This window comes from Peromyscus maniculatus, chromosome 1 (genome assembly GCF_049852395.1).
Source record: "Peromyscus maniculatus bairdii isolate BWxNUB_F1_BW_parent chromosome 1, HU_Pman_BW_mat_3.1, whole genome shotgun sequence".
In the NCBI taxonomy this organism is placed as follows: domain Eukaryota; kingdom Metazoa; phylum Chordata; class Mammalia; order Rodentia; family Cricetidae; genus Peromyscus; species Peromyscus maniculatus.
In genome coordinates, this window is record NC_134852.1 from 38,624,094 (window position 1) to 38,695,766 (window position 71,673).

Genomic DNA, 71,673 nt, shown 5'->3' on the forward strand with positions numbered 1-71,673 from the left:
GCTGTATTTGTTTAATTATATAAAGATATGTTGCATTTGTTTTACCTTGCCTGCCTAAGGCACTTGATTGGTCTAATAAAAAACTGAGCAGCCAATAGCCAGGCAGAAAAAGGATAAGTGGGGCTGGAGGGCAGAGAAAATAAGTAGGGGGAGAAAACTAGGAAGAGAGAAGAATAAGAGGAGAGAAAGAGGGAGCCAGCTAGATGGAGTAGGACATACAGAAAGAAACAAAGGTAAAAAGCCCTGGGGTAAAACATAAATGAAGAGAAACAGGTTAAGTTATAAGAGCTAGCAAGAAACAAGCATAAGATAAGGCTAAGTATTTGTAACTAATATTAAGTCTGTGTCATGATTTCAGAGCTGGTTGGTGATCCAAATGAAAAAGCCTAGTACAAACACCCCTTCATGATAAAGGTCCTAGAGAGATTAGAGAATCTGTAGATTGCTTTTTCACATGTGACTATGTTAATCCTACCAATCCACAGCATGGGAAATCTTTCTATGTTCTGATATCTTCTTCAATTTCTTTCTTCAAACACTTGAAGGTTTGTCATACAAGTCTTTCACTTTCTTGGTCAGAGTTACCCCAAGATATTTTATATTATTTGAGGCTATCGTGAAGGGTGTTGTTTCCCTGATTTCTTTCTCAGTCCGTTTGTCATTTGTATATAGGAAAGCTACTGCTTTTTCTGAGTTATCTTGTAAAATCCAACTACTTCACTGAAAGTGTTTATTACCTGTAGGAGTTCTCTGGTGGAATTTTTGAGTCACTTATGTATACTATTATATCATCTGCAAATGAAAATACTTGTACTCCTTCCTTTCCAATTTGTATCCCCTTGATCTTCAGTTGTCTGATTGCTCTAGCTAAAACTTCAAGTACTACATTGAATAGATATGGAGAGAGCAGACAGCTTTGTCTTGTTCCTGATTTTAGTGGAATTGCTTTGAATTTCTCTGCATTTATGACTTAGTTGTTAAGAGGACTTGTTATTGCAGAGGACCTAGGTTCCATTTCCAGTATCTACATCATAGATTCTCAACCATCTGTATGTAACTGCAGTTGCAGGGAATCCAAACCTTTTTTTCTGATCTCCAGGGGCACCAGGCACAATTGTGGTGCACATACATATGTTCAGGCAAACATACACATAAATAAATATTGAAATACATCTTTAATAAAATTTTGAGTTCTACTGTTAGTCCTGGAATTCTGTTCAGTGCAGAAGCCATAAACCTTGGTTTGGATTGAATATATATTCCTAAAAGTTTCTAGGGAAATTCAGTAGTATCCTGGGGGTCCCAGAAGGAAGTGTGCTTCTTGTGCCTGCACCTCCAAATGCTGACAGTATATTGCCAATATTCTTCAGTCTGTATTGTACTGTGAAATGGCTTGCCAAAGAATTCTACAGAGCTTCCTGCTGTTCCTCTTTGACCTGGCTCTCCCCATTCGCTTCCTTGCTCCACCTCTGTCTCACACTGTTGTGTTCCGTTCCACATAAACCAACAATAACCAATACCCATTCCCCCCAAACTTTATGCATATGAGAATAGACTTCCATTCAATGGTGACCATGCAATGATTGCAAGCTGTCATATACAAGAAATTTCATTTCAGTCAGACGTGGTGACACAGGACTGTAATTGAAACACTTGTGATGCAGAAGGATGGAGAATTTAAGTTCAGCCTGGAATACAGAGAAGCCCTATCCAAAAATAATAAATAAATAATAAAAAAAAAGAAAGAAAGAAAAGGAAAACAGAGATAACAAAGAAAAGAGGGCTGGTGAAATGGCCTAGAGGGTGAAGGTGCTTGCTGACAAGCCTGAAGACTTGAGTTGCAAAGATGTGCCACTGAGATTTTTAGTGTTACAACCTGGGTCCTGAAAGGCCTAACAAGCTGGGCTCTGGCTATCATCATCTGTAACCAATTAAAGCGACGAGTAATAGAAAAAAACAGAGAAAGGAGATGAATTCAGTTTGTCCACCCTGAGACTAGGAACAAGAGATCCAGTGATACAGACACCCCTGCCTCTGCTGTGCAGATGACTATAGCAAGACTAAGAGATTAAAAAGGAAGTCCTTAGATGTTTCCACATGCACCCTATCTTGGAAAAACATGAATGTACACTCCATTAGTTTTTCTTTTTATTTCTTTTATTCCGTTGTCTTTTGAGACAGAATCTCACCATGTAACTCTGGCCAGCCTGGAATTCACTGTATTGGCTTCAAACTCATAGAGATGTGCTGGCCTCTGCCTCCTACGTGCTGGGATTAAAGATGAGCACCACCCTGCTCAGACCATTCCACTAGTTTGAAAGTTTCTGTTAATACATTAAAGATTTCTTTCCCCCCAAAGCTTACATAACTTGGGAAAATACAATTTTAAAGCAATGGAGATCTACCATGCATAGTTCACCTTTCCACAATAGCAAAACGGAAGTCATGGGATTATTTTGCTATGTAGCCCAGGCTAGCTCAGAATCAGAGAGGTGCCTTCTGCCTCTATATTGCTGGGATTGGAGGTGTTTACCACCTCACCTGGCCAATATTTATTTATTTATTTATTTATTTATTTATTTATTTATTTATTTATTTATTTATTTATCTGTTTATATTTTGATTTTTTGAGAAAGAGTTTCTCTGGCTGTCCTGGAACTTGCTCTGTAGACCAGGCTGGCCTAGAACTCAAGAGATCCACCTGCCTCTGCCTCCCGAGTTCTGGATTAAAAGCTTGTGCCACCACTGCCCAAAAGATTTTTATTTTTATTTTATGTGTATGGGTGCCTTATTGGCATGCATGTCTGTCTGTGCACTGTTTGTGTGCCTGGTGCCTTTGGAGGTCAGAAGAGAGCATCAGATTCTCCTGGAACTGGAGTTACAGATGGTTGTGAGCTGACATGTGGGTGCTGGAATTGAACTTGGTTCCTCTGCACTAGCAGTTTGTGTTCTTTGAGCTACCTCTCCACCCCCAGCCCTGCAGAATTAGGTTTAAACGGAAAGCAAGAAGTATGTAACTAAGCAATCTTAGTGTGTGGTTCCCCTCACTGTCATTGTCTCTGGCTCCAGTCTGTCCTGCAAAGTGGTCTAAGAACTGTGTGAAATCTGTTAAGTTCCAGCTCTGATTGCCTCCTGGCTTCAGACATATCCCTTCCCCCATCATGGGGTTTATATTTCTGGGGTCCATTGTCTTAATAGTCTGCAAAGGAAGGGACATGAATGTCTCTTTAGAAGATCATAATTCCTGCCAGGCCTGTCACACCATATGCGACAGCGTCCAACTTCTACTCTATGGCATTATATTCAGCTTTCCCGCCGCTAAGGAACCGAAGTCCCTGGATGGTGGCCTCTAACATCCTGAGCATATGAATACCGCCACGGAGGTTTCCAAAGAAACTGGAATCACCTGGTCCGCCATGATGACTGTTGGCAGGCATTCAGTTTCAAAAGTGTTAGCGAGCATGCGCATCATCCTACGGGGCGTGGACAAATCCTGCCGGAAATCTAAAAGACACCGGAAATAAAGTGGCCATGAAAGGTTAAATGTTCTAGTCATTCTAGTGTTACTTCGCTGGCGGTTCCGCGAGGTGGTTTGGAACTTTTCCATCCGGGACTCTTTGGCGTTCGTGGGCGGAAGTCGCGGCCCTGGAGTGCCGTGTGCAGAGCTCTCGGAGGTGCAGCCTGAGGTGAGTGGCTGCGGGGCAGGGCGGACGCTGTGCTGCTGCGCGCTGGTTTGTGCAGACTGACCGCTGAGGCGGCTGCAGGGGGATGCCGTGGATAAATAAGGTGCGGGTCGTTCGGTTCGTTTTCATTCCGTTCTCGCGGGTCTTCCGCGCCCTGTGTGTTTTGTCACTTCCCAGGGTGCTCTCCTTTGGGATTTCACTCCGTCGTCCGGGCAAGTTGTCCTGTGAGGACGATCGGGGCAGGACTCGGGGAGTGGGCGCTGCAGCAGCCCGTCCTGGGTGGGAGCCTGGAGCTTCAGACGAGGACCTTGAGGTGGCTTGTGACCCACTCAGGCCATGATTGGCGTAGAAGTCATCTCGGGCAACGATGTAGCCCGGGGCGGCTGTAGGGTGCTTGTGAGGGCCACTCTGGTTGGGTAGTGTTTGCGTAGTCAGTGACTGTACGGCTTGACTGTGTTGTACTGCATGAAGAGAAACAAACGCGTCAGGTGTACCAAAATAGAAAGTGTCAGACCACAGATGTCTCTCTGTTCGCCTCTCCCCGCTCCGTCCCGTCTTCCTCCCTCTTCCTTTCTCTTGTGTCTGCCTGTCTGTCTTGGGCGGGGGGCACGCTTTGCATCCTGCCTGGTATTTAAGCTGCTGAGCTCAGAGACTTCTCTGTCTCTAAGGTCTGTAAAAGTAAGGAATTTCCTTTGTTTTGTGTGCTGTTGTTGGATCTCCTTTACCAGTTCCTCCCGCTGTGGGTGGCTAGCATTATTGAAGGAAATGGCCATGAATATTAAAAACAAATTCTCGTCCTCCGCCGGTGGTGGCACACGCCTTTAATCCCCGCACTCGAGGTAAAGGCAGGCGCATCTCTGTGAGTTCGAGGCCAGCTAGGTCTACAGAGTGAATTCCAGGACAGCCAGAGCTACGAGCTACATAATAGACCCCATCTTAAAAACAAACAAACCCCATCTTAAACACACACACACACACACACACACACACACACACACACACACACACACACACATATTATTCCTTCCTGGAAGCATTTTTTGGGGGGCGGGAGTACTAGGGCAGTAATGAATTAAGGTGCCTGGAGCATGTCAGTGACTAGGAGGCAGTTTGTAACCTGGCAGTCCATGCCCCACTGGTTGGAGGTTACTGGAACTTATCTGTGTCAGTGGCTGTATTCTGGTGGAGATGGGACATCTCATGAACAGGCTAGAAGTGTTCAGTGAGGAAAGGTCCTGGTGCATTTTCCTAGGTTTTTTTTTTTTTTTTTTTTGTGTGTGTGTGTGTGTGTGTGTGTGTGTGTGTGTGTGTGTGTTGGGGGGGTGAGGGTTGGGTGAGTGAATTTTTCATGATGTGCCTGTGTGTAGAGAAAGAAATGTCTAGAAACTCAGACTAGAATCAGAATTGGCTCTCATCCTGAGCTCTCTGGGCAACAGGAAGAAGAAATGCTGTTTTTAGATGCTGACTACAGAAGAGACTACATAGAATATGGTAGCCAGTGCGTTCCTTAGAATCAAAACAGCGTGAATCTGTGCCACTGTTCTTCTATTTAGTGACCTGTGAGCAAATTAAATAGAATACTGGTGCTTACTGTGTGTAGCTGAAAGGGTCATTTGAAATGAAATCAAAAAAGTCGGCAGCTTACTTAGTTTTTGTTGGTATTTACTGCCTTCCAGGCAGGTGCTGAGGCCCAGTGGGCCCTCTCTGGTATGGCATTCTGGATCCCTATAATAAGTCCTCATTTTGTAAACAACTAGGTTAGCATATTATTTTTCTCCTAGTTAAAATGTGAGGGCTGAAAGTGTGTCCTTCCTTCCAAACTGATGGTTTTTAAGTTTTGTTTTATTGTTTGGGTTATAACCCTGAATAATAACGAGCAGGGCTTTTATGTATCCTCTTCAGTGCCTTCATGTGATCTTCCTCATGGGTCCTCACCACTTCATGGTCTGATATTGGGTCATTGTCTTGTAGGAATTTTCAGTGTCTTAGAGCTCCCGGGAACCCTGAAATCATTCAGGCCTCAGGATTTCCTGCTGTGCCACGGCTAGCCTTGCTTCAGCATCTGTGACTCTTGAGGAATTTGTATTTGCTACCAAGAAACATCAAGACTAGAAGATCAGAGGAGACATGGCTGCTGATACGAATTTCCGACAGAAGATCCAACCATTGGATGCAGAGGTGCAGTATGGGTCATGTGAGGTAAGCAGGAGTGACTTCATACTTGGTTCTTCTGGACTTGAGGGCAGACGCAAGAAGCTGCAGACCTGTGTCACCTATGTCTGAGACGATCTTTCATCTAGTTAAGAGTGGACTATGTGTATCCCACATCAACTTAGTACCCCTCACCCCCCTTGCCCTCCCTTTCGTTGGATATAGAGTCTTACTGTGTATGTGGGACTGGCCTGGAACTTTCTGTATAGTCCAGGCTGGCATCACACTCAACACCTTTTTTGCCTCAGCCTCTCCAATGCTGGGATTATAGGCCTACATCACTATAGACATGTTTCCTCTATTTTTTTTTTTTTTTTTTTTAGTGACAAGCTCTTCTTCCCTCTTGAGCTCTCTTTTTTATATCTGTTTATTCCTCTTTCACATCTTGCTATCCTCAGTTCTTAAAGGTTGCTTGCTATGCCCATCCCTGTAAGAATTGGTGCATCTGGAAGGAAGGTACCATTTTGTCAGTTGTTCGTCTCATGGGTAAAAGAATTTTAAAATGGACTCAGAAGGAAGCCCCAAGACGACTTATATTAGAGTTTTAGGGAAAACAGAACAAGCTAACAAGGCAGGTATCCTGAAAGTCCTGTAGTTGCAGGGAGGAGAGAGATGGAGGAGAGGAGAGACAAACAAGCCATCTATTTTGGCAATGAGGCCAGCAGTGGCAGTAGGAAGAGGAAGCTGTGGGTGATTGGCATTTTCAGAGACACTCAGGAAGCCTAGTATACCAGGGAAAGCATGCTTAGTAGGCTTTGGGCCAGGATCTGAAAAAGAGAAGGAAAAGTTAGTTTCTTGTGTGAGAGCTCAGAAAAGCCTGCAAGCCTAACAGTAAAGATCTGTTAGCACTTTTCTGAGGGAGGAGACTGATTAGGGTCATAATTATTCCTCCCAGTCTTGAGCATTTCTTCAGGTGAATCTGCTTTCCTGGTGGACATCTGCCCAAATGATGGTCACCAGGAGTTGGATTAGTTCTTCCAGGAGGGGACATTAGTTTGTAAAGTTCCAATCTTTGGAGCTGATCATAATGTCCTGTTTCTACCTTGGCCTGGGGGTAAAGCTGAGATTTCATTCTTTTGACCAGGAGGAAGTAGCTTTCCCTTAACAGGCCTTAGCAAAGCCCTGCCACCTTTTTGTGTGGTGTTTTAAATCCTAAGGAGGGGCAGTTGTGTTGGTCTGCCTTCTAGTGTTACCAGGAAGGTAGGGTTTTAAATTGACCTTGAAGGAAAGGGTCAGTCTCCAGCCTCCTGGACTGTTAATCTCAATACCCAACTGCATGCGATTCTTTTTTTTTTTTTTTTTTTTTTTTTGGTTTTTCAAGACAGGGTTTCTCTGTGTAGCTTTGCGCCTTTCCCGGAACTCACTTGGTAGCCCAGGCTGGCCTAGAACTCACAGAAATCTGCCTGGCTCTGCCTCCCGAGTGCTGGGATTAAAGGCATGTGCCACGACCGCCCGGCCTGCATGCGATTCTTAGCAGATTCATCTTCCTTGCTACTTGAACAGCTGTGTATGGTGCAGCTCCAGCTGCCTGTTTGTACATACAGTTTTGTCTGTGCACAACTGTTTGTTTTTCTTTCTGATGAGTAACATTATAGGTTAGAGATTCATTGTGCTAATATTTTCTCCAAGTGTTTAAATGTCCTGTACATGAAATTACCGGTAGCAGACAGACAGCAGCAGGAGCAGCAGTTACTCACTTCCTTAGGCACAGTGCTAATCCTCACAGGAGGCTCATGAGCTGATGCTGTTGTCTCATTTTAAAGAAGAGAAACTGAGGCACAGATGACACAGCCAGCTGAACTCATATGTTGAAGCAGCTGCCAGCCTGGGATTCAAGCTTGCAGTGTGCTCCAGGGTCTGGCTGCCAGTTCCATTCCCTGCTTCCTGTGAGGAAACTTTTGGTGATTTTTTTGACTTTATGGCCAGGCTGCTGTCTTACTTCATACTCTGCATTGTCCTGTTAGCTCCCTACACTGTCATCTGAGAATTCTTTTCCTCTCATGTGTCCAGGTCCCTCCATCCCCAAAGTCCTGTGGTTTCTCTTCCAGTTCATAGCTTCCCTGATTTTTTTTTGTGGTGTACCTTGCAGGAGTTCCTGGGATGGGTGTGTAAGTAAGCGTACAGTGAAACTACCAAACTAGACTCCTCCATGGGTAGAAAGGTTTATAAGGGAGCAAAATGAAGGAGGGGGAGAGGTATGGAAAAAAAGCAAACAGATTTTATGTCAGCAGGGTTGATACAAGGAATTGACCAGGACCTTAGTTGACCTTTGAGGGAAGATTAAGGATGGTTCCAGTAAAAAGAGACCCACCTTTAGGCTTCTGTTAACCCAGACAAATTCCTTCTGTTTAGGACATTGTCCCTGGGACTGCCACTTGAGGGATGCAGGGTGTCACTGCTTTGGATAATGATGGATAAATTCTTGAGCTCTGCGTGTGTGAGAAACAAAGTCAACACCATAGATTGCGGGTGTTCAGATGAGGAATCTGTAAGAGTTTGTGTGCATTTATTTGAACATGTCATGGAAATGCTGTTTCGCTTTTCATTGCATTTATCTATGGCTAAGTTTACCTGTAGCTGGAAATCTCTTTGCTCTTGCTAAAACCTTCTGTTGCTTATTCCTATTCCAAATACGTTTTCCTCACTATCCACATGTTATATATTTGAGACAAGGTCTCACTGTATATCTCTGGCTGGGCTGGAACTCACTATGTAGTCCAGCTTACCCATGAATTCATAGAGGTTTACCTGCCTCTACCTGCCAAGTGCTGGCATTAAGGTGTGTGCCACCATGTCCAACTAGTTTTCCATTTTAAAACATTTTATTTAGTTTTTATTATTTGTGTGTGTGGTGTCTGTATGTGTTAATGATTATGTGATTGCCTTTGTGTGGGCATGGAGGTCAGAAGACACTTTGTGTTCTCTCTTTCTACCTGTATGTAGGGTCCAGTGATGAAATTCAGGTGGTCAGGCTTGATAGGCAAGCACCTTTACCCACTGAGCCAGCTCTCCAGGCCCAGTTACTGTTATTTATTGATGAAAAATAAAATAAAAGGAGGGAGACATGACTACTCCTAAAGTATGGAGAAGATTTTTATTGTAGAGATAAAAGAGAAAGCAGGCAGAGGGGAGAGTCCAGGCTGAACTTGGCAGGCTGACTAGAGCAGACCATGAGAAGAGCAAGAGAGGCACCGACGGCCAGGGCAAAGAGGCCAAGAGAGCAGCAGAGCCAAAATGGTTGGGTTATGTAGGGCTCTGGCTGTGGGGAGGGAAGCGGAAGCCCAGCCCCTGGGAGGGAGAGGTTTGGAGTAGGGGGCAGAATGAGAAGTGCTTCTGGAGCCACAGGTACTGAGGAATGCTGGGAGAACTAGCCAGTGTCTGCTTTGATAGGTTAAGTAGACACCTCTCTTAGCCTTCTGTCCCAGGTTTCTTTGAGACCTAACGTTTATTTATTTAGTTTTGAGACAAAGTTCTAACTATGTAGCCCTGGCTGCCCTGGATTTGCTATTTAGATCAGGCTGGCCTCAGACTGGCAGTAATTTGCCTACTTCTCCCTTCCACATGCTGACATTAAGGGTGTGTTCTACCGTACTTGGCTATTTAAAGCTTTTTAAAAAATATTTATTTATGTGTTTGTGCCTGCCTGAGTTTGCACATGTACACTGTGCAAGCAGGTGCCTGAGATGGCCAGAGAGGATGTAGAATCCACTGGAACTGGAGTTACAGGCAGTTGTGAACCACCATTGGGATGCTGGGAACTGACCCTGGGTCTTTGCAAGACAGCTGCCTCTTTCATTCTTTTTATTAATTTTTAATTACATGATTTCTTTGTATGTGCATGTGTCATAAAATGTGGATGTCAGAGGACAACTTGTGGGAATCAGTTCTCAATACGCTGTGGGTCCTGGGGATCAATTTTCCATTGTCAGACTTGATGGAGATGCCTTTATCTGCTGAGCCATCTTTCAGCTCGGTTTCTGTTCTTTTGTAAAGGAATTTTAGGTTGCTAGAGAAATGACTCAGCAGCTAAGAACGTTGACTGCTCTAGCAGAGGAACCAGGTTCGGTTCCTAGATAGCTCACAACTGTCTGTAACTCTGCTTCCGGGGCATCCAATGGCCTTTTCTGGCCTCTGTGCATAGTGCACACACAGGTACATAAGCCTGCATACACAAAATTAAAAAAAAAAGAAATCCTCTTTTAAAAAAATGAAATTTTAAGAACCTTTTATTGTTTAATGTCATATAGTCCTGTTCTTGCAATTGGTGATATTTTGAAATGTGGCTTTTCCAGATGGATTGATGAGTTTGAAAAATGAAGCTTTCTGTGTTGTTTTACTTTATCCTGTGCAGTGTTTGCCATTCCTCTATTGTCTGGGTCTCATCAGCGTGATCCTTAGCCACTTTGTGTCCCTTCCCCAGTCACTCACTGTCCAGTCTCGAAGCCCTGCCCTCTCAGTGTACGTTCCCTCCTCATGGGAGAGACAAGGCACAGATCGACCTAAGTTTCTCCTTTTGAGACAAGGTCTCAGTAGCCCTTGGTGGGCTGGGACTTGCTCTGTAGCCCAGTCTGGCCTTGAATTTATAGAAATCCAACTACTTCTATCTCCCAAGTGCCTGGACTAACTTCTTTTAAAAGCTTTTTCCACATAAAATTGAATGAGCAAGAGACTTGCTTATGTAGTAAAGGAAACCGGAAAAGCTAAGCTTCCTCAGTTGAGTGGGAAATGCATGTGTAATTGCCATGGCTCCCTCCACTGGAATGTCTAAAATTAGCCACACCAAAAATACAAAGTGTAGATGTGTTTGTGTCCCAAGGAAGCTGAGGGAACACTGTTGGTGCCACTGCTGAGAGTATCAACAAGTCCAGCCAGTTTGGAAAACTGCAGACTTGTGTGAACTGTGCATTATCTGACACGCAGCATTTCTACTGTTTGGGGTAAATGCAGCAAGGTAGAGCTGTGCAGGTCCAGTAATTGTATTGATCATTGCCAAGCAGCTCACTGGAAGCAGGGCATTGGTTTGTGGATAATTTAATTTATATGTCTATAAGAGATTGCGTAGTGGTGTCCATTGACTTATTTGGTCATTGTTCTTTCTCTTCCTTACTCCCAGTCGTCTGTGTTTCTTGATAGGGTCTTACATAACCAGACTAACCTCAAACTCCCTGGGTAGTCAACACTTGTCTTGAACTCCTAATCCTCCTGCCTCCACCTTCTAAGTTCTGGAATTGCAAGCATATACCATCACACCTGGCTTTTCTTTCTTTGTTTTTTGTTGCTGTTTGCTTATGTTTTAGTGTTTTTAAGGAACTTTGCTTCTGATTTTCCTTTATGTTTTAGGTATCTTTTTTCACTTATATTGTTTACATTATTTTGCTGTTTATTTTTGTTCTTGTAGTTATGTTTTAGTTCCTTCTGAGTTTTTTATACTGTTAAATATTTTTTTCTTTTTTGTTAAACTTTTTTTTTTTTTTTTTTAAGGAAGGGTCCTAGTTGTCTAAGGTGGTCTCGAACTAGCTATGTAACTGAGGCCTGCCCCGAACTCTGTCTTGTTTTGTTTGAGTCAAGGTCTCCTCATGTTTTTCCCAATTATTAAGACTTCAAAGTCCTAGCACATTGGTTATCTAGTGCGGCTCTGCTGCCTAGTTGCTCATGTTCATTGTCTTAGTATGTTGTCATATATTCTTATAGTCCCATTTACGAAGGCTCCAGTCTCATGAATTGATTATCTATCCAAGGTAGATGTGAATTTTGGGGATGCATACATTCTGGGAGGCTTGTTTTGGTTTTGAGGCAGGGTTTCTCTATGTTGCCCTGGCTGTCCTGAAACTTATTATGTAGACAAACTCTCAGAGATCCACCTGCCAACTACCTTAGCAGTGCTGAAATTAAAAATGTCTGTCACTAAGCCTGGCTGTGCAGGCATTCTCTCCACAGGAGGCAACAGTTTATTGTTGAATGCTCCAAGGGAAAGTTCTCAAAGTAATATAATCAATTGACATTTTCTCTATTAGACATTTCAGTAGACTATTTCTGGAATTCTCCATTATAGTTACATTTATATGTCTGACATGTCAATGTAAAGAATTTTAATACAAAATACTTCCATATGTAGAGTCTTCTTCTTACGGTCCAGCCAGTGTCCACATATCCAGCCTAACTAAAAAGTGTTTTAGTCTCTTTTAATCCTTTAATTTCTCTCCCCCATGTTAATCATTTCTTGAAGAACTTTGGGTTATCCTTTAGATTGTGACAAATTCTAGATTTGGCTAAGTTGCGTTTTGATGCTGTCATTTAACATGAACTCTCCTATCCTTATATTTCTGGTAAGCTGGTATTTAAATATGAACGTGTGAAGTCTAGTATGATGGTGACACATGGCATGTAGCTGTCATTGGCCAAAGGAGACTCAGAGCAACACTGTGGGTTGTGTAATTTGAAGAGTGTATCATGGGATTATTAAATTTTATATGTATGATGAATGTTTTGCTTGCGTGTATGTGTACAGTGTGTGTGCCTGGTGCTTTGGAGACTAGAAAAGAGCATCAGGTCCTCTGGCACTGGAGTTACAGATGGTTGTGAGCCACCATGTGGGTGCTGGGAATTGAACCTAGGTCCTCTGCAAGAGCAGCAAGTGTTCTAAACTGCTAAGTCACATCTCTAATTCCATTTACCCCCATCTTATATAGTCCAATATCTCATGCCCAGAGAATGTTCTTGTCTATTATTAAGACAGGTTTTCTCACATTAATTAAGTTAACAATTAACAGTGACCATCACAAGCTCTACTCAGGTGGACCAAGGATCCTGAGTTGACTTGTAAAACTGGTTTCAAGAGGTATTCATATAAACTGAAGTTGGAGTTTGAAGCCAAGGGCCATAGAGACACCTAAAACTTGTGGGAGCTTCGGAAGAGGAGTCAAGTTTACATTTATTAGCAGTAGCTATATGTAAGAGTTGGTGTTTTTTTTTTTAAATTACCTGTTCAAATGATGTAATCTGTGTCTATGGTTGGTGTATTAAAACATTTTTGTGTGTGGATTCTGTGGTATTAAGAGTTTTAGGAAGTGCATTGTATAGGTGTACACAGAGAAAGAAGTGCCAATAAGATAAAATGCAGGTGTATTCCTTACTTTTCTCCTCACCTGGACAAAATACTTAATAGAAACACCTTGAGAAAATCTTACACAGAGGCAGGAGGATAACTGCAGTGTTCGGCCATCCTGATTTACATAGCAAGTTCAGGGCCAGTGAGTTCAAGGCCAGTCAGGCTGCAGAATGAGGCTGTTTGAAGAGAGGAAGAGGAAGAAAGAGAATATGTTGATTTTTGTGTTAGGGACCAAGTGCTGGGGGGCTTTGTTTTCATAGCTAATTAGTAAGCAGCCACAAGTATAACTAAGAAGTCCCTATTGCAAAAAGGAAGTTCTTGTGGGGTGATTACTTCTGCTTCAGGGTACAGCTTCAAGAGGAAAAATTAAGGATAAGGACAATGACCAATCTTTGTACTTTCATCTTTGAAGGGAGTTGGGATAGTTTAGACGGGTACTCCTTGAGTAATACGTGCTAATATGCAGAGGTAAGTAGGTGACCTAAAGTCAAGGAGATAGACACAGAATGAAGTCAGAGATGGCAGGCTTTTATCTGGGATTAGTTCCCAAGCAAGGACCTAATACTTTTAGCAAAGTAGCTTTTAAATGCCTGCTTCATAATGTTGAATCCAGTGTATCCAGCATAACTGTAAGCTGGAATATTGTTGCTTAATCAATGTTGTGCTGTGTACTCTTTCTTAGAGTATTAAAAAGAATTCTTTTCTAACATACTTAAAAAATGTGATTGTGTATGATGGATGACAGGGTTGATTGCTTTATAAGTGTTCTCTATTCCCCCCAAATTAATAGAAAGATATTTTGTGGGAAATGCAGTGAAACGTCATTAAGAACCTAACCTTATCATTTTCGAGTGATGAGTCATTCACAGTGAACTGTGGTTCATTATTACAGAGGTGGATGTCCTTTGAGGATGTGACCGTAAACTTCAGCCAGGAGGAGTGGCAGCAGTTGAACTCTGCCCAGAGACGCCTGTACCAGGACGTGATGCTCGAGATCTACAGCCACCTCTTGGCAGTGGGTGAGCACAGCTGGCCTGGGGGTCCAGGATGGGCTCCATTGAGGATTTCCTTCCTTCCCTTTACAAAGCATGCTGGTGTATCAGAAGTCTCTCTCTGTATATGTATGTGTGCTTGCTTCATTTCTTTTGTGTACCTACAAGTATTAATTATACAAAATAGAAAATGTTGACTTGGTTTTACTAATGAGGCAGTGCAAAGCTTCACTGGATCATCTCTGAGACAACTACCCCAAATCCAATATCTTTCTGATTAACAGGGTATCCCATTCCCAGCCCTGGAGTCATCTTTAGGATGGAAAAAGGAAAGGAGGCACAGGCAGGACAGGCTGAATTTCCAGGCCAGCACTGTCAAGGTGAGCCACTGCTTCCCAGGTCGGGGTAGATTTCATGAGGCCATTGTCAGTTTGTCTCACCAAGTCCCCAGTGGTGGTCACCTTTAGCTTGTTTTCTCCTTGGAGTTTTATGGTTAATTCTGCAATCCATTTATTGATGTGAGGCAATGTGGGGCTTTCTAAAAGGTGAGTCTGTGGGACAAGCTTGTCTGACCATGGATATGAATGAACCTAAGTGGGCTAACTCAGCTATTTCTAATAATGGTGACCAGTTACACTCCGATGTGTAAATGCACAGAATTTTTATTTGCACATCTTGTTTATAAACATCTGACATTGGCCAAGTTGGTTAATATATTGCCCAAGTAATAGAGAATTGGTTGTAATTTATATGTTCTAACAACTGACTTCTAAATTAGTATATTGTCTTTTGGGTTCTTATTATTGTTTACATTGTGTCTGTTTTTGCTTTTCCTGTTGATCTCTGAATTAACTGATTTTTCTTTCCTTTGCTGGTTCATCTTTTTCCCTTAGTTGTGGCACCTTACGCTTAGTGTTTTGTATGTTCCTCTTCTCATTCTGTGATAGGTTTGCCTGAAAGGCTCTGTTCATTCTGAATATGCATTTCTCATTGTTGTATTATGATGAATTTCTTAGTCCCTGACCTTATAGTCTCTCTTGCCTTGTTTAGATATATGAGAACATTCCTGTAAGATGGTTCCCTTCCTTCATTTGGGAGATCAGAAATCGGGATCTACTTCCAGCCCTGGCTGTCCTGGATCTTGCTTTGTAGATCAGGCTGTCTTGTACTCACAGAGATCCACCTGCCTCTGCCACCATGTCTATGTCTTTCTTAACTTAACTTAGGTTAAGTTTTCCTTGTGTGAATTATGGATTCCACTTAAGACACGTGATCAATCAATGCTACGCAAAAAATGTTGCTATTTTGCTTTTTGATACATTTTGATGCAAACGTTCAGTTTATTTCTATTATATAGGATTCAGAAACTTTCTGATGTTCTTATTATGTTTATATATTTCCATCTTTAAAATATAGCTGACTAGTTTATATGCCTCATTATCTGATCCATTGTTGTCACAATTATATTATTGTCTGCTATGTAGGTGACCCCCATTGTATACAGTTATTGATTAACTTGTTTCTACTAATTGTTATCATCATCAGCATCATTCGTACCTGATTTAGGCATTTATGTTCAGTCTCAGTCCCTCTGTATTCATTTTTCATCTTAGTCACTGTTTATTCTTTCATCTGTTTCTGTTTTTAGAAAAATCAGGAATTGACACCTCACCACAGACAGGATCTGAGAAAGCTTCAGTTCATAGTGATGTGGCAAGTGAAGTCACAAGAGATGGTTCATGGTGTTCCCCTTTACAAGAACTACAGCAGGATGCTGATATTTCTAAGAGAGAAAAACAAAACCAGTTTCTACCCTTGCCTCCTGGTACTCTCCTCAAGAAAACTCTGAGTACAAGTAGTGGTCATAAATATCAAAATCCTGGGGAAATTATTCCTTTGGGATCCTACCTCATTTCTACACAAGAGAATCTCCCACGATATTGCTTACTTCCAAAATGTTTGGAGCTAAACCTAGGAGCAAATGGCCGGAATGAAAGCAGTGTTACAGAACAGCTTATTAACATTGTTGCATCCAGTCAGCTCCTGATACAAGGCTCTTGTAATGCTAACTGTGTGGTTACTCGTGGAGGAGAAGAATCATGCAGAAGTCCTGAGAATGGAGATGTTCTCAGCCATAAACAACCAGCGATACATGAAAACCATTCTCAGGAGAAAGCAGATCCAGGTTCTCAGTGTGGGGAGGTATTTTATGCCATATCTGTGCATAAACCTGAGATTACTGTTACTCTGGACAGACCTATTGTTTCTTACAATGGTGGGAAGGCCTTCCTTTATGTGTCAGATTCATCAAATTATCCATTTCAGCTGAAGGTGGATCATCTAGGTCACACTGGAGGGGAGCTTTACAAATGCAGCAGTTGTGAGAAATCCTTTTGTACTGAGGCTGCACTCCAAGAGCATGAGCAAATTCACACAGAAGAGAAACCGTATGTGTGTACACTGTGTGGAAAAGCCTTCAGAGATAGGTCAGCTTTCTATGAACATGAATTGATTCACAAGAATCACACGCCTTTTATCTGTGACAAATGTGGGAAGGCCTTCTTACGTAAGTCAGAGTTGACATCCCATAAACAAAGTCACAATGGAGAGAAGCCTTACAAATGCAATGACTGTGGAAAATCCTTTAAGTTTCCATCTCAACTGAAGGTGCATCATCAAAGTCACACAGGTGAGAAGCCTTATGAATGCCGTGAGTGTGGAAAGTCATTCAGTAAAACAGCCAAACTCAAAGTGCATCAACGGATTCACACAGGGGAGAAACCTTATGTGTGTTCTCAGTGTGGAAAGGCCTTTAATCAGAAATCAATACTAGACAGGCATGAAAAACTTCACCCTGGGGAGAAACCTTATAAATGCAGTGACTGTGGGAAGTCATTTAATTATCCATCCCAACTGAAGGTCCATTGCCATAGTCACACAGGGGAGAAGCCTTATAAATGCCATGAGTGTGGGAAATCGTTTAATTTTCCATGTGAACTGAAGGTGCATTATCAGAATCACACGGGAGAGAAGCCTTACAAATGCCATGAATGTTGGAAACTGTTCAGTAAAATGTCCCAACTGAAGGCACACTATCGAGTTCACACCGGAGAGAGACCTTATAAATGCAGCCATTGTGGAAAAGCCTTCTCTACTAAGGAACAAGTCCAAGAGCATGAGCGAATCCACACAGGAGAGAAACCCTTTGTGTGCACTGAATGTGGAAAAGCCTTCAGTAGCCGGTCATCTTTTCGTAAACATCAGTTAATTCACACTAAAGAGAAGCCTTTTGTCTCTCAGAAATGTGAGACAGGCCTCCAGGAGTCTGCTTTGATACCCCATCAGCAACTTCATATTGGTGAGAAGCCTTACAAATGCCCTGACTGTGGGAAGTTGTTTAATTATCCATCCCAACTGAAATCCCATTATCAAATCCACACAGGAGAGAAGCCTTGTAAATGTCTTGATTGTGGGAAATCATTTAGTAAAACATCTCAGCTGAAGGCACATTCTCGAATTCACACAGGAGAGAGGCCTTATGTGTGTTCTGTGTGTGGAAAGGCCTTCAAACAATTGTCAACATTGAGCAGACATGAAAAAATTCACCTGGTTGAGAAGCCTTACAAATGCAATTTCTGTGGGAAATCATTTTGTTCTCCATCTGAACTGAAGGTGCATCTTCTCATTCATACAGGAGAGAGACCTTACAAATGTAGCAACTGTTGGAAAGCCTTTTGTACTAAGGTCCAACTGCAAGAGCATGAGCGAATTCACACAGGAGAGAGACCTTATGTGTGCACTCACTGTGGGAAAACCTTTAGAAGCAGATCAGTTTTTTCTAAACATAAGTTGATTCACAGGAAGGAAACACCTTTTGTCTGTGAGAGATGTGGGAAAGTGTTCTTACAGAAGTCAGAGTTGACATCTCATCTACAAACTCACATTGAGGACAAGCCTTAGGAATGTCAAGGCTGGAACATGGTTTACTCAGATACACCAACTGAGGGTATACTGTTGAATTCACATGGTGAAGAAGCCTTCCAAATGTAGTATCTGTGGGAAAGTCTTGGCTTCTAATGCCCAACTCCGACAGCATGAACAAATGAATTCACCCAGGAGAGAGACCCTGTTTGTGCTCTGAATGTGAAAAAATCTTCAGTAGCAGGTTAACTATATAGACATCACATATCTCATACTAGAGTGAGATCATTGTTTCTCACAATGTGGGTCAGATTTTGCATCTCATGGAGGAACTCACATTGAAGAGAAGTTTTTGAAATGTCATAATTGGGAAATCATTTATTACTACATCACAGATCAGTCCCATCATTAGTTCATAGGTGGGGAAGACCTATGTGTTTCTAACAGAATTCAACATATATACTACATGACTCATACCAGTCAGTTTTTACAGGTGCAGTTTTACATAACAGGGTTTACTGAGAAATAAGTTCCTAGCTTATTAGTGTATTCCAAAATGAAATTTATTTCTTTATCTAATTAAAGTTCATTTTATGTGTGATCTAATTGCACATCACCTGATTAATATTACAGAAAACAAATCTAGTTACTCATTGAGTGTTTAGACATAACAAACATTATGCATGAGGAAAGTTTGTCAGAAATTAACTAATAATGATAAGCACACATATTTATATTTGTCCTGTTAAAGATGAATTTCATTTCAGGTTGACATTGATTAATTTCAGAAATGTTTTTGTAGAATGTGATATAAGATACATTTTACCAAACTTAGAAAGTTTATGGGAAATTAAGTCAGTGATATTCCCACTTGTGGGAGTCTAGTAAAACCCTTAAGTACCAGCCATGAGAATAGTAGGGTAATTTTATAAGTGGGCATGTGTATGGAATACACGCCCCCCACACATACATATATGTGTATGTATGCATATGTACACATGTGCCTGTATTTGGTCAGTGCCTGTATGGACTTGTATGTATTCCCACAATTTTGTGAGGTTTTATAGAATTAACTGCATACTAGAAGAGGGTAGTTTATTATAAAAAAAAGTGCATTCATTTATTTTGTATATATTTATTTACATGTGCTGCTGTGTATATATTTATGTGGCTGTCAGGAGATCAGTGAATTGGTGAGAATCAGTAATCTCACACCATGTGTATCCTGGGGATTGAACTTGGATTGCCAGGCTTGGTGACCATTGCTGTTACCCATTGAGCCATCTTGCTTGCCCTGTAGCTATTTTTATTTTTATTTTTATTAACAGTCTCTATCTTGAGCTTACACCATCAATAATTAATACTTTTATTATATGGATGTACTTTGAATAAATGAGTTCTAGGGCATTCACTGTTGATGTTGCTTTTCTCTTGTGGTTGGCTCTGGTCTGTTCAGCTTTTTCTTTCTATGTGTAGCATGTGTGGTGATATTGGAACCAACCAATCAGTCTATACTTCATATTTTTAAGAGTTGTTTAAGTGTGAGTGCTGGTATTTGTGAGCCGTTTGCACACATGTAGAGGTCAGAGGACAACTTCCGTGAGTCCGTTTTCTCCTACTTCTGGGTACAGAATCTGGTTTCTACCACTGCATTACATTGGTCCAGGCTAGCTGTACACATGAGCTTCCAGGAGATGGTCCCCTTTCCCACCATCTATCCATCTTGTCAGAGAAGTGCTTTAAATACAGATGTGCACCACTGTATCTGGCTTTTTGAGGTGGAGTTTGGGGATTAAATTTAGATTTTGGTTTTGTTTTTTGAGACAGGGTTTCTCTGTGTAGCCTTGGCTGTCCCTTAACTCACTCTAGACCAGGATGGCCTCAAACTCACAGAGATCCGCCTGCCTCTGTCTTCCAAGTGCTGGGATTAAAGTTGTGAGCTACCCTGCCCCACTTGAATTTAGGTTTTAAGGCTTGTATTTCAAATTGCTTTCCTCCCTCACCTAGTCGGTGGTGGCGCACGCCTTTAATCCCAGCACTTGGGTGGCAGAGGCAGAGGATCTCTGAGTTCTAGGCCAGCCTGGTCTATGAAGCAAATTCCAGGACAGCCAGAAGTGTTACACATAGAAACCCTGTCTCAGCGGTTGGGGGGTGGGGAGGAATGCTTTCCTCCACTGAGCTATCTTCCCTTCATTTATGTTCATACAGGATATATACCAGGAGTCAACAGATCATGCCTACTGAACTCATATGGTGTATGAACTTTTTTTTTTTTTTTTAAATCTAAGTGACTTTTCCTTTATTGTAGCATATTTCCTTCTTTTATCATTACTAAGAAAATTTCTATTTATTTTATATACCAACCACAGATCCTCCTCTCTTCCATCCTCCTGCTTCCCAGCCTTCCCCTCTAACCAACCCCCCCATTCCCACCCGCTCCAAGGCAAGGTCTCCCATGAGGAGTCAGCAGAGCCTGTTACATTCAGTTGAGGTAGGTCCAAGCCCCTCCTCCCTGCACCAAGACTGTGCAAGGTGTCCCACCATGAGCCCTGGGCTCCAAAAAGCCCAAGGGACCTAGTCCAGTCCCATGGGGGTTCCACAGTTCATGTGTTTCCACTAGTTTGGCCATCTCTGTACATTTTCCCACCATGATCTCGATTTCCCTTGCTCATAGAATCCCTCCTCTCATTGATTGGACTCCTGGAGCTTGGTCTGGCACCCGGCCATGGATCTCTGCATCTGCTTCCATCAGTTACTGGATGAAGGCTCTATGATGACAGGGTATTCACTAAAGATTACCAGAGTAGGCCAGTTCAGGCAGCCTCTCAACTATTGCTAGTAGTCTAAAGTGGGGTTATCCTTATATATTTGTGGAAACTTCCCTAGCACCCTGTTTTCCCCTATTTCCATGATGTCTTCATTTATCATGGTATCTCTTCCTTTGCTCTCCAACTCTGTCCCTGTTCCAGCTCGAACCTCCTATTCCCTTATGTTCTCATCCCCCATCCATTACCCCTCCTCACCCCCAGTTTGCTCATGTAGATCTCATCTATTTCTCCTTTACTGGGTGATCTATGCATCCTTCTTAGGGTTCTCCTTTTTTGCCAGCTTCTCTGGAGCTGTGGGTTGTAGTCTGGTTATCCTTTGCTTTACATCTAGTATTCAACTAAGAGTGAGTACATACAATGTTGTCCTTCTGAGTCTGGGTTACCTCACTCAGGATATTTTCTAGTTCCATCCATTTGCTTGCAAATTTCATGATACTGTTTTTTACTGCTGAGTGGTACTCCATTGTATATATGTGCCACATTTTCTTTATCCATTGAGGGGCGTCTAGGTTGTTTCTAGGTTCTAGCTATTATGAATAATGCTGCTATGAATGTAGTTGAGAATATGTCCTTGTGGTATGATTGAGCATTCCTTGGGTGTATGCCCAAGAGGGTCTTGAGGTAGATTGATTCCCAATTTTCTGAGAAATCGCCATACTGATTTCCAAAGTGGCTGTACAAGTTTGCACTCCCACCAACAGTGGAGGTGTGTTTCCCTTGTTCTGCATCGTCTCCAACATAAGCTGTTCTCAGTGTTTCTGATCTTAGCCATTCTGACAGGTGTAAGATGGTATCTCAGGGTCATTTTTATTTGCATTTCCCTGATGACTAAGGATGTTGAGCACTTCCTTAAATGTCTTTCAGCTATTTGAGATTCTTCTATTGAGAATTTTCTGTTTAGCTCTGTAGCCTATTTTTTAATTGGTTTGTTTGTTATTTTGATGTCTAGTTTCTTGAGTTCTTTATATATTTTGGAGATCAGCCCTCTGTCAGATATGGGGTTGGTCAAGATTATTTCCTATTCTATGGGCTGTCCTTTGGTGGTGTTTGCACTACAAAAGCTTGTCAGTTTTAAGAGGTCCCATTTATTAATTGTTGCTCTTAGTGTCTATGCTACTGGTGTTATATATAGGAAGTAGTCTCCTGTGCCAGTGCATTCAAGACCACTCCCTACTTTCTCTTCTATCAAGTTCAGTATAACTGGATTTATGTTGAGGTCTTTGATCCACTTAGACTTGAGATTTGTGAATGGCGACAGATATGGATCTATTTGCAGCCTTCTACATGTTGACATCCAGTTATGCCAGCACCATTTGTTGAAGATGCTTTCTTTTTTCCATTGTACAGTTTTGGCTTCTTTGTCAAAAATCATGTGTTCATAGGTGTGTAGATTAATGTCAGGGTCTTCAATTCAATTCCATTGGTCCACCTGTCGGTTTTTATGCCAATATCAAGCTGTTTTTAATTACTATAGCTCTATAGTAGAGCTTGAAGTCAGGGACGGTGATGCCTCCAGAGGTTGCTTTATTGTACAGGATTTTTTTATCTATTTTGGGTTTTTGTTTTTCCAAATGAAGTTGAGTATTGTTCTTTCCAGGTCTGTGAAGAATTGTGTTGGGATTTTGATGGGGATTGCATTGAATCTGTAGATTGCTTTTGGTAAGATTGCCATTTTTACTATGTTAACCCTACCTGTCCATGAGCATGGGAGATCTTTCTATTTTCTGATATCTTCTTCAATTTCTTCAGAGACTTAAAGTTCTTATCATACAGGTTCTTCACTTGATTAGTTAGTGTTACCCCAAGGTATTTTATATTATTTGTGGCTATTGTAAAGGGTGATGTTTCTCTGATTTCTTTCTCAGCTCATTTATCATTTGTATATAGGAAAGCTACTGATTTTTTTGAGTTAATCTTATATCCTACCACATTACTGAAGAAGTTTATCAGCTGTAGGAGTTCCCTGATAGAATTTTGGGTCACTAATGTATACTATCATATTGTCTGTAAATAGTGAAAGTTTGATTTCTTCCTTTCCAATTTGTATCCCTTTGATCTTCTTTTGTTGTCTTATTGCTCTAGCTAGAACTTCAAGTGCTATATTGAATAAATATGAGGAGAATGGACATTTTTGTCTTGATCCTGATTTTAGTGGAATTGCTTTGTGTTTCTCTCCATTTAAATTGATGTTGGCTCTTGGCTTGCTGTAAATTGCCTTTATTATGTTTAGGTATGTTCCTTGTATTCCTGATCTCTGTAGGACCTTTATCATGAAGGGATGTTGGATTTTGCCAAATGCCTTTTCAGCATCTAATGAGATGATCATGTGTTTTTTTTTTTTTTACTTTCAGTTTGTCTATATGGTGTATTACATTGACAGATTTTCGTATGTTGAACCATCCTTGCATCCCTGGGATGAAGCCTACTTGGTCATGGTGGATAATTTGCTTTATGTGTTTTTGGATTCGGTTGGCCAATATTTTATTCAGTGTTTTTGCGTCAATGTTCATGAGGGAGATTGGCCTGTAATTCTCTTTCTTTGTTGCATCTTTTGTTTTGGGCATCAGGGCAATTGTAGCCTCATAAAAAGGAGTTTGGTAATGTTCCTTCTGCTTTTATTGTGTGGATCAATTTGAAGAGTATTGGTATTAGCTCTTCTTTGAAAATCTGGTAGAATTCTGTGCTGAAACCATCTGGTCCTGGGCTTTTTTTGGTTGGGCAACTTTTAATGACTGTTTCTATTTCCTTAGGGATTATTGGTCTGTTTAAATAGTTTATCTGGTCTTAATTTAACTTTGGTATATGGTACCTATCCAGAAAATAGTCCATTTCTTTCAGATTTTCTAATTTTGTGGAGTAAAGGTTTTTGAAGTATGACCTAATGATTCTCTGGATTTCCTCATTGTTGTTATGTCTCCCTTTTCATTTCTGATTTGGTTAATTTGGATGCTCTCCTCTCTCTGCCTTTTGGTTAATTTGGATAAGGGCTTTTCTATCTTGTTTTTCTCAAAGAACCAACTCTTTGTTTCATTGATTCCTTGTATTGTTTTCTTTGTTTCTATTTTATTGATTTTAGCCCTCAGTTTGATTATTTGCTGGCATCTATTCCTCCTGGGTGACTTTGCTTCTTGTTCTAGAGCTTTTAGGTGTGCTGTTAAGTCACTAATGTGAGATTTCTCCATCTTCTTTATGTGGGCATTTAGTGTTATGAATTTTCCTCTTAGCACTGTGTCCTATAAGTTTGGGTATGTTGTACTTTCATTTTCATTGAATTCTAGGAGGTCTTTAATTTCTTTCTTTATTTCTTCCTTGACCCATTGTTGCTTCAGTTGGGCATTATTGAGTTTCCATGTGATTGTAGGCTTTCTGTAATTTTTGAAATCTAACTTTAAGACAAAAGGTTATTCCAATTTTTTTGTATCTGATTTGCTTTGTGACCAAGCATGCGACCAATTTTAGAGAAGGTTCTATGGGGTGCTGAGAAGAAGGTATATTCTTTTGTGTTAGTGTAGAATGTTCTGTAGATATCTATTAAGTCCATTTGAGTCATAATGTCTGTTAGTTCCCTTATTTCTGTTAAGTTTCTGTCTGGCAGACCTGTCCATTTGTGAGAGTGGGGTGTTAAAAATCTCCCACTACTAGTGTGTGAAGTTTGATGTGTGATTTAAGTAAGATTTAAACATTACTAAACATTAGTAATGTTTCTTTTACAAATGTGGGTGCCGTTGTATTGGGGGCATAAATGCTCAGAATTGAGACTTCATCCTATTGGATTTTCCTTGTGATAAATATGTAATGTCCTTCCCAATCTCTTTTGGTTGATTTTAGTTTGAAGTCCATTTTATTAGATGTTAGGATAGCTACACCAGCTTGCTTCTTAAGTCCATTTGATTGGAAAGTCTTTTCCCAGCCTAATACTCTAAGGTAGTATCTGTCTTTAAAGTTGAGGTATGTTTCTTGTATGCAGCAGAAGGATGGATCCTGCTTTCATATCCATTCTGTCAGCCTGTGTCTTTTTATAGGTGAATTGAGACCATTGATATTAAGGGATATTAATGACCAGTGATTATTAATTCCTGTTTTTTTTGTTGTTGTTTTTGTTTTGTTTTTTGTTTTGTTTTGTTTTGTTTTTGGTGGCACTGTTATGTGTTTCCCTTCTTTGGAATTTGTTGGTGTGGGATTTTTATTGCCTGTGTTTTCATGGGTGTATCTGACTTTCTTAGGTTGGATTTTTTTCTTCTAGTGCTTTTTATAGGGCTGGATTTGTGGATAGGGATTGTTTAAATCTGGTTTTATCATGGAATATTTTGTTTACTCCATCTATGTTGATTGAGAATTTTGCTGGGTATAATAGTCTAGGTTGGCATCCATGGCCTCTTAGTGTCTGCATAACATCTGTTCAGGACCTCCTGGCTTTCATAGTCTCCATTAAGAAGTCAGGTGTTATTCTGATGGGTCTGCCTTTATATGTTACTTGTCCTTTTTCCTTTGCAGCTCTTAATATTTTTTCCTAATTCTATATGTTTAGTTGTTCAATTATTATGTGGCGAGGGGACTTTTTCTTTGGAGCCAGTCTATTTGGTGTTCTGTAAGCTTCTTGTATCTTCATAGGCATTTCCTTCTTTAGGTTAGGAAAGTTTCCTTCTTTGTTTTTGTTGAATATATTTTCTGTGCCTTTGAGTTGTATTCTTCTCTTTCTTTTTTTTTTTTTTTTTTTTTTTTTTTTTTTTTTTTTTTTTTTTTTTTTTTTTTTTTTTTTTTTTTGGTTTTTCAAGACAGGGTTTCTCTGTATAGCTTTGCGCCTTTCCTGGGACTCACTTGGTAGTCCAGGCTGGCCTCGAACTCACAGAGATCCGCCTGCCTCTGCCTCCCGAGTGCTGGGATTAAAGGCGTGCGCCACCACCGCCCGGCTTCTTCTCTTTCTTGTAGCCCTGTTATTCTCAAGTTTGGTCTTTTCATGGTGTCCCAAATTTCCTGGATGTTTTGTGTTATGACTTTGTTAGCTTTAATGTTTTCCTTGACTGACGAATCTACTTCCTCTATGTATCTTCAGTGCCAGAGATTCTCTCTTCTATCTCTTGTGTTCTGTTGGTTATGCTTGCATTTGTAGTTCCTGTTTGTTTACTCAGATTATCCATTTCCAGAATTCACTCAGTTTGTGTCTTCTTTATTGCCTCTATTTCCGTTTTCAAAACTTGTACTGTCCTTCACCTGTTTGATTTTTTCTTTTCTTTCTTTCTTTCTTTCTTTCTTTCTTTCTTTCTTTCTTTCTTTCTTTCTTTTTTTTTTTTTTTTGGCTTTCTTTAATGGACTCACTGATTTCTTCCAATTTTTTGTTTATCTTTTCCTCGATTTCTTTAAGGGAATTTTTCATTTTCTCTTTTAACACCTTTATCATCTTCTTAAAGTCATTTTTAAGGTTGATTTCTTCTGCATCTTCTGCATTGGGCTGTTCAGGTTTTACTGATGTAGAACCACGAAGTTCTAATGGTGCCATATTGATATTTATGTTGTTGACTGTATTTTTGCGCTGGCATTTACCCATTTCTTCCTCCACTTGGTGCAAGCTGTGTCTGTGTCTGAGGGAGGCTCTCTTGGTCTTATGGGAGCTCTTGGTCTAATCAGGGCACTTGGTCGAATTGGTGCTCATGGACTTTGTGTCTCAGGGAGCAGCTCTTAGTCCAGTCGTCGCTGGTGGGCTCTGTCTCAGGGAGCAGCTATTCCCAATTGGTGCAGGGTGGGTTTATGGCTTGGGTGGTCACTGGTGCCACTGGGGATGGTTAGCTTGGCAAGGGGGCAGGGGAAGAGGCAGCTGTCAGGTCCCTGGGGCTCCTATGGCTGCGGGGGAAGGGCACAGAATGTGCTCCCTGGGCCTAGGGACTAAAGACCTGGTCTGCCCAGTCCAGAGATGTCGCCTTACCTGTTTCCAGTTGGCGCAGGGTGGGCTTTTGGCTGTGAATTTTTTTAAAAGTAAAGTTTGGAGGCTTGAGAAATGGCTCAGTTTGTATCTCCAACATACAGGTTAAAAAGCTGAGCAAAAGCCGGGCGGTGGTGGCGCACACCTTTAATCCCAGCACTCGGGAGGCAGAGGCAGGCGGATCTCTGTGAGTTCGAGGCCAGCCTGGGCTACCAAGTGAGTCCCAGGAAAGGCGCAAAGCTACACAGAGAAACCCTGTCTCGAAAAATCAAAAAAAAAAGCTGAGCAAAGTGATGTGCGCCTGTAATCTCAGTGTTTGGAGTGGGCTGGGAACCGGAGACAGTAGACTCCACAGAGCTTGTTAATACCCAGCCTAGTGAGATTGGTTGTTGTAGGTTCAGTGAGAAACTTTATCTCAAAAACTAGGGCGTTGATCTGGAGAGATGGCTCAGCAGTTTGGTGTGCTTGCTGTTCTTCAGAGTTTTATGAGTTCAGTTCCCAGCCCCAATGTCAGGTCGCTCACAACCACCTAAAACTTCAGTTCCAGGGTATGTGATGTCCTCTTCTGGTCTTCACAAGCAAAAGCACACATGTAGCATACATTCCACACAGAAACACACATGTATACATAAATAATAAAAATAAATCTTTAAAAAAATAGCTTGTAGTAGAATGAATAAGGAAGACACCATTGTTGGCCTGTAGCCTCTATGTACGTGTGTACACATGAACACATAAACAAAACCACACAGGAAAAAAATAAAAATAAAAATGATTTTGTTTGATAGAGTTACATTCGTTTGTATATGTATCTAAGTTTAAAAAAAGGTGTTTTGTGGTGGTTTCAGGGAACACTGAGAGAGGTCAGGGGACAGGCCTCATCTAATTAAGAGTTTACAGTGGAAATGCACAGACCACGGGTTTCCAAGATGCAGAGTCCTTGTTTTTCTGTCTCCAGCTAGCATCTAGGGTATGCACCTGACTTCAGGTTCAGGCAGGTGCTTGTTTCTTATATGGCCTCCCCAAACACCAGAGAGCAATCTTTCTCTTCTAGAAAGCTGCATCTTCCTGGTGGTCCTCACCTCTGCCTGCACACTTTCTTCAGGGTATGGTGCTTTATTCTTTATTCTTTAACCCCCATCCCCCCCCCATCTTCTCTCCCTTTTGGTGTCTTGCTTTCATTTCTTCCTTTTTTCCCCAGCAGGAATCCAGTCATTTGCTTCTTTTATGTGTTTAGTCATAGACTGAAGAATCTTGAGGGTGGATGGGACCTTAGCTTTGGAATTGATGGGTCTGAGGGACAAACGGGATTTTGGGGGCTTGCTCATAGCTTTGTGAAAATGTCTCTTAGCTTTACTATCAAGAGGTGAGCCACTTGTTTAGTGTAAGGCCCTGAAGTCACGCTGAGAGGTCATGAATGTAACTGAGTTTCCAGGGGGACAGCTCCTATTATAATTGTGAAGAAAAGCCGAGACTTGAATCCCACTGTTCGTGGTTACTCTCAGCTCAGGCACTGTGCTTCCTATTCCCCCACAACCTTCTGTTATGTTCAGTGAACTGCAGAGGGTCCAGCCTTCTGCAGATCAGAGAGACTGGGAAGGAGATGCAGAGTTGGTGGGGAAAACACACAGACTTCTTTTCTGAGGGGTAAAAGCTGTTTCTACTTCTTTTTCAGACACTTTTTATTCCTCCATACCAAGTCCATCATAAGAAGAGGGTTTTTCCTATAATCAAAGTTACATAGTTGCTACATAATCACCTTAAAAACATTTTTTTCTGGAACAGGTCAACCCCATTACATTTCTTAACCACAACCTTACACATTTTCTTACAAACCCACACTCAGTTAAACATTCTTTTAGACTTCTCACAGATCAGGAGCCTTTCAGCCATACCTGTTTACATAGGCACTAGTTTTTGTAATTGCCAGAAAAATAGGTTACTTGTTTCATTTTTTATATTTTAGAGTGCTGTCCAATTATCTTAATAAACCAGCTAATTCTTTGTTTTTCAATTACATGAAGTCAGTTATTTTAACCTTTGTTTTAGCTATGATGCACATGGAAACCCATGAGCACATTTCCCAACATCAAAAAGAACCTGAATTAGCCTGACTTCTGGGACTTCCTTAATCATTAACCTAAGCCATACTATATATGACTCCTCAAATGAAGCCCATAAGTCCTAGCTATATGACACTTCCTTGTTCCTATTTTCTCTCCTCTGCAGTCCCTGCTTTATCATCGGCAGGGGCAACACTATCCTACCTTTGCCTATATTAATGTTTCCACTAAATTAACTTCTGTCATAATCCCTTACTACATTTGTTTAAAACCCTTAATCATCAAAATTCTATTGAAGCTAACACTATTGTATAAAATCATTACTTCTGCTAAACAGTACATCTTAAGAGGAAATCATCTTCATAATAATCCACAGGTAAAAATGCCCAGCAGAGGGAATATTTCCATGAGATAATCACACTACATTAAAGGCAGTGGGGATCCCCCCATACCCATTCACACCATGCCAGATAACGGAGAAAAATGGCAGTGGTAAACAAGTAAAGGTACAGCAGTAGCAAAAAACATGGAGCTGAAGCCCTTAGGACCTTGCCTATCAGAGATTCACCCATCAAAGCCTTGCATTCGGGTGAGCGGAATTCCTGGAGCTCAGTTGCCACCTGATGTGGCCACCGCCAGTGAACACCATGATAAATAGAGAATGTTATCTGATTTGATCTAAAAACACTTCATGGCTCCCATGTCCCCTAAACCTACCTGGCAAACCCTTTGATAGTGCTAAGAATTAAGCACGATACAGTAATGGTATGGTCTCAGCCCCAGGATAATATTGGGAAACTACCCTCAGTTGCTAAGTGAGGTGCAGACAAACACCCCTCCAAGAAAGCACTGGTGGGGCATCCTAAAGAAGCAGAGAGAATTGGGAGCATGAGGCATTCAGATGACACCCTGGCTGGGATCTCCAGTGCTGATATGAAAAAACCACATCTCTCACCTTAAAGGGAATAGGAGATAGTTTGTTTATTCTAGAGCCAAATTTGAGTGACTATAGCCTGGCAACACAGATTTAGGTTACACCAAATTCCTTGGTCCACTGTGGAAACAAGCTTCATGAAGTTTTATAGTTTTACAGAGCAAAGAAAGTCATTATCAAGGCAATTTTAAAATATATTAGTGGGTATATCAGAAAGGTGATCACAGCAAGATGGAGGAGGCTCTCCTATAGGTCTCAGATGCTATTTGATGACATTTTTAGCTTTTTGGTTGGTGGAAGCTAGTGATCTGCTAAATTAATAGGCTCCAAAGGTTTTTATTAGCCACGGAATGTTCTGACAGAGGTGAGCAATGAATGGCTATTCAGGAGCCAAAGCTAGCCTGAGATAGGACTGGAGTGATGGCTCATCAGTTAAGAACACTGGCTGATTAACACTCATGTGGCAGCTCATGGGCATTTATAATTGCAGTTCTAAGGGATCTGACACCCTCTTCTGGCTGTTGCATGTACATGGGCCTGGACATGCATTTAGGCAAAACAATCATAAAATAATATTGAAAACAAACTACTCCAGGATAAGCCTACGGACCTGCAGTACGGCAGCTTCTCCACATCACTACAGTTCTAATTGGTCCTTGCAGACACTGCTTCTTTCCAGGAATTACACCAAGTATCATTTCCTGTTGAGCCTCGGATGCCCCTTCCCTTCACCACTTGATAATCTTGCTGTTTACTCTACTGACCTCTTCCCATACCCTTGAGATAGTACTTTCATCTCTCATTAGACTCTTACATGTCTCTCTCAGACTGCTGTAACAACCTTTTGCCCACTCCTCCTTTATCAAGCAGGTCTTCAACCCTTCCTTTGAAATTCATCTCACTCGTTTACACTTAACAGAAAAGTTTTTTGTTTTTTCTTTGCTTGTAAGAGTTTTTTCCCCAGGTCTGTTCTCGATTCACCCCAAGAATCATGCTCTAAAATCCTTACCCAATCATATTAATTAATGGCAAGGCTTTGATAACAAGGCTTTGATAACATCAAAGAGGTTCTCTGTGTATATGCAAGGGGTGTAGTAAAGAAACTGCCAACATGACCACTCCATTATTATCAGGGACAAAGAGGAGCAGATTGACAGTTGCCAGGGCTATGGGGAGCAGAGAAGGTAGCAAACTGGTAGAAGAGTCTTGCCAGTTCTAAGGGGTTTTGTTGTGGCAGGAGGAGGTTAGCTGGAACAGCCTGGGAATTAGTGTGGAGCTCTGATCTGTTGGAAGCCTGTTAATAGAGAACCAGAAGTCCTCTCTGGAGATTGGGGGAGGGGGACTGCAGGAGCAGGTAAGAAAGTAATGGCTTTTTCCAGCAAACAGAAACCCACTTTACAAGGTTTTTGAGGAATGCTGAGCATTTACCAGGCCAAAGTCCTGCTTTGTCATTTTGGGGGAATGGGACTTGTAATGGCCACAGACATGGGAGGAAAAGATGTCATAGGTGTAGGGGTGGTGGGTATCTTGCATGTTACTTCAGAAATCCACACTGTGTAGCTTGTTTCCATTGGACAATTTTTTACCTGGAGTGGACATCAGTTTCCAGTGTGGCCCTCCCCAGCAAGTGGTATGCTGTTACCCCATTTGCTAGGTGGCTGCTTTAGCCTTTTCAAGAACCATACGCCTACCTAGAAAACCTCATTAGCATGGTAAGATGAGGAGCCTATGCTTGAAGATGCAGTTCAAAGGCAGTTTGACAACTGAGATTACACTTCATATAATCCTAAAGGGCTCAGTCTAGTCTGCTGCATCCAGTCTTCTAATTGGCCCTGCATACACAACAACAGGGAAAGTCAGAATGGGAGGATGGCCCTGGAACACTGGATGCCATTCTCCTGTGGTGGTTGCCTTGGCCCTGTGCCCAGCGTCTTCTGCTCTGGTCACTCTAAACTCTCAGACACCAGCTGTGCTGCTTCTCTAGTGAGTATCTTTGACATCTGTATGGGGATGATCTTGAATTTCTAATCTTCTTGCCTTCACCTCTCAAGTGCTGGAAATATAGGTGTACCTTATACCTGGTTTATATGGTGCTGGGATGGATGGACTGAAGAACTTCATATGTGCTAGCTTGGCACTCTACCAACTGAGTTATTTCCCCTGCTCTAACTTTGACTTTGCTAATCTTATGTCCTGATCAGTAAGTGGGAGGCAAGTGGAGCAAGGACTGTATAGGTCAAGGTGTGTCACCAGCTCAGCATTGTTCTAAGACAAGGGCAGGTTCTCACATCTTCAGCATCTGGTATGGAAGGATCCCAGACCACTTGGACTCATTCTGGGTGGTCTTCCCCAGCTATCACATAGCCCGTAGTATCTTCTACAGCTCAGTGGGCTCTCTCTGCTGCTGTCTGTCCTGTATCATAACTGTTGCCAATCAGGTTAACAGTTTTCTGAGAAGGGCAGGGTTTAATACCCATTCATTTTCAGGTCCCATATTCTTTAAAAAAACACGTATGAGTGTTTTGTCTGTGTTATATAAGTATACCATATGCATGCAGTGCTTGTAGAGGCCAGAAGAGAGTACCAGATCCCTGTGGAACTGGAGTTACAGATGGTTGTGAGCTGCTATATGGGTGCTAGGAACTGAACCTGGGTCTTCTGAAAGAGCAGTCAGTGCTCTTAACCATGGAAAGATGAGTATAGACTAATGTTCTTCCCAAATGAACTGCTACTCATCCTTTATGAGCCATCATGTCTGTTCCTTATATGGGTAGGTAGTGTTCTCCAAGTCCTCAGTTTTGGCTTCTTGTGGTCTCTGGGATCTTTGTTGTCACACTTCTGATCACCAGACAGGCCTGATGTGGCCCTTGCCACCTGAAAGTCCTTTGAGAACAGGACTGTACTGACTCACTTCTGGGTCTCCTGCATCACTGTTTTAGTTAGAGTTTCTATTGCTGTGAAGAGACACCATGACTACAGCAACTCTTACAAAGGAAAACATTTAATTGAGTTTGCAGCTTACAGTTTAGAGGTTCAGTCCATTATCATCATGGTGGGGAGCATGGTGGTGTGCAGGGAGACATGGTGCTGGCTACATCTTGATCAGAAGGCAACAGGAAGTCGACTGAGACACTGGATGGTATCTTGAGCATAGACCTCAAAGCCCACCGCCACAGTGACACATTTCCTCCAGTAAGATCACACTCACTCCAACAAAGCCACACCTCCTGCTAGTGCCACTCCCTATGAGGTGATGGGGGCCAATTGCTTTCAAACTACTCTAATCACCCAGAACAGGGCTTATGTTGTGTAGCATTATCCTTTGAGCATAACAGCTGTCAACCATCAGAACAGATCGGCTTGTTGACTAATGATGTTCCCTTATACAAAGAAGAGATACACAGGCAAGGTGACACATGCTTTTAATCCCAGCACTTGGGAGGCAGAGGCATGAAGATCTCTGATAGTCTACATAGTTCCAGACCAAGGATACATAGTGAGATTGTGTCAAGACAAAACAAAACACAAGAAGAGGGGTGAGGGGAAGGTCATTGGACGGTTATCTGAGATTCTAGCTCGTCTGTCCCACACTTCCTGTCAAATTGTATGTAATTCTTTCCTAATTGCATGTAGCTAGGTGTGGGAAGTTAACTGAAGGGAAGATACCATCTCTGCAGCTATGGAGAACTTGTCAACACTGCTGGGGTGAGATTCCCTATGGTGCAGATACTTTGGATCACCCACACTTGGTAAGTACCCCCTCCTCAGCTACTGAGTCCTCAGCTTCTCAGTGTGCAAGTGGCTGTTGTTGGACTACCCAGCTTATGCTCATTCTAGTAAGTCTCTTTAATAATCATCATCATCATCATCATCATCATCATCCCTTTTATTCTGCTAGTTTTGTTCCTTTGAGAACCCTAATAGAAAAGACAGACAAGATAGGTCTTAGGTCATCTCATGCAGGGCTAAAGATCTATAAATAAAAAGGGTAATAGAAGAGAGTGGAGGCTTAATAGAAGGCTTTGTTTGTTTGTTTGTTTTGTTTTTTGTGGTGGTATTGTGTTCCCCAAAATATTGTGTACTCTAATAAATTTATCTGGGGTCAGAGAACAGACAGCCACTAGATACAAAGGCTAGAAAATGGTGGCACTCACACCTTTAATCCTAGCATTCCAGAGATAGAAATCCCTCTGGATCTCTGTGAGTTCAAGGCCACATTGGAAATAGTCAAGCATGGTGACACACGCCTTTAATCCCAGAAAGCCAGCCTTTAATCCCAGGGAATAGTGGTAGAAAGCAAAAAGATATATAAGGCGTGAGGACCAGAAACTAGAAGATTTTGGCTGGTTAAGCATTCAGGCTTTTGAGCAGTAGTTCAGCTGAGACCCATTCCGGATGAGGACTCAGAGGCCTCCAGTCTGAGGAGACAAGACCAAATGAGGATCCGGCGAGGTGAGATAGCTGTGGCTTGTTCTGTCTTCTGATCTACCAGCATGGACCCCAATAACTCGCCTCAGGTTTGATTTTATTAATAAGAACTTTTAAGATTCCTGCTACAGTTTTTGGCTAGAGTGGGCAGTAGGAGGTAGCATTTGACCGGGAACCTGGAGGGTGGAGAGGACATGGGAGGTGCTCCTGACTGAGGGACCGAGTATGAAAGGCTCTGCAGTGGGAATGGTGATCAAGATTAAATCTCTTTCAAACCAGGGAGGCTTTTTTTTTTTTTTTTTTTTTTTGTCTCCCAGGATGTATTTGGCAATGTCTGGAGACATTGTTTATAAGTCATTGGTGATGTGTGTTGGGGTGGGGTGGTGGCTCAGCAATTCCTTCTCAGAGAACACATTCCATCTTGGAGGGAAGCTTATTAAGAGCAGGATGTGCTAAAGAGAGGGGAATCATTTTATCCTAAAGGGAAGTTCATTAAAATTCAGGAAGTTGGCACCCAGCATACATGTCAGTTAGCAGTAACTCTAGCTTCATGGGATCCAATGATTCTGGTCTCTACAGCACCCATGTGCACATAATTTTAAAATAAAAATAAAATCTTAGGAAAAACAAAAAACAAAACCTCAGGAAATAAACAACCCAAGAAGTCCCAGAAACGGACCAGATACACCAAGCCTCTCCCTTCCCAAGTGTACAAGTAAGACACTCTGAGACCAGCATGGTTGCCTCAAAGAGGCAGAGACCAGCTGGGCTGCCTGGGAATTATGCAGAGCGCCACCTTTCTGTTTGTCACCCATGCTGAGGCCAACCTTGGTGATGCAGCTTCCTTTGAATCATTTCTGCTCTTGGGAGTAACCCTTTCTCCTTGGAAGCAAACCCAATTCACCAAGTTGGACTTTGGTGGTTAATTTTCCTATCTTGAGTGAATGGACATTCATTCAAATCTACCCAGGAAAAGGCTGGGCACAAAACACTGCTTTTGTTTGTAACCCAAGGTCAGTTACCAGCACTCATGTCAGGTAGCCTATAACCCCATTTCCAAGGGATCTGACATCCTCTTCTGTCTTTCACAGGCACTTGTATACATGTTATATACAGACACACATACATAAGTAAAGTGTATATATTTAAAAATTGTAAATTATTATTACTGCTAGTTTTGGAACAGAGTTTCTCTTTTTTAGGCCCAATTGTCCGAGAACTTACTATGTAGACCAGGCTGGCCCCAAACTCACAGAGATCACATGCCTTTGCCTCCTGAGTGCTGGGATTAAAGGCATGCATGACCAGGCCCAGTTTACATTTACATTGTTTTGTTTTGTTTTTGAGATAGAATTTCTCTGAGTGGCTGTCCTGGAACTCACTCTGTAGAGGCTGGCCTCTAACTCAGAGATTCCCCCTGCCTCTGCCTCCCAAGTGTTGGTATTAAAGGTGTGTGCCACCATCACCTGGGCTACTTTTTAATTGAAATTGTATTATATTTAATTGTGTGTGTGTGTGTGAGAGAGAGAGAGAGAAAGAGAGAGAGAGAGAGAGAGAGAGAGAGAGAGAGAGAGAGAGAGAGAGAGAGAGCAGGTGTCGGAGGAGGTCAGAAGAGGGCATTGGGCACCCTCAACCTGGAGTTACAGATTGTTGTCAGGCACTCTGCAAGAACAAGTGCTCTAGCCAGCTGAGCCATCTCTCCAGCTCCCATTTATTTATTTACATATTTGTCATGTGTGTATGTTTTGGGGCACATGTATGGAGATCAGAGGATAGAGAGCTCTTTGTTTTTACCATATGGGTTTTGGGATCAATCTCTAGTTGTCAGGGTTGACAGCAAGCACCCTTATCCATTGAACCATCTCACTATCCCAAGACACTGCTGGTTGACTTGGGGACAGAGGTTGCCACTGATAACTGGTGGGGAGAAACTAGAGGTACTGGTGAACACTTACTTCACTTTCACAAGATGTATTCTACTACTCCAGCCCATATTGTCAGGGGTGCTCATGGTGAATAACTTTGCTGTGGGGGTTGGAGAGACATCTCAGAGGCTAAGAGGACATTGCAGTCTTTCTGAGGATCTAAGTTTGGTTCCTAGTGCCTACATCAGGTCACTCACAATAACTTAAGTTTTAGAGGATCAGATGCTCTTTTCTGGTCTCCATGAGCATGCACATATCTGCTCATATGTGCATGCATGCACCTGCGCGCGCACACACACACACACACACACACACACACACACACACACACACGATCAATTGATCAATCATGGGGGTCTGGAGAGATGCTCAATGCTTTAGAACGCTGGTGTTCTTCCAGGTTTGACTCCTCTCAGCACCTACATGGCAGTTCACAAACATCTGTAACTGCAGTTCCAGGAGAATCTGATGCTCTCTTCTGACCTCCACTGGCACCAGGCACACAAGTGGTGCACAGACATGCATGCCAATAAAACACCCATACACATAAAATAAAAATTAAAATCTTGCTGGGCAGTGGTGGTGCATTGCATGCCTTTAATCCCAGCACTATGGAGGCAGAGGCAGGTGGATTTCTGAGTCTGAGGCCAGCCTATAATTCCATGTCTTCCATTTTGCTGTTGGGATGTTATGCCTAGATCGAGGGGACACCAAAAAGACCACCACAAAGACCAAATCTCATATGTAAAAGCCAAAAGCCTTTATTTTCAAGCTCCGGAGCTTGGTCTCTCTGTCTGTCCTGTGAGACCAAAATGAGCCATCTTAGAAATAAGACCAAAATGCTTTCACCCAAAAACTAAGGCCTAAGATTTCTTCTTTTAGGAATAGGCCATTAGTTACTGAAACCAGTCAGTTCAGATTCCAGAAACCAGGAAGTGTAAAAGTACAGAGTCACAAGATAGTCACAAGGTAATGCCTACCAGACTATGGAATGTCCTCTCCCTGGTTTCCAGGGTAACTGACCACAGAAATGCCCCACCTGAGGGCAACCAATGAGAAATGGTGGTGGGCAACCACTCCCTTAGAAGTAATTTCTAGAAGTCCCTAGAAGCGAGCCAATCAGAATTGTACCCGTACTAGCACCCCTAAATGATATAACCTTGTGATTTTTTTCTTTAAAACCTGAACTTGCAGATAGGTGGGCACTTCCTCCAGAGTCCACTGCGTTGGGTGTATTGGATGAAGTCCCTGCCTAGGCTTGTATTGCTTTTGGATATCCAGAATTAAACCTTGCTTTTGCATTCCGGCATGCTCATCTTTGGTGGTCTCTCTGGGGGTCACGATCTGGGCACAACAGTCCCACACAGTGGTGAAAGCAGAGAGCCCTGAGCCCAGGTAGGGTAGGGTTTTTATCATAGCAGAGGTTGGGGTAAAAGGATTTCCAGGATCCAGGACCCTGATTGGCTGACAAGTGTCTAGGGTTATCTGTAAAACAAAAATAGGTGGACTCAGGTACATCTGGCCACTGTGGAGGGGCCCCAAAACAGCTTAACCACACAGCAGCCATAACAGGCTTAGGGCCCTAGACACAGCCGCTGTGACAGGCTTACTGGCAGGCAATACCCAGATCCAGGAAAAGCCTTAAGCTGATATCACCCAGGGATGAGGAAGTACCTGACATCCCAAACATTCCAACCATTAGATAAGGTGGGCAGATGTCCTTGAGTCTAGCACACGCCTATTTTTGTTTTACAGATACCCCTAGACAATTGTCAGCCAATCAGGGTCCTGGACCTTGGAAATCCCCTCACCTCAACCTCTGCTATGATAAAAACCCCACCCCACTTGAGCTCAGGGCTCTCTGCTCTCACTGTTCTGTTGGACAGACAGAGAGACCAAGCTCGGAGCTTGAAGAGAATAAAGGCTCTTTGCTTTTACATTCGGGATTCTGTCTCCATGGTGGGCTTTTGGGGGTCCCCACGATCTGGGCATAATAGCCACCTTATCTAATGGTTGGAACATTTGGGATGTCAGGTACTTCCCTTTAGATATAGGCCCTCCCTGGGTGGGGTCAGCTTATGGCTTTTCCTGGGTCTGGGTATTGCCTACCAGTAAGCCTGTCACAGAAGCTGTGTCTGGGCCTCTAAGCCTGTCATGGCAGCTGTGTGGTCAAGCTGTTTTGGGGCCCCAACACAGTAGAAAGATAAACTATACATAGTAGTTCTCCACTGTTTTAAAATTGTATTTTCCCATTATGTAAGCTTTTTAGGAAAAAAGTCTTTAATGTATTAGCAGAAACTTTCAAACTAGTAGAATAGTCTGAGCAGGGTGGTACTCACCATTAATCCCAGCATTTAGGAGGCAGACTCAAGCAGATCTCTGTGAGCTTGAGGCCAACCTGATCTACACAGTGAATTCCAGGCTAGCCAGAGTTACATGGTGAGACTATCTCAAAAGACAAAGGAATAAAACAAATAAAAAAAACTAATAGAGTATACATCCATTTTTTTTTCAAGACAGGGTGCATCTGGAAATATTTAAGAACTTTTTAAAAAATTTTCATAGGCTTGGTATGGCCATATACACCTGTAATCCCAGCACTCTGAAAGCAGAGACAGCCGGATATCTGTGAGTTAAGACTAGCATCATACACACACACACACACACACACACACACACACACACACACACACACACAGGGTTTCAGGTCAGCAGGGTTGCATGTTGAGACCTTGTCTTTATTCATTTTATTTTTATTTATTTATTTATTTATTTATTTATTTATTTATTTATTTATTTTGGTTTTTCGAGACAGGCTTTCTCTGTGTAGCTTTGTGCCTTTCCTGGATCTCGCTCTGTAGGCCAGGCTGGCCTCAAACTCACAAAGATCCTCCTGCCTCTGCCTCTGCCTCCTGAGTGCTGGGATTAAAGGTGTGCGCCACCACAGCCTGGCTTTCTTTTATTTTTTAAGGGCTGGAGAGATGGCTGAACAGTTAAGAGAGCTTGCAGTTTGTTGTGAAGCAGGTTCCTCTGAAATAAAACTGTCCATCTCAGAGGGGGTGGGACACAGGATGTACTAAAAGGAGGTGAAACATTCCACCCTGCTAGGAAGCTCATTAAAACTCAGGAAATGAGGATTTGGAGAGCTAGTTCAGCTGCTAAAGGAAGTTACTGCTTTTGGAGAGGAACCAAGTTCAGTTTTCCATTGACTGTAACTCAGCTCTAGGGGATCCAGTGAGTCTGGCTTCCCTGGCACTGGCACTCATGAGTATATACCCACACAGTAAGTAAACAACTCAGAGTCTCCAGAAAGTCCTGGAAACTCACCAGATGCACCAGGTCTCTTCCTCCCCAAGCTTATGTAAGCATCAAGGCTGAGACACACTCAGATCAGCCAAACTGCCCAGAAAAGACTCACTGTGGCTAGTTGAGCTACCTGCAAATTGTGACGTCCAGGTTTTGTGAGCTGTGACCCATGCTGAGGTGGGCTTCTGGTGTTGGTTTGTAGAGAGGCCGTGGCATGCATGTTCATGTCTTTGGGGCATGTGATGTGGGAGACTGGACTTCATGTTCCTTCCCAGCATGTGTGACCAACCTCAGATTTTTATTAGACCAAGAGAGCAAGTGGTGAGAGGCAGTATTCAGATCACTCTGTGACCCAATCCAGGCTTATGAGGGCCCTCTTCAATGAAGAGGGGGAGTCTGAGACAGAGGGAGACTAAGCAATACACTATAGATAGTCCAAAGTCCACAGAAAATACAGAGCAAACTAAAGGGAAAGTATGAAGCCTCTTCTTCAAAAGATACTGTACACCTCGAAATTCTGGGGTCTGAAGATATGGTTCAGTTGTATCGAAAGGAGATTTCTTCATAAGGAGATTTCTCCCCGAGTCCTGGGGAAGACACTATCAGTGGCGGGGATACTAATCTGAGGGATATCAAATGAATCTACTTATACAAACCTCTTTAGTCCATTCACTTTATTTTTCTAAGACAAAATTCTATCTACACAGAATATGTAGCTTCCATTCTGTTCTCATACTTAGCTCCTTCCTGTCCCTTCTCCTCCTGTCCTCTCACAGTTCTAAGTTCTTTCCATCTTGTTCTCATCTTCGTCTCTGCTCCTCTGTCCATCTTCTTTCCTCTCTCCATCTTCGTTCCCCTCGTTCCTCTTCCCGTGACCCATCTCAGTCCACCTACAATCAGCAATCCTCTGGCTCCACTGCTGTCTGGTTGGGCAGGGCAAGTGTACTCAGTAGCTAGGTAACCTGCATCATAGCTTGAATGTACCTGGTGTGTAAAAACCCTTTAGTTCTGAGTAAATTGTTTGAGGGAAAGTTTAGAGATGCCACTTGGGCTGTGAGAGATAGGGGGTGTGAGCTTCATTTGCACAAGAAACAAAGCTATGTACCTAATATCTGTCTGCCCTAGGGTAACGTCTCCATATGGATATTAACCTTAAATTCAGGAGACTAGCAGGTGGTCTGGAATGCTTATTCTGTCTGCCATTTGTCCTTGGATGTTTGATATGTATCTCAAATAAAATGCCTTTGGCTGGAGCTGGCCCTGGCCTTGGATGTTTGCTAAAGGAGATAATTATAGAAGGAGGACATTTGATTCTAATGGTAAAAGGAAGAAACAAAGAGCCTGGAAGAAGGAAGCCTTGCCTGTGTGAATGTTATCCAAATACCTTAATTGTGTATTCCCAAAGAATGATCAATCCACACTGTTTAGAAGTTCTTAGGAAAAAGAATCAATCCGGGAAGCTAATGTGGAACCAAAATAAGACCAAAATGCTCTTACCCCAAAACTAAAGGCCTAAGACTGCTCCTTTTAGCTACAGGCCATAAGTTACTGGAACAGGCCAGAAGTTACTGAGACCAGTCAGTTCAGATTCCAGAAACCAGGAAGTGTAAAAGTACAGAGCCACAAGATAGTCACGAGGTAATGCCTGCCAGACTATGGAATGTCCTCTCCCTGGTTTCCAGGGTAACTGATCACAGAAATGCCTCCACCTGAGGGCAGCCAATGAGAAATGGTGGCGGGCAACCACTCCCTTAGAAGTAATTTCTAGAAGTCCCTAGAAGTGAGCCAATCAGAATTGTACCTGTACTAGCACCCCTAAATGATGTAACCTTGTGACTTTTCCCTTTAAAAACTGAGCTTACAGACAGGTGGGCACTTCCTCCAGCCTCCACTGCGTTGGATGTATTGGACGAAGTCCCTGCCTAGGCTTGTATTGCTTTTGGATATCCAGAATTAAACCTTGCTTTTGCATTCCGGCATGCTCGTCTTGGGTGGTCTCTCTGGGGGTCACGATCTGGGCACAACATTTGGGGGCTCGTCCGGGATCCCCAGAGACCCCCCGCCGGGACACCTAAGAGCTCCGGAGGTCCATCTGCACCGATCGGTAAGAGCGCTCCATTTTCTTGTCTTTGTTTTACTTTCATTTTCTTATCCGAAGCCGGCGGTTGAATCTGACAGGCTCACCTTGGCGGACGCGCCTGTAAGGTGACCTGGAGGAGTTGGAAGACGTTCCAACCCCTCATCAGGACGCGGGGGTCCTCACAGGTCCCCCCGTCATAGGACGCCCGAGAGGGGTCCGTCTGTTAGGATGCCCGTGAGGGGTCCGTCTGTTTGGATCCGTCTGGGGATCGGGAGATGCCCGTGAGGGGTCCGTCTGTTTGGATCCATCTGGGGATCGGGAGACTCTGTTGAATTCTCCCTGTCCCATCCGTAGGTCTTTGGCATTATTGAGGCTCCCTCTCCGGACTCTCGTCTGTCTGCCTGGACCATCTGTAGGGCCCTTGTTCTTCCTTTTTGTCTGCCTATCTTGTTCGTCAGTGTTATTTGTTATACCTTCATAAATGTATAAATATGTGAGAACTGTGGCCACATGTGTGAGTGTTTTATGCCTGAGCTTGTGTGTGCATTGTGACTTGTGGGCCGGATTGTCAGGCGAAGGGATGGAGACCCCTTCGGTGGTTGAACTGGCACAGACTAACCTAACATTGCTTCCTTGCTCTCTCTGACCAGAGCACAGGCAGTAGGCAGCAGAAAGCTTGCGGCTGCACAGCTGCTACTTCGGGGACCCAGGGCGCCGCTGAGAGGTCTAGGCAGCCTATGAGCATCACGGGGTCTAGATGCAGCGGGTTCGGGGCCCCAGCTTGCTCAAAAAGCTATGGAGTAGAGGCTTGGCTGCATGGGAACTAGGCATGGCTTTGTGCTAGAGCGGGCTGTGAGCACTGTGGGGCCCAGATTTGGCCGGCAGGTTCTGGCTGGGCTCCTGTGTGGACATGGGGCGGAACTGGCAGGAGCCAGCAGGAGCCTCAAGGAGCTCAGTGTGGGGGCTGGTGGAGAACTAACTGCCCCTCCAGGGTCACAGCTGAGGAGTGGCCTACAGGTCTGTGGGCCCAGCCAGGGCGTGGAGTCATCTTTTGTCTCCATGGTGCATGCTTTCCCCCCCCCCGCTTTCCCCGTCCTCCTCTTCCATGCTGTTGGGTGGGGCTCTCAAGACCTGCCCTGGGGCTAAAACCTGATCAAGGTCTGGCTCCAAGAATGGAATGTCACCAACAGTTTCTCGTCTGCGGTACAGTGCTGATGCAAATTGAGAGTTATTCTTGTTATGGTATATGCATGTATTTCTGTTCTTGTTTAAAATACTGTAACTTTACAATATATTCTAGAGTACTGAGGGAAATCACAAGAAAGACTTTGGTAAGAGTTTCTGTTTTGAAGGAAAAGAAAAGGTGGAATTTGTCTGGAGTAAATGTCTGAGGGATCAAAGGAATGGACTGAGGGTACATGGAAGGTTGTAGAAGGTCAGAGGGGATGTGATGTAAACTGTTTGTTATGGTTTCTTATACCTGCAAATACTGAATTTGAAAGTTAATTCTTATTGGTTTTCATCTTAAAAATGGCTAATGATTGTGCAAACTGCTTATGTGTGTATGTATACAGGCATGTGACTTGAAAATGTAAGCAAGCTTTAACTGTATGTATGTATGTGTGTAACTTGGATCCAACTGTGTGTATGTGTACAAGTAATTATTGTTTAGAAAAATGAGCCTTAAACAGCAACCACGTGGCCCCCTCCATCTTGGCTGGTGACCTCATGGGCAGCCATGGGGCTGGCAGCCATCTTTTACTAAGGTTATAAAGATCTACTCGGGTTAACACCTAATACTTATGTCTTTACCAAGTGTTCAACAGCAAGTTTCTAGAGAATTTAAATAGATGGCAACATATGTTTATTTGATTAATATTAAAGCTGCACATCAATGCTTTTATTCACAGGAATATACCTTGCTCTGGCAGCCAAACTTTGCAACATAAAGGAATCATAGGAAACAGCTGAGGTTTGCAAATGTATGGCAGGACTAGAGTTCCAAAAAGAGTCTAGTTGCAGTGGTGGAAGACATTTGAGAGATCTCAGTCTTTTAAGAACAGTTTTTATAGTTAAAACCCAATGACTTAAAAAATATTGATATTTTGTTTTGGTTTCCTCACTGAACCTGTATTTGATGCTAGAAGAGCGTCAACTTAAAAGCATTGTTTTTAGGCTATTTGTTGTAGGCTGTTAGAGAACATAAATAATCAGTCATAAGTAATCAAGTTTTTTAATTGTAGTCAGGGTAAGTATTACAGGGATAAGTTTACTCATTTACTCAGTCTCTTGCATATGTTTTCAGGGTTGAGCTTGAAACAAGTAATTAGAAACAAAGTTTGTCTATTCAGATATGCCTGGACAGCCCTCATACTTCAGAGATCTGCAGAATATGGCATTTAAATGTTGATCTAAAAGCTTACTATATCAGACAGGCTTCCAGATCCTAGCAGTGACCCAAGGTCTCCAAAGAAGAGTACGTACGAGGCACCACAACATCTCTGCCTGAAATATGACAACGCTGACCACAGGGCAAGATGCCCCAATGCAACGCCTGCTGCCAGGACCCAGCCCAGACTGTGGACAAGCAGTAGGACACTGGAATTGATTGCACCCTTTTGCCTGATCAAGGTCAGTCTTCCATGTCCCGATTCCACAGGAAAAATACTCTGCCTTATGGACCTGATGGCGGAAGAAGATTGATGCTGTTCTGACTGGTGCCTCCAACATATGGAGACCTGGGTAGGGATTGATCCCTGTAATTTATAGGATTGGAAGCTTCTTGGTCTGCACTCAGATATAGTTTATCCTTCTCAGATTTCTGATAGTACTGATGGCTGGGCTAGCTCTAACTTTGTCAGCATGGCAGCATCAACCAGATCCTTGTGCAAGGCCATAGCTAGCTCGTTAGCTCACTTTTAGGAAAATGTTCTATATGAGTCTAAAATGATTTGTTTTAGATGTCATCTAAATATGTCTAAATGTAAACCTAAAAGTGCTTCTCATCAGGTCAAAAATCTCTGTCCAATTTATACCTGGCTTTCTGAACAGAAGGAAAATGCACAAGCTTTTAACCCAAATCTGTAGTTCTTGTTGGGACTCAAAGGCATGAGTCCACTTCTGCTGTTTTACAGACAATATGGATTTCAGTATAGATTGGTAATACTAATGAATCTAAAACTTTTATGTCATTTTGTAAGTAGGCCTCAAAGGATCAAAAGAGCCATAAAAACCTAGACCCATTTCAGAGAGGTTGAAAGGACCCCAGATAAGTATTCCTAAAGATGGTATTTTTCCTCTCTCCTGGTCTTGGAACTACTGCTTTTCCCATTACTAAGGGTATGGACCTAAGGGTTCCAAATAAGTTCATAAATTTTAACTTCTGTTCCTAGTTTAAATTTGTCTCAACAGATTTCCATTTGGCTGGCAGTCACCTCCAGGTTTCAGTTGCTGACTCCACTGCTCCAGACGACTGTGAGCTCCAGACTTGCTAAAAGCTGACTTGGACCAGCCCAGCTAACATGGTTCTTCCCTGTCCCTATGGGGTCAGGCAGCTACATGCTTCTGACAAATGCCCCCTTGCCCAGTCTTTGACTAGCTTTTCAGCCTTTTGGGGACCCCTGACATCGGCGCCCCAATGCCAGCTCGAAGCAGTTCCAGAAGAGAATACATCACCCATATTCCCTGTTCAGAAAAGGCTGAAATGCTGGGTCAAAAGAAAACTCCCTGGCATAGAGACAAGATGGCTAACTATACATGGCCATTATTAGAGAGGGATACTTAGGAGCTAACTGTCCAAAACCCATGATTGGGTTCCATTAGGCACATGAGAAGGGGGAAATGTGGAACCAAAATAAGACCAAAATGCTCTTACCCCAAAACTAAAGGCCTAAGACTGCTCCTTTTAGCTACAGGCCATAAGTTACTGGAACAGGCCAGAAGTTACTGAGACCAGTCAGTTCAGATTCCAGAAACCAGGAAGTGTAAAAGTACAGAGCCACAAGATAGTCACGAGGTAATGCCTGCCAGACTATGGAATGTCCTCTCCCTGGTTTCCAGGGTAACTGATCACAGAAATGCCTCCACCTGAGGGCAGCCAATGAGAAATGGTGGCGGGCAACCACTCCCTTAGAAGTAATTTCTAGAAGTCCCTAGAAGCGAGCCAATCAGAATTGTACCTGTACTAGCACCCCTAAATGATGTAACCTTGTGACTTTTCCCTTTAAAAACTGAGCTTACAGACAGGTGGGCACTTCCTCCAGCCTCCACTGCGTTGGGTGTATTGGACGAAGTCCCTGCCTAGGCTTGTATTGCTTTTGGATATCCAGAATTAAACCTTGCTTTTGCATTCCGGCATGCTCGTCTTGGGTGGTCTCTCTGGGGGTCACCATCTGGGCACAACACTATAATAGTGCATATGAACTTCATAGCAGAAAACAGCTGATATATTCAAAAGCCAAAATAACACAGATACTCCTTCAGCCTTGGCTTCCTCTGGAAAAATCCATGACATTTCCAGGTAATAGCTTTGCCATAGTCAGCCCAATTTCTACTTTGTATTTCTGCAGCCCACAGCACAGCTGGTAGAATGCTTGCTTAGGATGCATGATACCTTGGGTTTGAGTCATAGTACTGCATAAAACTAGGTGTGGCCAGGCAGTGGTGGTGCACGCCTTTAATCCCAGCACTTGAAGGCAGAGACAGGCAGATCTCTGAGTTCGAGGCCAGCCTGGTCTACAGAGTGAGTTCCAGGACAGGCTCCAAAGATACACAGAGAAACAGTCTCCAAAAACCAACTAACCAACCAACCAAACAAACAAACCAAAAAACTAGGTGTGGTGGCACACATTCATAATCCCAGCACTAGGGACCTGGAGGCAGGAGGATTGAGAGTTCAAGGCTGAAAGGATGAACGGTGCTGGTGGGTCAGCGGGCGTGGCAGAAAGTTACAATCCATGGCTACGACTACCAGAGTTAGAAAGAGCTTTATTAGAAAGAAACCAGGCCTGGAGAGACAGAAAGATGGCGGGAGCAGAGCAGAGAGGACACAGAGAGAGGAGCGCAGACAGAGAGGGTGGGGTCCGTCCATATGCAGCTTTTTAAGGCGGAGATTGCATGACCACGTGGCGGTATGCAGTTGCCCACTGATGACATAAGGCGCCAGACAAGACTCCCAGCTGCACATGTACAGAATCCTAACATTCCAGGCTTTTGCTTATTATAAAAAAGCAAGTAAATAGGAATAGGGGCGTCGTTTCTCCGGGAAAAACTGCTTCCAGCTGACTTAGTGGGCGTCAGTTTGCCCTTAGGGGAATAGGGAAGCGGGTCTTCCAAGGTAGACAGGCATTGTGAGATAATGTGCTGACTGTCATCCGTTGCTCTGGAGCTGTGCATCCCTCTTGGCTTGGCACTCTGGCTGCTTTTGTATCTGATAGGATGCTGGTGAGCAGGAAAAGCCTGAAGTAGGTCCAACCTGTCCAGATGGATTTAAGCTGGTTTTGGAGCTTGGGGAAAATTTTGAACATGTTAAGAAGCAGCCATGAGAAAATTATTGACCATCTGTGGTGTTTAGTACTCTGCTTGTATTGGTAGTATTAATGAGAGAGAGAGAGAGAGAGAGATTGGAACATGTTAAACTTTATCAGAGACAGATTATTTTAAGGCACCTGTTTCCTTTACTAGTTTGGCATCCAGGAGACAGGTGATCAATTGTTGAAAGCATCTCACAGTAATAGAGGGTTATATTAAAGTCTGTTTTTGTAGCGCCCAGACGCTTTTGGGTCTGGGGTGTAAATACCTTTTAGCTGTTACAGTTTCTTACTTGATGATCTCTGGACTCCGGTTCTGTGGTGGTCCTGTACCAATAGCTGAACAGTGAGTTAGAACAGGGAACTGGGAAGAGAAAAGCTTGTGGTGCAGGAGAACTTATTTCTTTGGAATTAGGGACAAGGCAGAGATCAGGGCCCTGTCTGTGTGCATGAGGAGGAGAAGCACTGTGACAGGTCTGGAGTGAGGCACATGGAGGAGCAATGAAATGAAAGCTCCCACCTTAGCTGGGAAATCTTTTCCCATTAAGTAACCCTGAAAGTGCAATTAAGTCTGGTGAGGTGGGTAAGGCTGTCCTCTGTACCCGACAATAGGGAAACAAGGAGAGGTGACATCCCAAAACTCCCAGAACCAGGTCAGTGGTTCTGGTGTCCAGAAGGAAGGAAATGGATCACTTCCCTGCTGTGTTCTGGGTTCCCTGCAAGCCTGTAGCCAAGCCTAGGTCTGCTGGAGGTCTTAGCTTGATGTTCTCATGCCATCTTGGTACCTGGGGGCAGTCAGCTGACCAGTTGTCTTTCTAGGCGGTACTTTGAACAAGGCTGTTGATGGCCTGGCAGGGCATTCGCTAGCCTGTGGCCTTTTTCCCCTCTTAAAACAGGGACCCAACAGCTTTTGGGAGTCAGCAAGTGCCAGCACTTGGCAATTTTGTTTTGGGGCTTTTATCTCTTCCCTGACACACCTTGAATGCCGCAGATGACACTTTCACCTGTGGGGTCAGGAGCCTTGCTCTCTAGATGGTTAAGTTTTAGTCAGGGAGGTCTGGGGAACAAGAGATGGATTTTACTCCGCGTCTTGAATTTTTTTTTTTCCTTGATATTTTCTGGCTTGGGGACAGCTTTTGGAAGACTTGCCTGAAGGCAGGCTGTAAACTGATCTCTGGCTCAAGAGCCATCCTGACTATAGTAAACTTATTTGTATGAATCTTAGCCTGCTTCCAGACCTGTCTGTGCCTCTCACAGCAGCTTGAGAATGAGTGGGAGGAGTTAAGGTGAGTTAGGGTGAGAGTCAGCAGAAGCAGCCCACAACAGTAGAGAGCCTGCCCAGTTGTTCAGGAGTTAAGGTGAGGTGGACTAAAGCCCACCCACTGCCAGAGAGTGGAAAGAGAAGTCAGATAGATAGAAATGGTTGCACGTGGCAGAGAAAACATCAGAAATGGAGAGGGAGAAGGGTTCAGAGCTTTAGCAGAAAGCTTGGGGATAACGTAACTCTTTTTATTTGCCTGTTCGCTGGCAGAAGTTCCCACAAAGATGCTATGTGGCCAAATTTACTGGCATCCTCCAATTTTACTGGTATCCGCCCCTTTGTCCCACTGCTGCAGCCAAGGGAGAAAAATAAAAAATTAACAAACCGGGATCCTAGGCTCCTATCTCAAGCATCCCTGAGGCAAGGAAAAGGATCTATGAATCAGCACAGGTTACCCAAAACGCCATCACATTATGAGTAAGGGCTGGGAGCGTATGCAGCACGTGGACCACCCTGTGGTTCGACAGCATCCTATACTTTGTCAAGATAGAATGTGTCCTTGCCAGCGCAGCCCGAAGGACCCCCCTACACACACACACACACACACACACACACACACACACACACACACACACACAGGAGGTCTGGCGCAAAGAATATAGGTCAGGCTGCAGGCTCGGGAATGGTGGAGGACTCACATGTGGTGGGGAGACACAGAGGTGGTAGTGGGAGTGGTGTGTGGGTCCAGTGGCTGGGAAAAGTGGATCTGGCAATCGCAGGTCCTTGGCTAGGTTTCTGATGCTCAGCCCCAGATGCTGAGTGTGCAGAATTTCCTATCTGAGGTCACGGCACCAATGAAAGGACGAAGAGCACTCGTGGGTCGGCGGGCATGGCAGAAAAGTTATGAGCCACGACTGTGACTAGCAGAGTTAGAAAGAGCTTTATTAGAAAGAAACCAGGCCTGGAGAGACAGAAAGATGGTGGGAACATGTAGCTAGAGTTTTCCTGCCTGGCCCACAGTCAGGACAAATCTCTGTCACCCGCCAGTCCCACAGCCTCTCAGACCCAACCAAGTAAACACAGAGACTTATATTGCTTATAAACTGTATGGCCGTGGCAGGCTTCTTGCTAACTGTTCTTATATCTTAAATTAACCCATTTCTATAAATCTATACCTTGCCACGTGGCTGGTGGCTTACCGACGTCTTTACATGCAGCTTCTCCTGGCGGTGGCTGCAGTGTCTCTCCTCCTTCTTCCTGTTTCCCCAATTCTCCTCTCTCTTTGTCCCGCCTATACTTCCTGCCTGGTCACTGGCCATCAGTGTTTTATTTATATAGAGTGATATCCACAGCAGGAACAGAGCAGAGAGGAAACAGAAAAGTCAGAGTGCAGAGAGAAAGGGTGGGGGTCTATGTGCGACTTTTTAAGGCAGAGATTGTGTAACCAATCTGCGGTACTCGGTCACCCACTGATGACGTAAGGCGCCAGACAAGACCCCCAGCTGCGCATGTACAGAATCCTAACGAAAGCCATCCTGGGATACATGAGATCCCATCTCAAAAACCAAAAAGTATGGGGGATGGAGAGAGAGGTCACTAGTAAAGAACACAGTGGTTCACAACTGTCTGTGACTCTAGTTCCAGGGGAGCTGATGCCATCTGGCCTCTGTGGGCATCAGGCATTCACCTGGTGCATAGACATACATACAGGCAACACACACACACACACACACAATTAAAGAAAATTAAGGTCTATAAACTTCACACCTTTTAAATATTCAACCATCAACTGGAAAGATGGCTCCTGTGGGTAAGAATGCCTGCTATGCAAGAGTGAGAACTTGAGTTAGGATCCTCACACCCACATCAAATGATGGATGTCATGTTGGTGGTTTGACTTAGAGCGGCCCCCATATGCTCAGGTATTTGAATGTTTTTGGTCCCCAGTTATTGGAACTATTTGTGAAGGGTTAGCAGGCATGGCTTTGTTGGAGTAGGTGTGGCATTCTTAGAGCAGGTGAGTCACTGGGGTGGGCTTTGAGGTTTCAAAAGTCCATGCCAAGTCCAGTCTTGCTCTCATTCTGTATGCAACTTGAGGATAAAATGTGAGCTTTCAGCTTCTGCTCCAACGCCATATCCGCCTTCCTGCCACCATGTTTCCCACCATGATTTGCAGTGACTATGTGTACTTGGACTTTCTTTTGGGCCCCTAGCTCACAAAAAATGACTTGGAGACTTATATTAATTATGGAAGCTTGGCCTTAGCTTAGGCTTGTTTCTAACTAGCTCTTAGAACTTAAATGAACCCATTTCTATTAAATTACTTTCTGTCTCGTGGCTTTATTACCTCATCGCCACAGTGTCCATCCTCCTTGCTCTGCATCTCTTGGCATCTCTGCTTTCTTCCCAGCATCCTTTCTGCCTAGAAATCTTGCCTAGCTATTGGCTGTTCAGCTTTTTATTAAACCAATCAGAGTGACACATCTTCACATTGCACCAAAAAAATTATTCCACAACCACTATGGTTGGGAGAACACAGACTTAGGTTACCCCAAATTCCATGTTCCAAAGTGGAAACAATTTCATGAAGTTTTATTGTTTTACAGAAGAAAGTCATAAATCAAGGCAAGTTTAAAATACATTGGTGGGCACATCAGAGGGGCAGGTACAGTGAGATGGGGAAGATTCTTTAGGCCCAAGGTTCTCTCTGATAACATTCTTAGCTTCTAGCTTGGTGGAAGCTAGTGGTCTGCTAAGTTAATAACTTCCTTTAAAAATCTTTTTGAGGCCAGGCGGTGGTGGCGCATGCCTTTAATCCCAGCACTTGGGAGGCATAGCCAGGCGGATCTTTGTGAATTCAAGGCCAGCCTGGTCTACAGAGCGAGATCCAGGAAAGGCGCAAAGCTACACAGGAAACCCTGTCTCAAAAAAAAAAAAAAAATCTTTTTGAGGGAGCTGGAGAAATGGCTCAGAGGTTAAGAGCACTGGCTGCTCTTCCAGAGGTCCTGAGTTCAATTCCCAGCAAACACGTGGTGGCACATAACGATCTGTAAGGGGATCTGATGCCCTCTTCTGGTATGGATAAAAACGAAGTGCTCATATACATAAAATAAACATCTTTTAAAAAATCTTTTTGAGGCAGGTTCTCTCTATACTGGGCCTCACTAGGTAGATCAGGTTAGCCTCTGCTAAGAGAGACCCACTTGCCTCTTCCTCTTGAGAACTGGAATTTAAGGTGAGTATCACTATACTCTGCAAGTCAATAGCTTCTAAAAGGTTTTTCTTATCTATTTGTCATAAGACGTTGGTTATGCCAGAGATGGGCCGGGAATAGCTATTCCAGAGGGCTAGAAGTAGCCCAAGATAAGGTAATTAGCCTCTGGACTTGCAACATTGCAATTTCTCCACACTGCTGATATTCTAACCAGTTTCTGCAGACACAGCTTCTTTTCAGGAAATATAGTTCACACAATCCAAAACCTTTAAAGATATTTCTACTCCCTATATCACCTTGGGTTAGACTTTACATTATCAATTGTCTCCTTTAAGACCCACACATGGGGGGCTAGAGATATGGCTTAGTGGCACTTGTTCTCTTCCAGAGGACCTAAGTTCGATTTCCAGAACCCACACGGTGGTTCATAATCATCTGTAATTTCAGTTTCGGGGAATCTGACATCCTCTTCTGGACCTGTGGATACTGAATGCAAATGTTGCACTCCACTTAAGTGCAAGCAAAACACCCATACACATGTAAAAACATAAAAAAAACCCTACCACTGCTAACAGTGACTTTAGATTCACACTAAGATCTTTTCTATGGACTCTTGTAGAAACACTGAGATGTGTGACACCCACACCATGCTCTCTAGTGTGTCTTACTTTTTGGGCACATCTTTTCCTCCTAACCTTATTATTTTTCGTGAGACAAGGTCTCACTATGTAGCCCTGGCTGTGCTGGAACTCGATATGTAGACCAGGCTGGACTTGTACTCACAGAGATCCACTGAGAGCTGGGAGTAAGGGTGTGCACTACTCAAGTAAGTATCTTTGGTAAAAATCTCAGTTTCACTCCCTAAACAGGCTAGTTCTGGAATTATTTTTACTGTGCAAGGCACGGACGCTGGTCCACGGCCTGACTCGAGGTCCCTAAAACTCTAGTGGAATTCCTTAGGCTGCTGACAGTGGGGAGTTGCGCACGCTTAACTTGTACACACCGCCCCCAACACACACTGACAAACTAATGGCAATCCCCAGCCTAGTGAGTGCTGTCACTCTCCTGCAATCCTGAATTAATTCAGGCTTCAATTCCACCTAGTATGGATCATGTGCATACCCTTATCCTAACAGTTCATGGTGTTTAAATCTGGAGCTCCCTATACACCAGACCGCAGGTTCCTCTGCCAGGCCTGCACCTGACCCAGGCCTGCAAAGAGTGAACAGACGCCCACTCAGCGCCACCTCGCGGTCCGGTCTGGAAATGCATTCAATGCGATCTCTTCTCATCACATGTTGCAAACTCCGACTCCTCTTACAAGAGCATAAAATCTGAAATCTATTTATTGTTTTAGCAGTTAAATTTACCACGAAACGCAGTGACATTGACCAACCAAACGCTGCAGATAATCGGGAACTAGCACAGAAGGGAACCGGCGGGCTGGCCTAAAGTATTCTGGGTGTGGATGACAAAGCATGCCCCTATTCCCCCAATCTCCACTGGGAGTTATAGGACCACCACACCCAAGAGTAGCAATCTATTTGGGCCAATCTCTCCCTCGTGGGCACCTGGGAGTTGTAGTTTGGTGACCCCACAGCTTTTGGGAATTGTAGTCTTTTCTCCAGCTTCTGTTTTCCTTGGCTCCCCACTCAGCCTGAGTGAGTTTGGCTCAAGTTGAGTGCCTGGGTTCCTTCTTGTGTAGTGCTACCCTCCCGGGATTGAAGGTCTCTGTATTTCTTTCTTTTCTTTCCTTTTTTGGAGACAATATCTCATGGAGATCAGGGTAGCCATGAACTATGTGACAGAGGCTGGCTTTGAACTCCTCAAGGCATGTACTACCATGCCTGGCCCAGGTCTCTGTATTCTCTCCCAACATTCTGGCAGGCTCCCTCTGAGCAATGGCAGCTCCTACCCTGGTCCTGACCTAAACTGCTTGCTAACCTGCTGATTTGTTTTGAATAGTGCAGCTCAGGTTGATTCCTGTGCCCTTCTACCCTGGGAGGGTGCATGTGATTGCACCTTCTGTCCTGGCTACAACCCCACAGAGGTTGGGCTGGCCTTAGGGGTGCTCAGGCTTCTGTAAGAGTCTAGCCCATGAGCCAGAACCAGCCCAAGGCTCAGAAAAACTCCCCAGAGTCAAGAACACCTTATTATGTCTAAAGGAAACTCCCAATTCCCTGTTAGAAGCCAACTCCTTAGTCTTATCCTTCTCACCCATCTCCTACTTCTTCTCAACTGGCCCCATTATCCTTCTGTGCAAATGTATTTGTGTCTGGTCCTCTGTTCCTCTCATCCAGGTCCTTCTTCCATGTTTTGAGTGAGTCCCATCTGCTCCATTTCCAGAGGAGATTCAGAATCTCCTAGTTTTTTCTACTGCTTCTGCTGTGCTCTGAGCCACCTTTGATCATTGTAGGAGCCACCTTGGTGCCCTGTTGTTTCTGTTCTTGCTGCTCTTTGCTCTACTCACACCCACACCAAGAGATCCTGTTAAAATAGGGGCTGACACTTGGTAGGGGCCTTGCCTAGCATACATGAAGCCCTAAGTTCAGCTCTCTGTCTGTACTGCATGAACTAAGTATGGTGGTACATGCCAGTGATCCTAACACTTGGGAAGTGGGGCAGAAGTTCAAGGTTCTGCTTGCCTATATAGTGAGTCTGAAGTCAGCTTGTGATATAAAAGACCTTATTTCAAAAAAAAAAAAAGTCTGGTCTTGTATGGAGGTCATGGGACAATGTTTGGGACTGGAAGTCTGTCCTTCCATCCACCATATGGGTTCCAAGGCTTGAATTCAATCTATTAAGATCAGCAGTGAGCACTTTTACCTGCTCAACCATCTCACCAGCCCCTCATATTGTTTTCATATTTGGAAAGCATTTGAACTATTTACTTTTCTTCCCACAACTTGGCTCGTCACCTAGAATGTTAGTTTCCAGTAAACTGCAACCTTTTCTGGCTTCCCTCTTGTGTGTCCCCATAACCACAACATGTTGGGAACATAGGAGACACTCAATGGGTACCTGAATAAGTGAAAGGATTTTTTTTAAAATTTTTTATTCATTTTACATACCAACTATAGTTTCCACTCCCATCCCTCCTCCTGCTCCCCCTCTTCCTACCCCCTCTGATGACCACCCATCCACTCCTCCAAAAGGGTAAGGCCTCCCATGGGGAGTCAACAAAGCCTGGTACATTCAGTTGAGGCAGGACCAAGCCCCTCCCCTCTGTATCAAGGCTTAGCAAGGCATTCCACCATAGAGATCAGCTCCAAAAAGCCAGCTCATGCACCAGGGATAGATCCTGATCCAATTGCCAGGGGCCCCTCAAACAGACCAAGCTACACAACTATCCCCCACAGAAGGCCTAGTTTGGTCCCATACAGGTTCTATAGCTGTTGTTCCCATGAGCTTGGTTCAGTTGTCTCTGTAGATTTCCCCATCATGATCTTGACCCCCCCTTGCTCATGTAATCCCTCTTCCCTCTTTTTGACTGGACTCCTGGAGTTTGGTTGTGGATCTCTGCATCTGCTTCCATCAGTTACTGGATGAAGGCTCTATGATGACAGTTAGGGTAGTCACCAATCTGATTACAGGGTAAGCCAGTTCAGGCACCCTCTCCACTATTGCTAGTAGTCTAACCTGGGGTCATCCTTGTGGATTCCTGGGAATTTCCCTAGCATCAGGTTTCTCCTTAACCCCATAACGACTCCCTCTATCAAGATATCTCTTTCATTGCTCTCCCACTCCATCCCTCCTGTAGGGGTGAGGTACCTACCCTCAGTTCCTACCCAGGGTCCTCCAAGAACTGCTTTCCAGGAGTGAGGAAAAAGTGAAAGATTTCTATAATAACTTCACACACACGGGCCAATGCTCTTCATTCTGTGTGCTCTTTATTGTTGTGTTCTTTGTTTCTTCCATCTTTATTCTTCTTCATCTTTATTCTGCTACATCTCTGTTCTACTACCCATTACAAACTCCCCCCCCCACAAATATATATGTGGATATATATCCATTCATGAGCAACTTATTAGTAAAAACTACAAAGTAAATTCGCAGGGACAAGTATTCTGATAAGAGTTACACTTGGCAAAGACTTGGCCAGTTTAATTGGTGACTGACAACAGCTGTAGGTTGTAAAAAGTTTTGGCTATCTCTTAAAGGGACAGCTACAAGGGTTACAAGGGAAGAAATTAAACCATGAGAGATTTAAGGAAAAGACAAAGAATATGTGTTTTATTTTATGTGATTAATAATATCCAGATATGGCTAGTTAGTTATCAGCCTTCTTCTGTTAATCACCTGAATCTCAGGACCTATACATAGTCCACTGAGCCTAAGATCTTGCATTAGAAATGGGTGTAGAAATAAATACAAAGTGTTAATTGTTTTTTTGAATTAGAGTGGGGAGGTGCCGGTGGAGGATGTTTAGGGCAGCATAGGTGGTGTTGATCTCTTGAAGGACTAAGATATACCCAGGCCAGACACCTGCTCTATCACTTCTAGTTCGCTGTAATTCTTCTAAGGGTTTTGATCCAGCAAGGCCAGGCACCTGCAATTCTGCTCTGTGAAAGTTCCACGAGGACACTTTGTTTGGCCAATTTTGCTTTCTCAGTGGCTAATGATGGAGAACAAGACCTCTAAGTGTCTACAGTCCACATGGAACAAGAGACTTAGTTATGAAGCATATTTTAGTATGTTTCTATTTATCAAAAAAGTGCAGTTAAATAAGAAACTATCTTCTTGACTATCCATAATTATGTGTGCCCATAAGATTGAGAGGTAATCATGAGATTACATGTACACATTACATGGAAATGCATGGTAAATGGGGAGATATCATACATAGCTGTTCTTAAGGAAGGAATCCAGTTCTTAGAGAAGAAATGAAGTGGCACATGAGAGAAACACAGGCAAGGAGCAACTGGTCATTTCTAGTCAGTAACCTTATGGCCTTGCCAGGTGGGGCTTCCCATTAAAGAGTCATTTGTTTGGTGGGTTGACATATGAACACCAGTTATTACCTGCTGTGTACTCTCATGGCCCTCAACAACGCCCCCCCCCCCCCCCCCCCCGCTCAACCATCCCATTCCCTCATGTTCTCATACTCTATCCCCTACTTTCTACAACTCCCCCCACACCCCCAGTTTATCCTAGGATATCTCTTCTCTTTCCTCTTCCCATAATGATCCATTCATCCCTCTTAGGGTCTTCCTTGTTACCTAGCTTCCATGGAGCTATGAGTTGTAGCCTGGTTATCCTTTGCTTTACATATCTTATCCACTTATGAGTACACACTGTGTTTGTATTTCTGAGTCTAGGTTACCTCACCCAGGATGATATTTTCTAGTTCCATCCATTTGCCTGCAAATTTCATGATGTCATTGTTTTTTACAGCTGAGTAACACTCCATTGTGTAAATGTACCACAGTTTCTTTATCCATTCTTTGGTTGAGGGGCATCTAGGTTGTTTCCAGGTATGAATAATACTGCTATGAACATAGTTGAGTCAGTGTCCTTGTGGTATGATTGAGCATCCCCTGGGTATATGCCCAAGAGTGATATCATTGGATCTTGAGGTAGATTAATTCTCAATTTTCTGAGAACTTGCCATACTGATTTTCAAAGTGGCTGTACAAGTTTGCACTCCCACCAACAGTGGAAGAGTGTTCCCCTTGCTCCACATCCTCTCCAACATAAGCTGTTCTCACTATTTTTGATCTTAGCCATTCTAACAGATGTAAGATGATATCTCAGCATCATTTTGATTTGCATTTCCCTGATGATTAAGGATGTTGAACACTTCCTTAAGTGTTTTTCAGCCATTTGATATTCTTCTGTTGAGAATTCTCTGTTTAGATCTATACCCCCCCCTTTTTTTTTCAAGATAGGGTTTCTCTGTGTAGCTTTGCACCTTTCCTGGAACTTGCTTGGTAGCCCAGGCTGGCCTCGAACTCACAGAGATCCTGGCTCTGCCTCCCAAGTGCTGGGATTAAAGGTGTATGCCACCACCGCCCGGCTTATACCCCATTTTTTAATTGGATTATTAGGTATTTTGATGTCTAGTTTCTTGGATTCTTTATATATTTTAGAGATCAGCCCTCTGTCAGATGTGGGGTTGGTGAAGATCTTTTTCCATTCTGTAGGCTGTCATTTTGTTTTATTTACCATATCCTTTGCCTTAGAGAAGCTTCTTAGTTTCAGGAGGTCCCATTTATTGATTGTTGCTCTCAGTGTCTATGCTACTGGTGTTATATTTAGGAAATAGTCTCCTGTGTCAGTGCGCTCAAGGCTACTTTCTACTTTCTCTTCTATTAGCTTCTGTAACTGGATTTATGTTAAGGTCTTTGATCCACTTGGACTTGAGTTTTGTGCAGGGTGATAGATATGGATACATTTGTAATCTTCTACATGTTGACATCCAGTTATGCCAGCACCATTTGTTGAAGATACTTTCTTTTTTCCATTGTATAGTTTTGGCTTCTTTGTCAAAAATCAGGTGTTCATAGGTGTGTGGATTAATGTCAGGGTCTTCAATTTGATTCCATTGGTCTATGTGTCTGTTTTTATGCCAATACCAAGCTATTTTTATTACTAGAGCTCTGTAGTAGAGCTTGAAGTCAGGGATGGTGATGCCTCCAGAAGTTCCTTTACTGTGCAGGATTGTTATAGCTATCCTGGGATTTTGTTTTTCCATATGAAGTTGAGTATTGTTCTTTCAAGGTCTGTGAAGAATTGTGTTGGGATTATGATGGGGATTGCATTAAATCTGTAGATTGCTTTGGTAAGATTGCCATTTTTATTATGTTGATCCTACCTATCCATGGGCATGGGAGATCTTTCCATTTTCTGATGTCTTCTTCAATTTCTTTCTTCAAAGACTTAAATTCTTGTTGTACAGTGCCGGGGATGGCATATAAGATGGCTGATGTGCTGCCAGCAGAGACTGGAGAAACGGGGACCCGAGATTGTAGACCACCAACTCTCCGTGTGTTCCCCTATGGATCTTCTGTTTAACATGTCTCTAGAGGGCCAAGGCAGAAATGCCTACGTGTCCCAAGGTCATGCTTTATGGTGTGCACATGTCATGCCCTCCTCCATATAAATATTTCTTGTAACACGAGTTTTCTTCTATCTGATCTTCATGTTCTGTGTTCCTAGATCAATGTTGATTTCTGTGATACAGGAAAGGATTGAAGTAAATTTCACAGGAAATTATACAGAGATGATCACTCAGGCTGGGGTTAAGGCAGTTATGTAGTTCATGGAAAAGAACCTGCAGCCTGGGGAAGCTTTTTAGGCTTGGATAAACTGTACCGAATATGTGGTCAACTATAGCACATGGTATGATGTGTATCAACACACTGGACTTAAATTGGCCATGATGAATAATTCAGTTTCTGAGGATATTCCAAGGACATTGTGTAAAACTTGAGACCTTAAGGGTTATTGGCTGAAGACTGTGGATGGAGTAACATATAGATGGGATGATAAACTGTAAGTGTGGGAACCTAGAATAGGAGGAGAATAGTGGCCTCCACTAAGAAAGGGAGATGGCAACTTTAATTCAGATACTTTTTTATTCCTCCTGAAGGAGTGTGGAGATAATGTGACAATTGATGGAGTGATTGCTACAATCTTTATTGGATTCCTAGAATGAAAAGAGCTGCCAAGAAAGGTGAGCTTCCTTTCATAGAATCTCTATAAATTAGATTAGGTCTTTCTTGGAATTGTTGGATATAGAAGGACAGAAGTTGCTGACTTGCAGGGGCAGATTTCTTGTCTGAGGTCCTTGTAGCCCACCAGTCATGGGGCTTAGTGTTTGCAGAGGGTTGAGGAGGAACTTAGGCAGCTACAGGGGTCTTGAGGTTGGAGCAGACTGTGTGAGAAGAAAATGACTGTCTGGTACATTGACCACTATTTTTATTTTTACCTTTTTTTTTGTGAAATTGCATGTTGCTAGCCTTTGAGTCAAGTGCTCAAAAGATTGTATAATCATTAATAATAAAAATAGATTATGCTTGCTTTAGTGTTAAGTCTGGGATAGTTCCTGTGTTTAGTAAAAGATGATGAAGAATATATTGGTGATTTTCTAAGAATAATCTTTGGAATCATGAGAGCATTTTGTATTGGGTGATTTCCCCTTTCCTTTCTGTTCCCTCTTTAATTATGATAATAAAAGACTGAGGTCACCAGGGCAAAAGCAGAAGATAAAGAAAGAGAAGCTAAGAGAAGTTAGAGAAGCTAAGAGAAACTAGGAGTGGCTAAGAGAAGCTAAGAAAAGCCAGGGAAGAAAAAGAAACTTAGCAATTACAGAAGCCCGAAGTGACCTGTCAGCTTGCATGAATATTGTCTCTGAGTTGTTATTGCGCCTTCCAGGTATCCCATCCTTCAGACTCCCGAAACTGCTGAGGCTGGTCCCCAGCAACACAGGTCTTTTCCTTATTTGGTATTTTATATTATTTGTGGCTATTGTAAAGGGTGATGTTTCTCTGATTTCTTTCTCATCCCATTTGTCATTTGTATATAGGAGGGCTACTGATTTTTTGAGTTAATCTTGAATTACTGAAGGAGTTTATCAGCTGTAGGAGTTCCCTGGTAGAATTTTTTGGGTCACTTATGTATATTATTGTATCATCTGTAAATAGTGAAAGTTTGACTGTTTCCTTTCCAATTTCTATCCCTTTGATCTCCTTTTGTTGTCTTATTGCTCTAGCTATAACTTCAATACTATATTGAACAAATATGGGGAGAATGGACATCCTTGTCTTGTTCCTGATTTTAGTGGAATTGCTTTGAGTTTCTCTCCATTTAATTTGATGTTGGCTGTTGGCTTGCTGTAAATTGCCTTTATTATGTTTAGGTATGTTCTTTGTATTCCTGATTACCCTAGGACGTTTATCATGAAGGGATGTTGGATTTTGTGGAAGGATTTTTTGGCGTCTCATGAGATGATTTTGTGTTTGTTTTTTTCTTTCAGTTTGTTTATATGGTGTATTACATTGATAGATTTTCATATGTCAAACCATCCCTGCATCTCTGGGATGAAGCCTACTTGATCATGGGGAATTTTTTTTTTAATGTATTCTTGGATTCAGTTTGCCAATATTTTATTGAGTATTTTTGCGTCAATGTTCATGAGCAAGATTGGTCTGTTATTCTCTTTCTTTGTTGCATCTTTGTGTGGTTTGTGTATCAGGTTAACAGTAGCTTCACAGAAGTTTCTATTGTGTGGAACTGTTTGATGAATATTGGTATTAGCTCTACTTTGAAATTCTGGTAGAATTCTGTCTGAAACCATCTGTCCCTGGGATTTTTTGGTTGGGAGACTTTTAACGACTGTTTCTATTTCCTTGGGGATTATTGTTCTATTTAAATTGTTTATCTGGTCTTGATTTAATTTTGGTATGTGGTTCCTATCCAGAAAATTTTCCATTTCTTTTAGATTTTCCAATGTTGTGGAGTACAGGTTTTTGAAGTATGATCTGATGATTCTCTGAATTTCCTCATTGTCTGTTGTTATGTTCTCCTTTTCATTTCTGATTTTGTTAATTTGGATATTCTCTCACTGCCTTTTGGTTAACTTGGATAAGGGGTTGTCTATTTTGTTGATTTTTCTCAAAGAACCAATTCTTTGTTTCATTGATTTTTTTTGTATTGTTCTCTTGTTTTCTATTTTGTTGATTTCAGCCCTCAATTTGATTATTTCCTGGCACTATTTCTCCTGGGTGAGTTTGTTTCTTTTTGTTCTAGAGCTTTCAGTTGTGCTGTTAATTCATCGGTATGGGATTGCTCCATCTTCTTTATGTGTGCATTTAGAGCTATGAATTTTCCTCTTAGCACTGCTTTCATAGTGTCCCATAAGTTTGGGTATGTTGTACTTTCATTTTCATTGAATTCTAGGAAATCTTTAATTTCTTTCTTTATTTCTTCCTTGACCCATTGGTGTTTCAGGTGGGCATTATTCAGCTTCCGTGAGTTTGTAGGCTTTCTATAATTTTTGTTGTTGTTGAAGTCTAACTTTAAGGCATGGTGGTCCGATAAGATACAGGAGGTTAGCCAATTTTTTTGTATCTGTTGAGATTTGTTTTGTGGCCAAGCATGTGGTCAATTTTTGAGAAGGTTCCATGGGGTGCTGATAAGAAGGTATATTCTTTTGTGTTAGGATGGAATGTTCTGTAGATACCTATTAAGTCCATTTGAGTCATAACATCTGTTCGGTCCTTTATTTCTTTGTTAAGTTTCAGTCTGGTAGATCTGTCTTTTGGTGAGAGTGGTGTGTTGAAATCTCCCACTACTAATGTGTGGGGTTTGATGTGCGTTTTAAGCTTTAGTAGTGTTTCTTTTATGAAGGTGGGTGCTTCTGTATTTGGGGCATAAATGTTTAAAATCGAGACTTCATCTTGGTGGATTTTTCCCGTGATAAATATGCAATGTCCATCCTGATCTCTTTTGATTGATTTTAGATTGAAGTCTATTTTATTGGATATTAGGATAGCTACACCAGCTTGTTTCTTAGGTCCATTTGCTTGGAAAGCCTTTTCCCAGCTCTTTATTCGGAGGTAGTGTCTGTCTTTGAAGTTAAGGTGTGTTCCTTGTATGCAGCAGATGGATGGGCCCTGTTTTCTTTTTTTTTTTCTTTTTTTCTTTTTTTGGTTTTTCGAGACAGGGTTTCTCTGCGTAGCTTTGCGCCTTTCCTGGAGCTCACTTGGTAGCCCAGGCTGGCCTCGAACTCACAGAGATCCTCCTGGCTCTGCCTCCCGAGTGCTGGGATTAAAGGCGTGCGCCACCACCGCCCGGCTGGGCCCTGTTTTCTTATCCATTCTGTGAGCCTGTGTCTTTTTATAGGTGAGTTGAGACCATTGATATTGATGGATATTAATGACCAGTGATTGTTAATTCCTGTTATTTTTTGTGGTTGTGTTGTGTTGTCCTTCTGTGGTGTATGTTGGTGTGGGATTATCTATTGCTTGATTTTTCATGGGTGCTTTTAGCTTCTTTGGGTTGGATTTTCCCTCCTAGTGCTTTCTGTAGGGCTGGGCTTGTGGACAGGTATTGATTAAATCTGGTTTTATCCTGGAATATTTTGTTTACTCTGCCTATGGTGATTGAGAGTTTTACTGGGTATAATAGTCTGGGTTGGCATCCGTGGTCTCTTAGTGTCTGCATAAGATTTGTCCATGATCTTCTAGCTTTCATAGTCTTTATTGAGAAGTCTGGTGTTATTCTGATGGGTTTGCCTTTATATGTTACTTGGTCTTTTTCCTTTGCGGCTCTTAATATTTTTTCTTTGTTCTGTGTGTTTAGTGTTTTGATTATTATGTGGTGAGGGGACTTTTTTTTTTGGATCCAGCCTATTTGGTGTTTGTAAGCTTCTTGTATCTTCATAGGTATTTCTTTCTTTAAGTTAGGAAACTTTTCTTCTATGATTTTGTTGAATATATTTTCTGTGCCTTTGAGTTGGTATTCTTCTCCTTCTTCTATCCCTATTATTCTTAGGTTTGGTCTTTTCATGGTGTCCCAAATTTCTTGGACATTTTGTGTTATGACTTTTTTGTCTTTAGTGTTTTCTTTGACTGGCGAATCTATTTTCTCTATTGTGTCTTCAGCATTAGAGATTCTCTGTTCCATCTCTTGCAATTGGTTGGTTATGCTTGTTTCTGTAGTTCCTGTTCGTTTAGTCAGGATTTCTATTTCCAGCATTTCCTCAGCATGTGTTTTCTTTATTGTCTCAAATTCATTTTTCAGATCTTGGAATGTTTCTTTCATCTGTTTAATTGCTTTTTCTTGGCTTGATTTGATTTCTTCCAATTTTTTGTTTGTTTTTTCTTCCATTTCTTTAAGGGAATTTTTTATTTCCTCTTTAATGGAGTTTTTCATTTCCTCTGTAAGGGAATTTTTTTTATTTCTTCTTTAAGGGAATTTTTTATTTCTTTTTTAAGGGCCTCTATCATCTTTTTTTTTTTTTAAAGATTTATTTATTTATTTGTTATGTATACAGTGTTCTGTCTGCATGTATGCTTGCAGGCCAGAAGAGGGCGCCAGATTTCACTCAGATGGTTGTGAGCCACCATATGGGTGCTGAGAATTGAACTCAGGTCCTCTAGAAGAACAGCCAGTTCTCTTAACCACTGAGCCATCTCTCCAGCCCCCCTCTATCATCTTTTTAAAGTCATTTTTAGGATTGATTTCTTCTGCTTCTTCTGTCTTGGTATGTTCAGGTCTTGCAGGTATAAAATCACTAGGTTCTGATGTTGCCATATAGGTCTTTATGTTGTTGCCTGTATTTTTGCACTGGTGTCTACTCATCTCTTCCTCTGCTTGGTGTAGGCGGTGTCTGTGTCTGAAAGTGCCTCTCTTGTTCTAATTTTTAGTCTTGGTTCGCTAGGAGTTCTTGGTTAAATTGGAGCTGTTGGGCTGTTTCTCTGGGAGCAGCTGATCTCAGTTGGTGAAGTATATACTTATGATTCTGGTGATCTGGTTCGGTGGCTCAGAACCAGATTATTCTGTTTTTTGCTCATTCGTCAACTCCTCAGCTGATCTTGTTTCCTCAGACTTCAAACTTGAAATCTGAATCCTCTCCCGTAAGGATTTCAGCTGAGGAGGGTAGTCTCACCAACACCTCCAAGTTGTTGGGTTTTGCAGGGTCAGCAGCTGGGCCCTGGGTTGGCCTCAGACAGAGTGTTCAGATCCGTTCTGGTTCCATCCCACAGAGATGGCTTCCTCCCTGGGTGTTGGGATTAAAGGCATCCCTGTTCCAAGCTCTTGATTAAGAGCTTGTTTTCACTAACTCTTCAGTGGGTAATAGCTTAGTTTCTGGTCTTTATTGCAACTGTGTTTTGGTTGCTGCCCGCTGGGCCTGCCTGCCTCTGCCGGCCACTGCCGCCACTCCTGTCTGCCTCTGCTGACCACCGCTGTGCCAACCTGCCTCTGCCAGCTGCCACCGGGCCTACCTGCCTCTGCTGGCTGCCACTGTGCCTCAGAATGTTTTATAGATGTCTGTTAAGCCCATTTGAGTCATAACATCTGTTAGTTCCCGTATTTCTCTGTTAAATTTTTGTCTGGCAGACCTGTCCATTGGTGAAAGTGGGGTGCTGAAGTCTCCCACTATTAGTGTGTGGGGTTTGATGGGTGATTTAAACTTTAGTAATTTTTTTAAACATATGCAGGTGCCCTTGTATTTGGAGCATAGATGTTCAGAATTGAGACTTCATCTTGATGGATTTTTTCTGTGATGAATATGAAATGTCCTTCATTATCTATTTTAATTAATTTTAGTTTGAAGTCTATTTTATTAGATATTAGGATAGCTACACCAGCTTGCTTCTTAAGTCTATTCAGCTGGAAAGACTTTTCCCAACCCTTTACCTGAGGTAGTGTCTGTCTTTGAAACTGAGGTGTGTGTCTTGTATGCAGCAGAAGGATAGATCCTATTTTCACATCCATTCTGTTAGCCTGTGTCTTTTTATAGGTGAATTGAGGCCATTGATATTAAGGGATATTAATGACCAGTGGTTGTCAATTCCTATTATTTTTTGGTGGCAGTGTTGTGTGTTTCCCTTCTTTGGGATTTGCTGTTGTGGGTTTATCTATTGCCTGTGTTTTTATAGGTGCAGCTAACTTCCTAGGGTTGGAATTTTCCTTCTAGTGCTTTCTGTAGGGCTGGATTTGTGAATAGGTATTGTTTAAATCTGGTTTTGTCATGGAATAGCTTGTTTATTCCAACTATGGTGATTGAAAGTTTTGCTGGGTGTAGCAGTCTGGGCTGGCAACCATGGCCTCTTAGTGTCTGCATAACATCTGCCCAGGAGGGCCTTCTGGCTTTCAGAGTCTCCACTGAGAAGTTGGGTGTAATTCTGATGGGTTGACTTTATATATTACTTGGCCTTTTTCCTTTGCTGCTCTTAATATTCTTTCTGTTGTATGCTTAGTTGCTTGCTTATTATGTGGCAAGGGGACTTTTCCTCCTTTTTTAATTAACAAAATTTTTTCATTCATTTTACACACCAATCAAAGATTCCCTCTTCCCTCCTCCCACCCCCCCCCAGCCTCTCCCTCTCAACCCACTCCCCTTTCCCATCCACAAGAAGGGAAGGCCTCCCATGGGGAGGCACATCCAGTAGAGGCAAATCCAAGTCCTTTCCCCTGCCTGAAGGCTGCACAAGGTGTCCCATCATAGGTAGTGAGCTCTAAAAAGCCACTCATGCACCAGAGATGGAGTCTGATGCTACTGCAAGGCACCCCCCCCCAAGCAGATCAAGCTACACAACTGTCTCACCAAATAGCCTAATCCAGTCCCATGTAGGCTCCACAGCCATTGATTCATCTTTCATGAGTTCCCTCTAGTTTGGTTTGGTTGTTTCTGCATATTTCCCCATCATGATCCTGATGCACTTGCTCATAGAATCCCTCTTCTCTCTCTTTGACTGGACTCCTAGAGCTCTGCCTGGTGATTGGCTGTGGATCTATGTATCTGCTTCCATGAGTCATTGGAGAAAAGCTCTGTAATGACAGTTAGGGTATTCACCGGTCTGTTCTCTGGGGCAAGCCAGTTTAGTTCAGGCACCCTCTCCACTATTGCTAGTAGTCTAGGCTGGCGTCATCCTTGGGGATTCCTGGCAACTTCCCTAGCACTGAGTTTCTCTGTATCCTCATGATGTCTCTATTATGGTATCTCTTTCATTGCTTTCCCCCTCCCTCCCTGTTCCAGCTCAATCATCCCATTCCCTTATGTTCTCATCCCCTAGCCCTTACCCTCCATTGCCCTCCCCTCATCCCCAGTTTACTCATGGAAATCTCATCTATTTTCCCTTCCCAAGGCAGTCCATGTGTCCCTCTTTGGGTCTTCCCTATTAGTTAGCTTCTCTAGAGTTATGGGCTGTTGCCTGATTAACCTTTGCTTTACATCTAGTATCCACTTATGAGTGAGTACATACCATGTTTGTCCTTCTGAGTCTGGGTTACCTCACTCAGGATGATTTTTTCTAGTTCCATTCATTTGCCTGCAAAGTTCATGATGTCATTGTTTTTCTCTGCTGAGTAGTACTCCATTTTGTATATGTACCACATTTTGTTAATCCATTCTTCAGTTGAGGGGCATCTAGGTTGTTTCCAGGTTCTGGCTATTAAGAATAATGCTGCTATGAACATAGTTGAGCATGTGTCCTTGTGGTATGATTGAACATTCCTTGGATATATGCCCAAGAGTGGTATAGCTGGGTCTTGAGGTAGATTGATTCCCAATTTTCTGAGAAACCACCATACTGATTTCCAAAGTGGCTGTACCAGTTTGCAATCTCACCAACAGTGGAGGAATGTTCCCCTTGCTCCACATTCTCTCCAGCATAAGCTGTCTACAGTGTTTTTGATCTTAGCCATTCTGACAGGTGTAAGATGGTATCTCAGAGTCATTTTGATTTGCATCTCCCTGATAATTAAGGATGCTGAGCAATTCCTTAAATGTCTTTTGGCCATTTGACATTCTTCCTTTGAGAATTCTTTGTTTAGCTCTATAGCCCATTTTTAATTGGAATGTTTGTTATTTTGATGTCTACTTTCTTGGGTTCTTTATATACTTTGGAGATCAGCCCTCTGTCAGATGTGGGGTTGGTGAAGATCTTTTCCCATTCTGTAGGCTGTCGTTTTATCTTATTTATTGTGTCTTTTGCCTTACAGAAGCTTCTCAGTTTCAGGAGGTCCCATTTATTGATTGTTTCTCTCAATGTCTGTGCTACTGGTGTTATGTTTAGGAAATGGTCTCCTGTGCCAATGTGTTCAAGACTATTTTCTACTTTCTCTTCTATCAGCTTCAGTGTAACTGGATTTATATTGATGTCTTTGATCCACTTTAACTTGAGATTTGTGTTGTGCATGGCAACAGATATGGATCTATTTGCAATCTTCTACATGTTGACATCCAGTTATACCAGCACCATTTTTGAAGATGCTTTCCTTTTTCTATTGTACAGTTTTGGCTTCTTTGTCAAAAATCAGATGTTCACAGGTGTGTGGGTTAATGCCAGGGTCTTCAATTTGATTCCATTGGTCCACATGTCAGTTTTTATGTCAATACTAAGATTTTTTTTTTATGGTCTTTCGAGACAGGCTTTCTCTGTGTAGCTTTGTCCCTTTCCTGGATCTTGCTCTGTAGACCAGGCTGGTCTTGAACTCACAAAGATCCACCTGGCTCTGCCTCCCAAGTGCTGGGATTAAAGGCGTGTGCCACCACCGCCCGGCCTAAGATGTTTTTACTACTATAGCTCTATAGTAGAGCTTTATGTCAGGGATGGTGATGCCTCCAGAGGTGGCTTTGTTGTATGGGATTCTTTTAGCTTTCCTAGGTTTTTTGTTTTTCCAAATGAAGTTGAGTATTGTTCTTTCCAGGTCTGTGAAGAATTGTGTTGGCATTTTGATGGGGATTGCACTGAATCTGTAGATTGCTTTTGGTAAGATTGCCATTTTTACTATGTTAATCCTACCTATCCATGAGCATGGGAGATTTTCCCGTTTTCTGATATCTTCTTCAATTTCTTTCTTCAGAGACTTAAAGTTCTTATCATACAGATCTTTCACTTGCTAAGTTAGAGTTACCCCAAGGTATTTTATATCATTTGTGGCTATTGTAAAGGGTGATGTTTCTCTGATTTCTTTCTCAGCCCTTTTATCACTTGTGTGTAGGAGAGCTACTGATTTTTTTTGCATTGATCTTGTATCCTGCCACATTACTGAAGGAGTTTATTAGCTGTAGGAGTTCCCTTGTAGAATTTTTGGGGTCACTTATGTATACTATCATATCATCTGCAAATAGTGAAAGTTTGACCTCTTCCTTTCCAATTTTTATCTGGCAACGGGACTTTTTTTGGGGAGTCCAGTCTATGTGGTATTGTGTAAGCTTCTTATATCCTCATAGTCATTTCCTTCTTTAGGTTGGGAAAGTTTTCTTCTATAATTTTGTTGAATATATTATCTGTGCCTTTGAACTGGTATTCTTCTTCTTCTTTCCCTATTATTCTTAGATTTGGTCTTTTTATGGTGTCTTAGATTTCTTGGATGTTTTGTGTTATGACATTGTTTGTTTTAATGTTTTCTTTGGCTGATGAATCTATTCCTTCTATTGTATCTTCAACACCTGAGATTCTCTCTTCCATTCTGTAGGTTATGCTTGCATTGGTAGTTCCTGTTTGTTTACCCAGATTTTCCATTTCCAGTATTCCCTCAGTTTGTGTTTTCCTTATTGCCTCTATTTCAGTTTTCAAGTCTTGAACTGTTTCCTTCACCTGTTTGATTTCTTTTTCTTGGTTTTCTTTAAGGGATTTTTTGATTTCTTCCATTCTTTTGTTTGTCTTTTCCTCCACTTTTGTAAGGGGATTTTTCATTTCTTCTTTAAAGGCCTCTGTCATCTTCATAGAGTTATTTTTCAAGTCATTTTTTTTTCTGCTTCTTCTATGTTGAGATGTTCAGGTCTTGCTGTTGTAGGACCTCTAGGTTCTGATGGTGCCATTGCTTTTTATGTTGTTGAATGTATTCTTGCATTTACCCATCTCTTCCTCCAATTGGTGCATGTGGTGTCATTGCCTCAGGGGGCCACTCTTTGTGGTATTAATGCAGGTGGTGTCTGTCCCTTAGGAGGCTGCTGAGGTCATGGGGGAGGAGTGGGTTGAGTGTGCAGAGTGGAACTTGTAGATTACAGGGCGGGATGTGGGGGGTGATAGATTGGCCTGCCCATAGGAGCTTTGCCTGCTGGCCAGCTACTGGGGTAGCAATGTTTGTGGGAGGGTGATGAGGTGTGGCTAGGCCTAGGGTCTAGAGGCTGGGTTGTCCAGCTGGGAGAACAGTCACTCATCTCTAGGTCCAGTAGGTGCTGTTAGTGTCTTTTCTCAGGGAGCTGCCATCGTCACAGGGAATGGGTGGATTTGGGGGGTGGAGTCTTATTGTGTGGTAGATGGTGGTGATCTGTCTGCAGGAGGTCTGCCTGCCAACTGGCCTCTTAGTCCAGTTGGGTGCTGGCAGCTTTGTCTCAGGGAACAGTTGCAGTCTCAGAGGGTGGGTGGGATTTGAGGGAGGTGGGGCTTGGGTTACAGGTTTGATGGGGGATGGTGGTAGTCAGTCCTGTGTGCAGGAGGTCTGCCTGCCAACTGGCCTGAAACTGTAACTGCAGTGGGTGGTGGGGCTGGGGTGTTCAGGTATGAGAATAAAGACTCACCTCTTAGTCCAGTTGGGTGCTGGCAGGGACTAAGTGTATTTTTAGTCTTAGCCTTAGTAAAAGATGGCTGCCAGCCATGTGGTCATCTGCATCATGATGATGTCACCAGTCCAGATGGAGGAGAGCCATGTGGTTGCTATTGAAAACATGCTTTTCCCCTCTCCCAAATAAGTAAATCCAAGTCATAAGGAAGGGAGAAGGAAGAAAGTGGAGAATTTTTTTCTCAGTTCCCCAACTGTCTGGCCCAAGAAATACTGAGGCCAGTCTCACATCTAGGGCCATGGTCAGAGGCAGGTGGGTCTGCCAGAGACCCCAGTGGCAGTACTGGATGGAAGGCAAAGCCACTGGTGATGGAGAAAGCAGACTTGTTACAGTGGGAAGGAGCAGCTCTGCTGTGGGTGGAGGCAATTAAGTGGGTACATTTGGTGGGCCCTGCCAAGGTATGTTACCAAGCAAACCCCCCACATGCAGCAGAATTAGTGGAAGAGGTTTGAGGGAGGAGGAAAGGAAAAGAGTGAAAGACTGAGTCAGAGTGAGGGCTTGGGAGGGGCAGGCCCTGATCACTCACCCATCTTAGCCATAAATGTAAAAATACAGCACAGGCATGGTTCCCATGGATAAGAGGGGGAAAAGGACTCACTACTGCCTGTAGCCATGGATGCCCCCAGGGATAAAGGGAGGACGAACAAGGACCAAGCAGGCAAAGAGGGCAGTCACCATACTCAACAGGGGTTGGCCTAACCAGAGGAATCTCAGCACCTAGTACTAGGGTTTTTGAGGAGGCCAGCAAGAATGAAAACCAAGCTCTGAGAGCTGGGCAGGTCCCCAATGGGAGGGTCAGAATACTAACAAAGTTTCCATGTCATTATTTGGGAACTGGTTGGTGGGACAGAGAACAACTTGTTACAATGAGATAACTGCAGAGGGGTCACTTGGAGTGACCAGTGCTCTGGTACATCACATATCTTCCAGAATACTTTTTGGGGTCCAGTTTCTGCGGCCTGAAGTAACCATCTTGCCAGCACCCCCTTCTTCTCTCACCTCCCCTCTATAACTGATATGACAAATCAGTCTGTCCAAAAGCAACTTAAAGAGGAAAGGATTTATTTGGCTTACATATCTAGGTCACAGTCCAATACTGAGGGTGTCAGGGCAGGAACTCTAGCAGAAGGTTGAAGCAGAAACCATGGAGGAATGCTGCTTGCTGTATCACTCACAGGCTCTCCCTTAGCTAGCTTTCTTATACAACACAGGGCCACTCACTTAGGGATGGTATTGCTCACAGTAGGCTGGGTCCTTCTCTGTTAATTGATAGTCAAGAGAATCCCCTACAGATATGCCCACAGGCCAAAGTGATCTAGGCAATTACTTAATTGAAGCATTCCTCTCAGATGCCTCTAGTCTGTGTTAAACTGATAATTAAATTAAAGTTAACTAGGACCATGTCCCAGGCCCTTGTCTGGCACTATTGAAAAAGAGATATCCTTTACCCTGGGAAGCTGAGCTGGTCAAAATGGAGACAAATGCTTCCCTGGACCAATTGGCAAGAAATCCCAACTGAGATCAAAATGTAGTTGAGCTAGGTAGGCATGGTCGTTCACATCTGTGATCCCAGCCCTAGGGAGTCTGAGGGAGGAGGATCATGAGTTCTAGGCCAGGCTGGGATATAGAGAAAGAGATTGTTTTAAAAAGCAAAACAAAACAAAAATAAATGAAATAAAATAAAAGGAAAATATAATTAAGACAGAGAAAGGTAGATTCCTAACTTTTCCATTCACATTTCCTTATAATTATGGCTGCTTCTATCATTTTCACTTATATGAATGAACTCTTATACTGCTGTTTTTAAAGCGTAGGTCAATTTTGAGTTTGTTTTTGGTACTTCCATCTGGCTGATCCAGCCTTCAGTTTTGATAGTGTTCTGATCAGGAGTAGGTATATGCTCTCCTGGCTGAGGCTTTGCACTTGAGTGTATAGTTTCTTCTTAATAAGTTGGGAAACCATTACCTCCAATGGTTGTTGCGGAGGAAACATGTTCACATCCATTCATCAGTTTGGATGTTTTCAGCCACAAG

General features: G+C 42.8%; 1 protein-coding gene across 2 annotated transcripts; it reads left to right on the top strand.

Annotated features, from left to right (window-relative positions):
• The first annotated feature begins 3,506 nt into the window (after positions 1 to 3,506).
• Positions 3,507 to 19,331, top strand: LOC102914973 (uncharacterized). Of its 2 annotated transcripts, none has more exons than XM_016004753.3 (5): positions 3,507 to 3,686; positions 5,655 to 5,882; positions 13,895 to 14,021; positions 14,279 to 14,374; positions 15,643 to 19,331. In XM_016004753.3, exons 2-5 carry the CDS (start codon positions 5,811 to 5,813, stop codon positions 17,952 to 17,954), a joined length of 2,607 nt encoding a protein of 868 aa, XP_015860239.1. In that variant the 5' UTR covers positions 3,507 to 3,686; positions 5,655 to 5,810; the 3' UTR covers positions 17,955 to 19,331. The 2 variants fall into 2 exon arrangements, with proteins under 2 accessions (XP_015860239.1, XP_015860240.1); XM_016004754.3 differs by having other exon boundaries at positions 3,642 to 3,786; positions 15,643 to 19,321.
• The last annotated feature ends 52,342 nt before the right edge of the window (positions 19,332 to 71,673 follow it).

What these genes read in the sequence shown, in the direction of transcription:
- LOC102914973 (XM_016004753.3), top strand. Translation starts at nt 5,811, where the DNA reads ATGGCTGCTGATACGAATTTCCGACAGAAGATCCAACCATTGGATGCA. An exon ending in TGCAGTATGGGTCATGTGAG is followed by an intron (nt 5,883 to 13,894) that starts GTAAGCAGGAGT and finishes TCATTATTACAG; the next exon opens with AGGTGGATGTCCTTTGAGGA. An exon ending in TCCAGGCCAGCACTGTCAAG is followed by an intron (nt 14,375 to 15,642) that starts GTGAGCCACTGC and finishes TTCTGTTTTTAG; the next exon opens with AAAAATCAGGAATTGACACC.